This window comes from Haliotis rubra, unplaced genomic scaffold (assembly GCF_003918875.1).
Source record: "Haliotis rubra isolate DU_JTF1 unplaced genomic scaffold, ASM391887v1 Scf815, whole genome shotgun sequence".
NCBI classification, from domain to species: domain Eukaryota; kingdom Metazoa; phylum Mollusca; class Gastropoda; order Lepetellida; family Haliotidae; genus Haliotis; species Haliotis rubra.
In genome coordinates, this window is record NW_025767541.1 from 1 (window position 1) to 52,500 (window position 52,500).

General features: G+C 41.9%; 2 protein-coding genes and 1 long non-coding RNA gene across 3 annotated transcripts; 1 reads left to right on the forward strand and 2 right to left on the reverse strand.

Annotated features, from left to right (window-relative positions):
• Window positions 1-5,813: 5,813 nt before the first annotated feature.
• LOC124261901 (E3 ubiquitin-protein ligase TRIM56-like) lies at window positions 5,814-29,882 on the reverse strand. Its single transcript, XM_046696265.1, has 4 exons — window positions 29,775-29,882; window positions 27,951-28,247; window positions 8,166-8,968; window positions 5,814-7,578 (listed from the first exon to the last, which is right to left on the reverse strand). The coding sequence occupies exons 2-4, from the start codon at window positions 28,240-28,242 to the stop codon at window positions 7,300-7,302; spliced, it is 1,374 nt and encodes a 457-aa protein (XP_046552221.1). The 5' UTR covers window positions 28,243-28,247; window positions 29,775-29,882; the 3' UTR covers window positions 5,814-7,299.
• On the forward strand, window positions 29,340-40,988 carry LOC124261903 (ADP-ribosylation factor 6-like). The gene is given in 6 exon segments (XM_046696267.1): window positions 29,340-29,370; window positions 32,501-32,551; window positions 36,553-36,645; window positions 36,648-36,668; window positions 36,671-36,727; window positions 40,614-40,988. Coding segments are annotated over 6 exon segments (549 nt in total). The 3' UTR covers window positions 40,910-40,988.
• A 4,306-nt stretch (window positions 40,989-45,294) lies between these two features.
• On the reverse strand, window positions 45,295-47,064 carry LOC124261906. Its single transcript, XR_006894460.1, has 2 exons — window positions 46,993-47,064; window positions 45,295-45,593 (listed from the first exon to the last, which is right to left on the reverse strand). It is a non-coding gene; the product is annotated as an uncharacterized LOC124261906 (long non-coding RNA).
• Between the last annotated feature and the right edge of the window lie 5,436 nt (window positions 47,065-52,500).

A 52,500-nucleotide genomic window follows, 5' to 3' on the forward strand; every position in this document is an offset into this window, starting at 1 on the left:
GGCTACACTACCACTAGGCGTGAGACTACACTACCACTAGCCATGAGGCTACACTACCACTAGTCGTGAGGCTACACTACCACTAGTCGTGAGGCTACACTACCACTAGTCGTGAGGCTACACTACCACTAGTCGTGAGGCTACACTACCACTAGTCGTGAGGCTTCACTACCACTAGCCGTGAGGCTACACTACCACTAGTCGTGAGTGTGATACAGGGGGATCTCCTTGATACTTGTTGGTTTCAGTGACACATGGTCCAAGACTTGCAGGGCACCAGTCACACACACACGGACATCTGTCTGGACAGACAGAACTGTTCCTTCATCACTTATCATGGACTGCATCATGGTAACTGACGCATACCCTTACTCACTGACATGTTCAATGTTAATACAATATATCCTTACACTTGATACAAGCCAGGCATTACTTGATATACACGACAATAAAACCATGGATAACAGTCAAACCTAATCCTGAATTTCAACACACCTTCTGTATTGTTAAGGTTTTCAGACAAATACTTAGTTGCCCAAGGTGATCTTGAACAGCTGATGATATCAACCGCTGCCTTGTATGTTGCCAAGTACATTATGTATATCTACTGTTAAATGGTAATACATTCCTGACAACTAGCTATTGCTAACACGCAGTGTTATGAACTTCTACTGAATCATAACAGATACATTTTCTCACAGTACATTACTCTGCTTTATAACAATTCGTATGGGCAATTATTGAACCGAGTTTCTGTATTCTTATAATAACTATTTCAACCCAATTTCAGCCCAGTTTTTTACCATTGGCGTTAATAGAATGACTTTTGATGTACGAAACTTTGTCAAACGTTTCCTTGCAATAACGACACGAATCCAAGTACACCTACACTAGAGGGTAAGTAGTTTAGGAAACCATAGTTAAAACTATTCCTCTTTAAAATAAGTTTTTCTCCAGATTTGATGTTGGGTGGTTGAAAGTCCAATGTACTGTTTATGTGTAATCATAACACATAATTGCAGTCAATTACAGGGAATATTTAATGTGATAACATATTAAAAGAGACCGTGCCAGTACTAATGAACAATTTCGTTTTAGGTCATGTTGGAATCTACGTTTTCACGTGTGCCCCTCATTATCATTGTTTTACAACATTGAAAATGCATAAATGCTAAGAGCTCGAGATATATACCGAAAAAAGCTACATTGAAACGGTGTATCCAATCTAACCCTCGCAGGGGAAGTCAATCACTTCTGTCGTGGAAACGATCGCCTGTACAGGACCGCAGGATGGTTGCAGTCTTTGTCCTGGTGGCTCTGATCTGGATCAACACAGAAGACTCTTCCGTCTGATTTCAGGATCCTGTTCTTCCACAAGACTAGCAACTGCCATGCATCAGCTGTCTTGACACCATTCTGAACACATTCTAGCGACAAATGTTATTTGAAAAATTTATATGAGGGCTCGACGTGGAGTTACTCCATCGATACATTTGTACACAAATGCTCCCGAGCTGTCATGGAGTTGGTCACCTATGAGCTTCTGGACATTATCACAGATACATGTTTGTGGTGATTTTTGTCTTTAAATATTCATCGCCTCCTGCTCTGTTTGAATTCTTTCACCAGTCGGGACATTTCCTCCAGACCTTCGAACAGACCCTCCCCGGTCGTAGCGCATGTCCCTGAATGTACCACTTCCGGTCCGTCATCTTCTGAAGTGAAGGGTGTCCACTACTTCCGATAACTTGGCGGCAGCTTCAGGGCAGAAAATTTAGATGGTAGCGAGAAGAAGAGAGGTTGTAAGCCACGACGACCACAGAAACGGATCTCATCTCGTCGCTGTCGATGACGTTCGTCAGTTCCTCCCGTGACTCGACAAACCTCCCCTGTCGTTAGTGTCAACCACGTACAGGATACCTGCAATATACAAGATGATATTCAATTCATTTCAAAGTGAAAGGGTGGAGAAAGCCCTCTCGACATAAAAGTATTGATGTTTCAATGATTCGAGCCTAAGATTCGAAACCAAATGCGGGACAAAGAAAGGTGCTATTCACATGACTACCCACCTTTCCGATACCTAGGCGCTAATCATATGACTACCCACCTTTTCGATATCTAGCAACCATTCATATAACTACCCACCTTTCCGATACCTAGGAACTATTCATGTGACTACCCACCTTTCCGATGCATAGGCGCTATTCATATGACTATCCACCTTTCCGATATCTAGGCACTATTCATATGACTACCCACCTTTCCGATACATAGGCGCTATTCATATAACTACCCACCTTTCCGATACCTAGGCGCTATTCATATAACTACCCACATTTCCGATACCTAGGCGCTATTCATATGATTACGCACCTTTCCTAGACCTGAAAACATAGTTGTGCAAGGGAGTGCTAATATTCGATCAGTGTTCTTGTATATTTTAACGGAGCACTACCGATATGTCATAAACCAAAACAGGACAATTTGGGAGATACAGCAAGAAACTGACCGCTGCAGTTCTGGAAGTAATGTTCTACATGGGTCTGATCTTGTCCTGAAAGTTACCAAGCACCTTCTCTCATACTGTCTCATAGTTACGGGTGTTTGAAGTGTATTAAAGGGCTAGAAACCGTCGAAAACCGAGCCAGGATACGTTTTTTGACATGCGAGCGGACCTTCCAAATACAGCCGGGGTCGAATAGTTCCGGAGAAAAATTAGGTCCCTCCTAAACAGGCCGTAGCTCCGTTGTTCGTGGGTCTACAGTCAAATCAACTATTGTTCTGGAATTGCCAGGACTTCAGTTATCATATGTACACATATAATGTACGGAACAGTGGAATTGCCTACCCGCCAAAACGTCAATTTCCTTGAATCCAATATAGCCGCCAAACTGAGCCTCTTGGCCCCATGGGTCATCAGTTGAAATTGAAGGTAATCGGATTCCAGAGTTGCCCCTGAAATTTGGTAGTCATTGGACATGTAGTTTCGGAGATTATTGCTTTGGACATTGAAATTTTTGAATTATTTTTGAATTATCTGCCCTTTGCTATTGGGCCTAGAGTCCTGCGTTTTTGGCGCAATCAACTTCAGCGTTGTGGGCACCTTGGTGATTTTTGGAAGCGATTCTGAGCACTGGTTTAGGAGCTATATTTGGTACAAAATACGGCGGAATAATAAATAAAAATAATCGAACGATTTCAATAGCTAGGTCTCCTGCCTAGAGGCAAGGAGCCATAATTTATTCATAAAGCATGATTGAAATACCAAATGTATCCTGTAAAATTAGAATATGTTCATGTCAATAACAAGTTGTGAAAAAGGTAGCTGCAAATAAATATTACTTAACATTCCGGCAGCATGGAGTCCAACCATCAGACTTCTAGCTGGGACTCTGGAAAACCCGGAGAACAGGCCTGTAAAGTCAGCAAGTTTTTCCAAGATATCACTAATGATTTGAGTAGCTTGGACACGAGAAGTCAATATTCAATATCTGAGACAGCGCTCTAGTCCTTGATCAAGGTTGGTCGAGTTAATGCCGTCTAATGTTGTGTCTCGATCAGAGCTTGAATGATACGGTATTATTAAACCTGGTTTATATACTCGACGAGGTTCCAGCGTGGAGGGATATGTTTAACTATTATAGCCGTTGTATGAGGTACTGGAGTAGACTCGTGAGAATGAATGGTGAAAATGGAAGTGTCAACTTCGTGTCTTATGTTCGTTCACTATTGCTTAAATTTGGATTCTCTTTTGTGCGGATTACACAAGACTTTGGCGACGTAGATGTATTATTGCAACGTTTAAGCAACGCTCCAAGGATATCTGTTTCCAAACTAGGAGCAGTGATATTGGTACTGTGATATTGGTAGTAGTTCCTTTCTTAAAGTTTATTCATCGTACAAGTCAGTTTTGGAAACAGAAGTGTACATAACTACGTTGTACACTAATAGAGACTTGAGGCGTATATTATGTGAATTTCGTTGTTGCTTATCGCAGCAACTGGGTGTCTAACAGCTGCGTTTCAATAAAGACAATGTAGATAATACAATAGCAATATCTATTAAGTATCATTTAATTATGTTGTAGAAGAAGAATACCACTTTATGTTAGTATGTCCTTACTACCATACCGTACAGTTTATTCCTGGTTATTATCATATATATCCATCTGTATTTAAGTTGAACCAGTTGTTATGCACAAAATATATGAATGCTATCCAAAGCCTAGCAATCTACCTGAAGAGAAACCTACCTGTTTGACTGCTATACAGTGATGCATTATATTTATGTTTATGTATTGTATGCTCACAAACAAACAATTATGTATTTTTCGTACTCTGGGCCATGAGGCCATTATACGAAATAAACGCTCACTCTCACTCTCTGTATCTATTTTTGTCACGAAATGTTTAACAAAACAATCCCCATGGGAGTCACAACGTGATAAATTATGACGTAACACGTGTACACTAGTATACCACTTAATATGGGCAGTGATATGGACAATGAAAATGTGTTAACATGTTGCTACTCTTATAGTAGGTGTAGGAGTAGTCACTCAAAGAGCCCCCTTGTGTTATTCAACTTGCTGAAGTACCCATCTGTAGCGTCGTTGTGTGACTTGTATTGAACCAATGTCACTGAGGGACACTCGACTTGGTCCAATATCGCTTTGTTCCCAAAAATGCATAAGAACATATGTTCCCAAACCCAGCAGTGTATCTATATATGCCAAATCATGCAACAGATCTGGCCACCATTACGGGTATCTAATATTGCGATTTCTGTGTTGGGTCTATATATGCCAATAGTGTGTGTGCAGATTAAAGCTATACACATACCACACAACAACCGACTGTTAAACAGGAGTGAGTGAGTTTAATTTTACGCCGCATTTAACAATATTCCAGAAATATCACCAGAAATTAGTACCCATGTGAGGAATCGCATCTATTTAACAGGATACCTCTGTCTATTGCAGACCAAAAAGCTTCAGCCAAGCTTAATAGCTGTTGTTGTTTAACGCTGCACTCAGCAATATTCCAACTATATGGCGGCGGTCTGTAAATAATCGAGTCTGGATCAGGCAATCGAGTGATCAACAGCATGAGCATCGATCTACACAACTGGGATACGATGACATGTGTTTGAAGTTTGAAAGGTATAAACTCGACCATTGAGTGGCGGTTGCAGTATCCAGTTTCTCAGTGGGCGAGTGGGTGGTTGTGTGAATAGCGTTTTACGCCGCAGAGTAAACAGAGGGTATTTTGGGTAAAGATCTTCTGTCAGCTTTAGCCACACTAAGGTTGGGTCGGACCAACCTTAAATGTTCACCTTAACTAAGGCTACCTTAGCGTAAGGTAGATTCGTACAACGGGACGTCAACCTTAGCAAAGGCCTAAGGTTAAAACTTAAGGAGGTAAGGTAACCTTAGAGCTACGGTTGTTTTGTAGAACGGGACCCTGGAGATCTCTCTCTCTTTCTGTCTCTGTGGCTCTGTCTCTATGTCTCTCTCTGTGTCTATCTCTCTCTGTGTCTCTCTCTGTCTCTCTGTCTGTCTCTGTCTCTCTTTCTGTCTGTCTCTGTCTCTATCTCTGTCTGTCTCTCTCTCTCTCTGTCTCTCTCTGTCTGTCTCTGTCTGTCTCTCTCTCTCTCTCTCTGTCTCTCTCTCTCTGTCTCTATCTCTCTGTCTCTCTCTCTCTCTCTCTCTCTGTCTCTCTCTCTGTCTCTCTCTCTGTCTCTCTCTCTCTCTCTCTCTCTCTCTCTCAAAACATAATTGTGTGAAACAACAAACAACTGTAATACGTTCAACAAATTAACAATTGTATTATAAAAGTAACCAAGTTTACAAATCAAGACACATCATAATTAGAAATTTCAAAGGCAGAACAATTGCAAGGGTAGTATAACATATTAGCAAAGGAAATGGCAATGTTCTATACTGAGCCAGACATCACTACGTACATATAACACATCAGGTCTTTGATGGCATTTAGAAGGGATACACATCAGGAAGAGAGTTTTATCGATGTCAACTTCTTTATTATGAGGAACACAACGTTTCTTACTCCTCCATCAAGTGAATGAATGATATGAGGCAGAGAGTATATAACTGTACACGTCGGTATAAACACTGCATGTATCAATTTACAACACGCACACTAAACACAAATTGTGATAAAATAGGGGCTGGGGTAATCCAGTGGTTAAATTGTTCGTTCGTCACGACGAAGACCCGGGTTCGATTCCCAACAAATAATAATGTGTGGAATAATGTGAAAAGCAGCGTAAAACTGCAACTAACTCACTGATAAACTATTCATTCGTTCGCTACATTTTATGGCTCTTCATATACTTCTCATAACGACTTATCTCCTTTGACCACTCAGTTGTCACATCAATCCCACGAACCCGCTCTTCAACAATCAGCGCTGTAGGTTTGTACATCACAACACGTCACAAGTTGGCAAGACATTTCATGTGTATGTGTGCAGTGGTAGTACTGTATCTATCTGGTGATCGTTTGGCCACAATGGCTGCTCTAAACTGATTTCATGCTCCAACTAGTTTGGCTGCTTTTGTACCGATCAAACACGATCCCGTATCCAACACTGAGTTAACATCAACAGCATAAATGTGATCAGAATAACGTAGACAGAGTTGCTAAAATGTGGAGCAAAGACGATTGCCCTGCTATGCATATCACACAACATGTCGAGAAGAGAGTGAAAACCGCTGTTAAACATCCCGTAAGACCTACAACCCATTCAGTAAAGTTTGTAAAACAATTGTTCAAAGTCACTTAAAGAAAAAGTAATTCAAAATCATTACAACTCAAAATATCAATATTCTACATGATTTTGGACCACATAGTGTTATTGAGACAATATATCTGAATATAAAGTAGAAGTAATGGCTGCTTACATTACATTACATTACATTCCAGTAGGTGAGAGAGTATGGTTTTATATTGCTTTTTAGCTTTTAGCAATATTCCTGCAATATCACGGCAGGGGACACCAGAAATGGGCTTCACACATTGTACCCATTTAAGGAATCAAACCATGGTCTTCGGCGTGACGACCGAACGCTTTAACCACTAGGCTACCCAACCAACACTCATTACATTACAAGCTGTGTCTTTCTGAAACAGGGATGATTCGTCACGTTCACATCAAAAGTCAAATGTTCCTACAGTGCATCAAATCATGTCTATCCAGGTAACATATATCTATATTTAACATACAGAAAGAGATTGTGACATGTTCACTCACTTACAGCATGTAAACACCTTCACTACATCTGATGTACACAAGTACATATGCGACCACGCCCACCAACACACAGTCCCAGTGGATTCTTGACACCATCCTGTGATGTCAGTATGTTTCTAACAAACTGTCCTGACTCTGTCAGATGGATGACTCTGTGTTGTGAGTAGTCTGTCACCAGGATGTCGCCTGTGCTGGTACTTGTGATACCACGTGGAACCTTCAGTGCTGAGTCTCCTGTAGGTCTGTAGTTGAACACCACATCACCCTCGGGGGTCAGACACACGACACTGTTAGTTCCCAGTCAGACACCAGGATGTTTCCTGTCCTCGTGGTACAGAGGAAGTAGGGAAGCTTCAACATTTTCCACCATTGTGGCGAGGATAAACTGACTTCAGCACGTGTCCCGACATATCCAGGATATCAACACAGGGAGGGGTATGGGAACTTGCTGCTAGTGTTGATGGTGTCAGAGACGTTATACCCAAGTACTGTTTGCTGGTTGTGATGGTCGACAGCAGCACCAGGTCAGGGGTCACTTCAACTGTTACAATCTGTCTGGTATCCGGCACAGTGACAGCCACCTGGTTGTGTTTCAGCCTTGTTATACCACATGGTCCACCTCCCAGACTGAGCTTGCTGTGACCTGGCTGACTGTTCCTGGTGTAGAAGGACTTTACACTGTTGTTGTTGTAGTCTGTAACTACCACTGTGTCTGTACCATTCACCTCTAACACCGTCACGTCATGGGGTCTCGTCCATCTGCATCTCCTGCTACTGTCACGTTAATGGTGTCCTGTAACACAGGAGCAGCCTTCAGGTCCAGCACATTAATGGTGTCCTGTAACACAGGGCAGCCTTCAGGTCCAGCACATCGTCACATCGTCATACTGGACGTGTATGCAGATGGAGATCTTCCAGTGCTCTACTCAGCTTGTCCGTGTCCTGTCTGAATGTTATCCTGTCTATTCTTCCCTTCTCCTTCATGTCTACGACTACGACAGCCTCCACATCACCGGCCTCACATCCCTGATACATCTCATACACATCCATGTCACACTCAGATTGTAGAGCCTGGTCTATCAGCTCAGTCTGTTGTTGGTACATCTGTACTGACATCTCACCTGACTTTATGTCTGCCTTCAGTTGTCCAATGTGTCTATCAGACATCTCTTTCAGTTCAGACAGAAGTTTCCGTTCCTTGGCTTTGATCGTCTGTATTGCTGTGAGACTTGCAGACTTGATACTTGATTGTGTTTGTTTATATAGCGCCAATTCTTCTTTGACAATGGAGTTCTGTTTTCTGACATATCTTTTCATCTCATCGTGTTTCTTTAACAAATTCTCTTTATTCCTTTTCAGCTCGGTTTTCATTGCAGGAATCTCTGACTCAATTTCAACAACCATGTCACATTTCCTGTGATGGATAGTGCAGCATGTTTGACAAACAGCTGTGTTACAATCTTTACAAAGATATTTGATCCTTTTATTTTTGTGAACTTTACACATGACCTTTCTCTTGACCTTGGCCCTTGTCTCTCCAGACAGGTCAACTACGTCATGGTGACGGGAAGAGGGGATTCGTTGGTGCATCCTTGTACATTGTTCACATAGTGCGTCGTCACAAACAGAACACCAAGATGTAGCTGGAGTTGTCTCCCCTTCCTCCTTACAATAACTGCAGTTAGTTGTATCTGAAATAACCATTCATTCATGTGGTGACATTAACCTGGTGACATCACAATGTTTTATAGGGCTAGATGTGGTGATATTAACATGGTGACATCACAATGTATTATAGGGCTAGATGTGGTGATATTAACCTGGTGACATCACAATGTATTATAGGGCTAAATGTTGTAATATTAACCTGGTGACATTACAATGTATTATAGGGCTAAATGTGGTGATATTAACCTGGTGACATCACAATGTATTATAGGGCTAGATGTGGTGATATTAACCTGGTGACATCACAATGTATTATAGGGCTAGATGTGGTGATATTAACCATGTGACATCACAATGTATTACAGGGCTAGATGTGGGGATATTAACCTGGTGACATCACAATGTATTATAGGGCTAGATGTGGTGACAGTAACTTGGTGACATCACAATGTATTATAGGGCTAGATGTGGTGATATTAACCTGGTGACATCGCAACAATAGTATAGGGCTAGATGTGGTGATATTAACCTGGTGACATCACAATGTATTATAGGGCTAGATGTGGTGATATTAACATGGTGACATCACAATGTATTATAGGGCTAGATGTGTTGATATTAACCTGGTGACATCACAATGTATTATAGGGCTAGATGTGGTGATATTAACCTGGTGACATCACAATGTATTATAGGGCTAGATGTGGTGATATTAACCTGGTGACATCACAATGTATTATAGGGCTAGATGTGGTGATATTAACCTGGTGACATCACAATGTATTATAGGGCTAGATGTGGGGATATTAACCTGGTGACATCACAATGTATTATAGGGCTAGATGTGGTGATATTAACCTGGTGACATCACAATGTATTATAGGGCTAGATGTGGTGATATTAACCTGGTGACATCACAATGTATTATAGGGCTAGATGTGGTGATATTAACCTGGTGACATCACAATGTATTATAGGGCTAGATGTGGTGATATTAACCTGGTGACATCACAATGTATTATAGGGCTAGATGTGGTGATATTAACCTGGTGACATCACAATGTATTATAGGGCTGGATGTGTCGCATCATGTTCCTACTTGACACATGTGAGAAAATGTATCGGAAACATCGGAACACGTCTCAGGTTGAAACGTCATGTAAATATGTTTGGAATTATCTCACCGTAAACGTTGTTGTACGGATCATGAATAAGGTTTATATATATCTTTGGTCATGTCACCTGATATGCTGTGTCTTGCTCGTTGAACACATATCCACAATGAAAGTTCACATTCCTCACAAACAGTTTTTTTACATACATCAAACTATACTAGTATATACATAGCAGGGTCATACAATGTTCATAACATCACAAACATTTATTTTGCTTAAATCAATTATTCTGTTACCTGCTTACAAACAACATGTATATTGCTACAACCTACAACTATTCACCTTTAGATCCGGGGCCAAACGAGGTCCAACAGTCCCTGGATGACAAAGCTCGGCTTGACGTCATCCGCCCACTCCTCCACTGGTCTCTCGGGGTCAGACACTTTCGTCATCTTCCTGCAGAATGGACACAGGAGAGACTTGGCACTGAGGGCTTCTGGTCTGGTTTTGGTGTAGTTGACGACACATTTCCGACAGAAGGTGTGATTACACACAAGTGTACAGGGCTTGTCAAACACCTCTGTACATATGGTGCATGTCAGGAAGTGTTCGGTCAACTTCTGGGAGGTCGCCATCTCTCCTACCAAAAGTCAGCAGACACGACATAAACATCCTTTCCACTATACAAACCACAACATTCATTACACAAACACTGACCATATTTGTAGTCCCGATTTACTGACAGGTCTAAAAGAACTATGTCTAGTAAATCCTGCTCTTGGAATTATGAACGAATGAAAACATATTCCAGATGTATGTAGATCCTATAATCAATGAGAGATAACATTGGTAGACGGGTTGTAACTGGGCCGTGTGTATTGTGTGTGTATGATGTGTGCGTGTGTGGGTCGCTCTGTCTTCCTGGTCATAAATAAAACATGGGTCGTCTGTATTGTGTGTGTATGATGTGTGCGTGTGTGGGTCGTTCTGTCTTCCTGGTCATAAATAAAACATAGAACAGCCATTCCATCACATACTTCACGTTATACACAAACAATCCTGTATTTGAGAAGCGTTAGAAACTGGATATAGGATGAAGGGAAGTGACCGCCTGTTGGTTTGATTCTGTCCGTCTTGTAGATTCTTTCTTTGGCCTGATATTGATACTGGATACTTCTTCATACGTAAAACACAGAACATACAATCCCTCAGATATTTCACGGTTTACACAAACACAAAATTCTCTCCTTTGCCTGACATACTGGAACCGTTGAGCCACAATACGAACGTTTAGGGGCAGTTGTGGTGCCTTTGTACTGGTTTCTGAACTTAGTTAATTTTAGAATGCAAATGTTAATTACAGCACATTTCTTTGTTGTTGTTTTGTTGGTTTCAAAGCTTATTCTTTTACGGAATTAATTCATAATTTAGTTCAGGTGTTTAGTTCACGAAACACTGCCATGAAAGTCAGGCGGTCGGTCCCCGTGCTGTTGTAGGAGTTGTGCTATTGTGCTTTAGGAATATGTTATCTTTTGAGGTTGACAAGCATTACCACATGACATTGTATAGTATAACAGACTGGGCATGTTTTGGTGTCACGGAGCACCATGAATCAGTGACCTGTCTGTGAGCAGATCGTCAATGGATCTTTGCAACTCGTCGTCACCAGCTTTACAACATGCAGTTATGAACCGTGTGCAGCATGTCAATCACCTGACAGAGTTACATGGCGACACCCGCTCATTATCATATCGAAAGTAGGAGACGTTCAGTTCGGGTTTCTCTACATTAGATGTAAAATAATGTGTTAATGTAGAAGTATTTTACCATATTTTGTGCTGTAGCATTTATCTGTGATCAATTCAGTAACAACTTTAGCAAACACACATTATATACATACATGCACATACATCGGGACAGATCTCAGTATTGAAGTCACGAGGCCGATCAAGGAAGTAATGAAAGTAGACACTCCATACACTATGCTCAGTCTAAATATTACAGTATATAAGGTGCCCGGATTTGAGAATGTGCCTGGAGATGACCTAACAGTTAGATGAACCATTGTGGTGTTACCTGTACACAGTAGGACAGGTGTGTAGCTTATAACTGGAATAGACACAGCCCCCTGTGACAACACACTTACCCGAGACCGGTGTAGAGGGAACTGAGCACCAGGCGAGATAGACCCTAGGTAACCGGTGTAGAGGGAAACTGAGCACCGGAAGAGATATACCTTACAGGGTTGACGTGGTTCATTCGTGATCAACTCGTCATTCAGGGACAGTTTGCATGCTACGGAAAGGGACGAGTGATGTCGAATGAGTGATTGTGTTTTGAAATCGTCTTGAATGCGCAGGGTCACGATTCAAGATTTATTGTTGCAGTCTTATAGCTGTGATAGTGTTAGATTAGAAAATTCAGTCACCTGTGATATAGCTGGATGACTGCATAACTACAATCACTCACTCACTCACTCACCCAGGAATAAGTCACACCGTTATCTTTTTGTTGGTCTGTTACACTCTACACGTTCACAAAGCACATGTTGTCTGTTGGTTTGGACTTGAATATGGAAACTGTTGTACCTTGGAGAACATGAACATTCATGTTGACTCGTCTGCTCGTCAGACGGAAGACCCGGGTTTGATTCCCCACATGGACCAAATGTGTGAAGCCCATTTAGGTGTCCCGCCGTGATACTGCTAAAAGCGGTGTTAAAACACTCCCCTAACTTCTCTGAGGTAGATCAAGACTTCAAATTGTTTGTACTGACGTTTGATATTTAAGAGTAAATGCTGAAGTGTACTGGACAAGATTTTTGCTGTGCGGAAATGAGTGAAGGCAACCAGAGTCCGTCAGAGCTCCTGGACATGACACCCGCACGTTGACCCTCAAGATTACTGAATGATGTCGGTACACTCACAGACTTGTGTACAGATTGGTCAAGACTGACATGTGGTTAACATCGGTCACGAACCGTATGCTTCATTCCCCATGGGATTCTGGTTATCAAGGATCAAGGAACATGTCGTCCATGGGGACTATATGAATAGGTTCCGTCACTAGGAAGAATAATTGTTGTCATGCACCGGCTGCTTGGATGCTGCCATAATAGCAATCACTCGTTTATCCGGCCAACACTCGACTATATACAAACTACCGTCATCAACATGTGGCTGGGTCACAGTGACAACACGCAAAGTGAATGCAGGGTTGTAAGTTTACTTCCAAGTGGCTTGAGAATTCAGTGTACACGCTAAACTCTGAAACAATTGTGGCAACAATATAATAACAATAAAATAACAATGTTCAGCATGTTTACAGAACATACATTTACATCTGTTTATAATATTCAGTACATTTACGGTATAAATGTTAATACAGCTTGAATGCATGAGCGCCGACAATATTATTATCTGTGCATTAAAACATTACAGAAATATCATGATCACTGAGGGGTTGAAATTTACAAAAATCAGGGGCGATCACTCATGACATGAGTTAAACAAAGCCATAAATGATATCGGCGGTAATCGCCGCATAGCATACAATATTTACCTTAGAAGGTTAACATAAAGGAACGATGATTCTTTATTTTAGAATGATATATATACATGTTATAAACAGTATTGTCCGGCACATTACATACCCTATGTTTGGCACAGGGGCCCGTGTTTATGCCTGGGCTGCCATAGCAGACGATGGAATAATGTGTACTGGAAATAAGATAGGTTGAGATCAAAACCAAACCGATTCAGTGTAAACTCTCCAGATAGACATAATGTTAAACATGGAAAGGTATATTTGATACTCTACAAAACCTTCGATTGAGATACTTTGCCATTATTTAACATGTTATATTAGGGATTACACTTTCTTTGTAAAGTACAAAATACTGGTAGTCTAGACTGCGGGCTTTGTGTACCCCTCTGATAAGTGTTAATTGGCACGGCTCCCACGGCCGAAAGCTATGATTAGGTGCCTGACTCTGAGGGTGTGAGTTCGAATCCCGGATGGGGCTCAACTCAAAAGTACTAGAATTTTGTACTTTACAAAGAAAGTGTAATCCCAAATATAACATATGTTACATTTGACCACTTCTAAATGGCATTGTGTAATCATAGCTTTCGGCCGTGGGAGCCGTGCCAATTAACACTTATCAGAGGGGTACACAAAGCCGCCAGTCTAGACTACCAGTTGTCCGTCTTCCATCTACATGTGTAGTCTCCATGCTCCACATCTGTAGTCTGCCTGCTCTACATCTGTAGTTTACCTGCTCTACATCTGTAGTCTACCTGCTCTACATCTGTAGTCTACCTGCTCCACATCTGTAGTCTGCCTGCTCTACATCTGTAGTTTACCTGCTCTACATCTCTAGTCTACCTGCTCTACATCTGTAGTCTACCTCATCGACATCTGTAATCCAGCTGCTCTACATCTGTTGTCTACCTCCTTTACACTATAATCTACCTGCCCTACATTTGTAAACTACCTGCTCTACATCTGTAGTCTACCTGCTATACATCTGTAGTCTACCTGCTCTTCATCTGTAGTCTACCTGCTCTACATGTGTAGTCCTACCTGCTCTACATGTGTAGTCTACCTGCTCTACATCTGTAATCTACCTGCTTTACATCTGTAGTCTACCTGCTCCATATCTGTAGTCTGCCTGCTCTACATCTGTAGTCTACCTGCTCTACATCTGTAGTCTACCAGCTCTACATGTGTAGTCTACCTGCTCTACATCTGCTGTCTACCTGCTCTACATCTGTAGCCTACCTGCTCTACACCTGTAGTCTACCTGCTCTACATCTGTAGTCTACCTGCTCCACATCTGTAGTCCACCCTGCTCTACATCTGTAGTCTACCTGCTCTACATCTGTGGCCCTACCTGTTCTACATCAGTAGTCTACCTGCTCTACACCTGTAGTCTACCTGCTCCACATCTGTAGTCTTCCTGCTCTACACCTGTAGTCTACCTCATCTACATCTGTAATCTATCTGCTCTACATCTGTTGTCTACCTCCTTTGCACCTATAATCTACCTGCCCTACATTTTGTAAACTACCTGCTCTACATCTGTAGTCTACCTCCTCTACATCTGTAGTCTACCTACTCTACATCTGTAGTCTACCTGCTCTACATCTGTAGTCTACCTGCTCTACATCTGTAGTCTACCTCCTCTACATCTGTAGTCTACCTGCTCTACATCTGTAGTCTACCTGCTCTACATCTGTAGTCTACCTGCTGTACATCTGTAGTCTACCTGCTCTACATCTGTAGTCTACCTGCTCTACATCTGTAGTCTACCTGCTTTACATCTGTAGTCTACCTGCTCTACATCTGTAGTCTACCTGCTCTACATCTGTAGTCTACCTGCTCTACATCGGTAGTCTACCTGCAACACATCTGTAGTCTACCTGCTCTACACCTTTTAGTCTACCTGCTCTACATCGGTAGTCTACCTGCTTTTACATCTGTAGTCTACCTGCTCTACACCTTTAGTCTACCTGCTCTACATCTGTAGTCTACCAGCTCTACATCTGTAGTCTTCCTCCTCTACATCTGAAGTCTACCTGCTCTACATCTGTAGTCTACCTGCTCTACATCTGTAGTCTACCTGCTCTACATCTGTAGTCTACCTGCTCTACATCTGTAGTCTACCTCCTCTACATCTGTAGTCTACCTCATTTACATCTGTAATCTAGCTGCTCTACTTCTGTTGTCTACCTCCTTTACACCTATAATCTACCTGCTCTACACTTGTAGTCTACCTGTTTTACATCTGTAGTCTACCTGCTCTACATCTGTAGTCTACCTGCTCTACATCTGTAGTCTACCTGCTCTACATCTGTAGTCTACCTGCTCTTCATCTGTAGTCTACCTGCTCTACATCTGTAGTCTACCTCCTCTACATCTGTAGTCTACCTGCTCTACATCTGTAGCCTACGTGCTCCTCATCTTTAGTCTACCTCCTCTACATCTGTAGTCTATCTGCTCTACACCTGTAGTCTACCTGCTCTACATCTGTAGTCTACCTCCTCTACATCTGTAGTCTACCTGCTCTACATCTGTAGTCTACCTGCTCTACATCTGTAGTCTACCTGCTCTACATCTGTAGTCTACCTGCTCCACATCTGCACGGTCCTCTCAAACCCACCATGGCGTGTCTTCCATGTCACTGTTTATTTATTTATTGTTAATGTATCACACAAAGGTATCAAAACAAAAAAACATACATCTTTGTTCGTATACCAGTCTGTTTTTCCTCACGGCCAATAGATCGTGGTCATTATGTCTTCTTGGCGTTTTACTTTCATTGTATGTCCTCTGTGACCTCCTTCCGTGATTCATGGCAGTTCGTGGATAACACCGTGAAGATCAGGGTTAGGAATTGATCCCCGGATTGTCTGGTCCAGATCCGATTATTTTGCAGAACGCCGCCAAATAGCTGGAATATTGCTGGGTGCGGCGTAAAACTAAACTCACTCACTCACTCTCTCGTGGATCACAAAGACGTGTCTACATTTCTCATCAAAGCGTAAACAGCACAATGCAGAAATACGCATGAATGAAACTGTTGCAATATTTACTGATAATTACAAGTTTCCAACAAGTAGATACAATTCCTGGATGATTAAGCACACACGTAGTAATACATATATATGGTGAGACTACACTACCACTAACCGTAAGGCTACACTACCACTAGTCGTGAGGCTACACTACCACTAGCCGTAAGGCTGACTACCACTAGTTGTGAGGCTGCACTACCACTAGTCGGGATGCTACACTACCACTAGCCGGGATGCTACACTACCACTAGATCGTGAGGCTACACTACCACTAGTCGTGAGACTACACTACCACTAGCCGTAAGGCTGCACTACCACTAGTTGTGAGGGCTGCACTACCACTGGTTGTGAGGACTACACTACCACTTGTCGTGAGGCTACACTACCACTAGTCGTGGGACTGCACTACCACTAGCCGTGAGGCTACACTACCACTAGTCGTGAGGACTACACTTCCACTAGTTGTGAGGCTACACTACCACTAGCCGTAAGGCTACACTACCACTAGTCATTGAGACTACACTTCCACTAGTTGTGAGGCTACACTACCACTAGCCGTAAGGCTACACTACCACTAGTCGTGTGGACTACACTTCCACTAGTTGTGAGGCTACACTACCACTAGCCGTAAGGCTACACTACCACTAGTCGTGAGACTACACTTCCACTAGTTGTGAGGCTACACTACCACTAGCCGTAGGGCTACACTAACACTAGTCATGAGACTACACTACCACTATTCGTGAGACTACACTTCCACTAGTTGTGAGGCTACACTACCACTAGCCGTAAGGCTACACTACCACTAGTCATTGAGGACTACACTTCCACTAGTTGTGAGGCTACACTACCACTAGCCGTAAGGCTACACTAACACTAGTCATGAGACTACACTACCACTATTCGTGAGGACTACACTTCCACTAGTTGTGAGGGCTACACTACCACTAGCCGTAAGGCTACACTACCACTAGTCGTGAGGACTACACTTCCACTAGTTGTGAGGCTACACTACCACTAGCCGTGGGCTACACTACCACTAGTCGTGATCGCTTCCACTGGTTGTGAGGCTACACTACCACTAGCCGTAAGGCTACACTACCACTAGTCGTGAGACTACACTTCCACTAGTTGTGAGGCTACACTACCACTAGCCGTAAGGCTACACTAACACTAGTCATGAGACTACACTACCACTATTCGTGAGACTACACTTCCACTAGTTGTGAGGCTACACTACCACTAGCCCTAAGGCTACACTACCACTAGTCGTGAGGCTACACTACCACTAGTCGTGTCAGGACTTCAGTTATCATATGTACACATATAATGTACGGAACAGTGAATTGCCTACCCGCCAAAACCTTCATACTTCCTTGAATCAATATAGCCGCCAAACTGAGCCTCTTGGCCCCATGGGCCATCAGTTGAAATTGAAGGTAATCTGATTCAAGAGTTGCCCCTGAAATTTGGTAGTCATTGGACATGTAGTTTCGGAGATTATTGCTTGGAAATTGAAATTTTTGAATTATTTTTAATTATCTGCCCTTTGCTGTTGGGCCTAGAGTCCTGCGTTTTCGGCGCAATCAACTTCACCGTTGTGGGCACCTTGGTGATTTTGGGAAGCGATTCTGAGCACTGGTTTAGGAGCTATGTTTGGTACAAAATACGGCAGAATAATAAATAATAATAATCCGAATGATTTCAATAGGTCTCCTGCCTGGAGGCAAGGAGACCTTATTAATACATAAAGCATGATTGAAATACCAAATGTATCCTGTAAAATTAGAATGTGTTCATGTCAATAACAAGTTGTGCAAAAGTAGCTACAAATAAATATTACTTAACATACCGGCAGCATCGAGTCCAACCATCAGAATTCTAGCTGGGTCTTTGGAAAACCGGAGAACAGGCCTGTAAAGTCAGCAAGTTTATCAAGATATCACCAATGATTTGAGTAGCTTGGACACGAGAAGTCAATATTCAATATCTGAGACAGCGCTCTAGTCCTTGATCAAGGTTGGTCGAGTTATTGTCGTCTAATGTTGTGTCTCGATCAGAGCTTGAATAATAATACGGTATTATTAAACCTGGTTTATATAGTCGACGAGGTTCTAGCGTGGAGGGATATATTTAATTATTTTAGCCGTTGTATCAGGTACTGGTGTAGACTCGTGAGAATGAATGGTGAAAATGGAAGTGTCAACTTCGTGTCTTATGTTCGTTCACTATTGCTAAAATTTGGATTCTCTTTTGTGCCGATTACACAAGACTTTGGCGACGTAGATGTATTATTGCAACGTTTAAGCAACGCTCCAAGGATAACTGTTTCCAAACTTGTAGCTGTGATATTGGTACTGTGATATTGGTAGTAGTTCCTTTCTTAAAGTTAAATCATCGTACAAGTCAGTTTGGAAACAGAAGTGTATATTACTGCTCTGTACACTAATAGAAACTTGAGGCGTATATTATATGAATTTCTTTGCTTATCTCACAAATTGGGTGTCTAACCTACCTGTTTGACTGCTATACAGTGATGCACTATATTTACGTATATATATTGTATGCGCACAAACAAACAGTTATGTATTGTTTTGTACTCTGGGCCATGAGGCCATTATAAGAAATAAACTCTCACTCTCACTCCCTCTATCTATTTTTGTCACGAAATGTTTAACAAAACAATCCCCATGGGAGTCACAACGTGATAAATTATGACGTAACACGTGTACACTAGTATACCACTTAATATGGGCAGTGATATGGACAATGAAAATGTGTTAACATGTTGCTACTCTTATAGTAGGTGTAGAAGTAATCACTCAAAGAGCCCCTTGTGTTATTCAACTTGCTAAAGTACCCATCTGTAGCGTCGTTGTGTGACTTGTATTGAACCAATGTCACTGAGGGACACTCGACTTGGTCAATATCGCTTTGAAAATGCAAAGAACATATGTTCCCAAACCCAGCAGTGTATCATAAATCATGCAACAGATCTGGCCACCATTACGGGTATCTAATATTGCGATTTCTGTGTTGGGTCTATATATGCCAATAGTGTGTGTGCAGATTAAAGCTAGATCTGGCCACCATTACGGGTATCTAATATTGCGATTTCTGTGTTGGGTCTATATATGCCAATAGTGTGTGTGCAGATTAAAGCTAGATCTGGCCACCATTACGGGTATCTAACATTACGATTTCTGTGTTGGGTCTATATATGCCAATAGTGTGTGTGCAGATTAAAGCTAGATCTGGCCACCATTACGGGTATCTAATATAGCGATTTCTGTGTTGGGTCTCTATATGCCAATGGTGTGTGTGCAGATTAAAGCTAGATCTGGCCACCATTACGGGTATCTAACATTACGATTTCTGTGTTGGGTCTATATGCCAATAGTGTGTGTGCAGATTAAAGCTAGATCTGGCCACCATTACGGGTATCTAACATTACGATTTCTGTGTTGGGTCTATATATGCCAATAGTGTGTGTGCAGATTAAAGCTAGATCTGGCCACCATTACGGGTATCTAATATAGCGATTTCTGTGTTGGGTCTCTATATGCCAATAGTGTGTGTGCAGATTAAAGCTAGATCTGGCCACCATTACGGGTATCTAATATAGCGATTTCTGTGTTGGGTCTCTATATGCCAATAGTGTGTGTGCAGATTAAAGCTAGATCTGGCCACCATTACGGGTATCTAACATTACGATTTCTGTGTTGGGTCTCTATATGCCAATAGTGTGTGTGCAGATTAAAGCTAGATCTGGCCACCATTACGGGTACCCTAATATTGCGATTTCTGTGTTGGGTCTATATATGCCAATAGTGTGTGTGCAGATTAAAGCTAGATCTGGCCACCATTACGGGTATCTAACATTACGATTTCTGTGTTGGGTCTATATATGCCAATAGTGTGTGTGCAGATTAAAGCTAGATCTGGCCACCATTACGGGTATCTAATATTGCGATTTCTGTGTTGGGTCTATATATGCCAATAGTGTGTGTGCAGATTAAAGCTAGATCTGGCCACCATTACGGGTATCTAATATTGCGATTTCTGTGTTGGGTCTATATATGCCAATAGTGTGTGTGCAGATTAAAGCTAGATCTGGCCACCATTACGGGTATCTAATATTGCGATTTCTGTGTTGGGCCTATATATGCTAATAGTGTGTGTGCAGATTAAAGCTATACACATACCACACAACAACCGACTGTTAAACAGGAGTGAGTGAGTTTAATTTTACGCCGCATTTAGCAATATTCCAGAAATATCACCAGAAATTAGTACCCGTGTGAGGAATCGCACCTATTTAACAGGATACCTCTGTCTATTGCAGACCAAAAGCTTCAGCCAAGCTTAATAGTTGTTGTTTAACGCTGCACTCAGCAATATTCCAACTATATGGCGGCGGTCTGTAAATAATCGAGTCTGGACCAGGCAATCGAGTGATCAACAGCATGAACATCGATCTACACAACTGGGACACGATGACATGTGTTTGAAGTTTGAAAGGTATAAACTCGACCATTGACGAGTGGCGGTTGCAGTATCCAGTTTCTCAGTGGGCGAGTGGGTGGTTGTGTGAATAGCGTTTTACGCCGCAGAGTAAACAGAGGGTATTTTGGGTAAAGATCTTCTGTCAGCCAATAGTGTGTGTGCAGATTAAAGCTATACACATACCACACAACAACCGACTGTTAAACAGGAGTGAGTGAGTTTAATTTTACGCCGCATTTAGCAATATTCCAGAAATATCACCAGAAATTAGTACCCATGTGAGGAATCGCACCTATTTAACAGGATACCTCTGTCTATTGCAGACCAATACTGGCGGTTGCAGTATATAGTTTCTCTGTGGGCGAGTGGGTGGTTGTGTGAATAGCGTTTTACGCCGCAGACTAAACAGAGTAAAAGAGTAAAAGATCTTCTGTCAGCCTTAGCCCACACTACGGTAGGGTCGGACCAACCTTAAATTTTCACCTTAACTCCAAGACTACCTTAGCGTAAGGTAGATTCGTACAACGGGACGTCAACCTTAGCAAAGGCCTAAGGTTAAAACTTAAGGAGATAAGGTAACCTTAGAGCTAAGGTTGTTTTGTACAACGGGACCCTGGGGATCTCTCTCTCTCTCTGTCTCTGTGTCTCTGTCTCTGTCTCTGTGTCTCTCTCTGTGTCTCTCACTCTCTCTTTCTCTCTGTCTCTATCTCTCTCTCTGTCTCTCTGTCTCTATCTCTCTCTCTGTCTCTCTCTCTGTCTCTCTCTTTGTCTCCCTCCCTTCCTCTCTCTCTCTCTCTCTCTCTCTCTCTCTCTCTCTCTCTCAATATAGTGTGAAACAACAAACAACTGTACTACATTCAACAAATTAACAATTGTACTATAAAAGTAACCAAGTTTAGAAATCACGACACATCTTAATTAGAAATTTCAAAGGTAGAACAACATCAGGTCTTTGATGGCATTTAGAAGGGATACACATCAGGAAGAGAGTTTTATCGATGTCAACTTCTTTATTATGACGAACACAACGTTTCCTACTCCTCCATCAAGTGAATGAATGATATGAGGCAGAGAGGAGATAACTGTTCACGTCGGTATAAACACTGCATGTATCAATTTACAACACTCACAAACACAAATTGTGATAAAATAGGGGCCTGGTAACCCAGTGGTTAAAGTGTTCGTTCGTCACGACGAAGACCCGGGTTCGATTCCCAACAAATTACAATGTGTGGAATAATGTGAAAAGCAGCGTAAAACCGCAACTAACTCACTGATAAACTATTCATTCGTTCGTTACATTTTATGGCTCTTCATATACTTCTCATAACGACTTATCTCCCTTTGACCACTCAGTTGTCATGTCAATCTCACGTACCCGCTGTTCAACAGACAGACCTGTCGGTTCGAACATCACAACACGTCACAAGTTGGCAAGACATTTCATGTGTATGTGTGCAGTGGTAGTACTGTATCTATCTGGTGATCGGTTGGCCACAATGGCTGCTCTTTACTGATTTCATCCTCCAACTAGTTTGGCTGCTTTTGTATCCAACACTGAGTTAACATCATCAGCATAAATGTGATCAGAATAACTTATACAGAGTTGATACAATGTGAGCAGAGACGATTTCCCTGCTATGCATATCACACAACATGTCGAGAGGGTGAGAACCGATGTTAAACATCCCAAAAGACCTACAACCCATTCAGTAAATTTTGTAAAAAAATTGTTCATCAAAGTCACTTAAAGAAAAAGTGATTCAAAATCATTACAACTCAAAATATCAATATTCTACATGATTTTGGACCACATAGTTATTGAGACAATATATCTGAATATAAAGTAGAAGTAATGGCTGCTTACATTACATTACATTCCAGTAGGTGAGAGAGAATGGTTTTATATCGCTTTTAGCAATATTCCAGCAATATCAAGTCAGAGGACACCAGAAATGGACTTCACACATTGTACCCATGTAAGGAATCAAACCCGGGTCTTCGGCGAGACGACCGAACGCTTTAACCACTAGGCTACCCCATCAACCCTCATTATATTACAAGCTGGGTCTTTCTACAACAGGTATCGTTCGTCACGTTCACATCAAAAGTCAGATGTTCCTACAGTGCATCACATCCTATCTATCCAGGTAACATATATCTATATTTAACATACAGAAAGCGATTGTGACATGTTCTCTCACTTACAGTATGTAAATACCTTCACTACATATGCCGTACACAAGTACATACGACCACGACCACCAACACACAGTCCCCTTGGATTCTTGACACCACCCTGTGATGTTAGTATGTTTCTAACAAACTGTCCTGACTCTGTCAGATGGATGACTCTGTGTTGTGAGTAGTCTGTCACCAGGATGTCGCCTGTGCTGGTACTTGTGATACCACGTGGATACTTCAGTGCTGTGTCTCCTGTAGGTCTGTAGTTGAACACCACATCACCATCGGGGGTCAGACACACGACACAGTTGGTTCCACCGTCAGACACCAGGATGTTTCCTGTCCTCGTGGTACAGAGGGAGCTGGGATACTTTAAGATTTTTCCACCTCTGTGGCCTCGACAAACTGACCTCAGCACGTGGCCCGACATATCCAGGATATCAACACATACAGGGTAGTTGGAACATGTTGCTAGTGTTGATGGTGTAAGAGACGTTATACCCCAGTACTGTTTGCTGGTTGTGATGGTCGACAGCAGCACCAGGTCAGGGTTCACTTCAACTGTTACAATCTGACTGGAATTCGGCACAGTGACAGCCACCTGGTTGTGTTTCAGCCTTGTTATACCCCATGGTCCATCTCCCAGACTGAGCTTGCTGTGACCTGGTTGACTGTTCCTGGTGTAGAAGGACTTTACACTGTTGTTGAAGGGGTCTGTAACTACCACTGTGTCTGTACCATTCACCTCTAACACCGTCACGTCAATGGGGTCTCCTCCCCAAGCATCTCCTGCTACTGTCAAGTTAATGGTGTCCTGTAATACAGGAGCAGCCTTCAGGTCCAGCACATTAATGGTGTCCTGTAACACAGGAGCAGCCTTCAGGTCCAGCACATCGTCATACTGGACGTGTATCTCACCCAGATGGAGATCTTCCAGTGCTCTACTCAGCTTGTCCGTGTTCTGTCTGAATGTAATCCTGTCTATTCTTCCCTTCTCCTTCACCTCTACGACTCCGACAGCATCCACATCACCGGCCCTCACATCCCTGATACATCTCATACACATCCATGTCACACTCAGATTGTAGAGCTTGGTCTATCAGCTCAGTCTGTTGTTGGTACATCTGTACTGACATCCTCACCGGACTTTATGCCTGCCTTCAGTTGTCCAATGTGTCTGTCAGACATCTCTTTCAGTTCAGACAGAAGTTTCCGTTCCTTGGCTTTGATCATCTGTATTGCTGTGAGACTTGCAGACTTGATACTTGATTCTATCCGTATATAAAGCGCCAATTCTTCTTTGACAATGGAGTTTTGTTTTCCAACATATGTTTTCATCTCATCGCGTTTCTTTAATAAATTCTCTTTATTCCTTTTCAGCTCGGTTTCATTGCAGGAATCTCTGAGTCAATTTCAACAACCATGTCACACTTCCTGTGATGTATGGTGCAGCATGTTTGACAAACAGCTGTTTTACAATCTTTACAAAGATATTTGATATTCTCGTCCTTGTGAACTTTACACATGACCTTTCTCTTGACCTTGACCCTTGTCTCTCCAGACAGGTCAACTACGTCATGGTGACGGGAAGAGGGGATTCGTTGGTGCATCCGTGTACATCGTTCACACAGTGCGTCGTCACAAACAGAACACCAAGATGTAGCTGAGTTGTCTCCCCTTCCTCCTTGCAATAACTGCAGTTAGTTGTATCTGAAATAACCATTCATTCATGTGGTGATATTAACCTGGTGATATCACAATGTATGATAGGGCTAGATGTGGTGATATTAACCTGGTGACATCACAATGTATTATAGGGCTAGATGTGGTGATATTAACGTGGTGACATCACAATGTATTATAGGGCTAGATGTGGTGATATTAACATGGTGACATCACAATGTATTATAGGGCTAGATGTGGTGATATTAACCTGGTTACATCACAATGTATTACAGGGCTAGATGTGGTGATATAAACATGGCGGCAGCACAATGAATGAATGAATGAATGAATGAATGAATGAATGAATGTTCTTTATTTCCACCAATGGTTTGGAGAGTTATACATCCAGTTATGTATATATTTTTAGAGCATAACACACATTTGTGACAAAATAGAAAGTTCAATAATATTTGAAAAATTCAACAGAACATAAAAAATCATAGCTCTTGGCAACAGATGATCACTGGGCAATATGTACAAAGCATTGCATGCTATTCTTATAAATACAGAATGCTGGCTAGGTTCCATGCACTGATGCGTTTTGCAATAATGCTCATGAACCTAGCCCAGCTATCGAGAGTCATGTCCTGCACAACCGGAGTAATGGAACCAAGGTATGTGAGGATTTTAACCTCGTCTTCAGCATCTTCGAGTCTCATATACGTGTCAAGAGACACGTTATCAAACAGATGCTCGCTCAGTGCGTTCCTGTTTTCTACCAGCTTGTCACAGTATAGGAGTTGATGTTTTACAATGTCCCTCACTTTCAGTCTCGCATATAAGACACAGTCCAAGTGTGACGGGCAGTATACCTAACTTTATCAGACAGGAGGAGTGGCCATGTTATACCACAAACACAGGTTCCAGAGACGATGAGGAGAGAGGCGCGTATGAATGGCACCAAATCTCTGCATATTTGGACGCTCTTGGAGTTTATTTCTCCATTCAGTGTGTTCGTGGTGGCATATAGCCTTCTGTACCATGGAATTCCATACATTTTTGCATGGAAATTCTCCTGTTGTCATGAAGGTGTCAATGATATCTGAAAATCCATATTTGTGAGCTGCATTCAAGAGGTCATGGGCAATCGATCTTGTACTTTTACCACAGTAGACATATATTCCGCGAATCTCAAATACATGATAGGCTTCTACAACACTGGTACTGGCTGAGCGACAGAGTCGGCCCCAAAACAGGAGCTTTGATTTATCTGCTCTGCCTTGCATTGACCACAGTCCTACCACCCTGAGCTGTAGCAACTGTAGGAGATCTCTTTGTGGAGGTTCTGGACTCTTCTAGCAAAGTAGCGCTGGACAATTTCCATTTCAATGTATTATCGGGCTAGATGAAGTGATATTAACCTGGTGACATCACAATGTATTATCGGGCTAGATGAAGTGATATTAACCTTGTGACATCACAATGTATTATCGGGCTAGATGTGGTGATATTAACCTGGTGACATCACAATGTATTATCGGGCTAGATGAAGTGATATTAAGCTGGTGACATCACAATGTATTATTGGGTTAGATGTGGTGATATTAACCTGGTGACAACACATTGTATTATAGGGCTAGATGTGGTGATATTAACCTGGTGACATCACATTTTATTATAGGGCCAGATGTGGTGACATTAACCTGGTGACATCAGAATGTATTATAGGGCTAGATGTGGTGATATTAACCTGGTGACATCACAATGTATTATAGGGCTAGATGTGGTGATATTAACCTGGTGACATCACAAATGTATTATAGGGCTGGATGTGGTGATATTAACCTTGTGACATCACAATGTATTATAGGGCTGGATGTGGTGATATTAACCTGGTGACATCACAATGTATTATAGGGCTGGATGTGGTGATATTAACCTGGTGACATCACAATGTATTATAGGGCTAGATGTGGTGATATTAACCTGGTGACATCACAATGTATTATAGGGCTAGATGTGGTGATATTAACCTGGTGACATCACAATGTATTATAGGGCTGGATGTGTCGCATCATGTTCCTACTTGACACATGTGAGAAAATGTATCGGAAACTTCGGAACACGTCTGATGTTGAAACGTCATGTTTCAAACAATATGTTTGAAATTGTGTCACTGTAAACGTTGTTGCACGGATCATGAATAAGGTTTATATATGACTTTGGTCATGTCACCTGATATGCTGTGTCTTGCTCGTTGAACATATATCCACAATGAAAGTTCACATTCCTCACAAACAGGTTTTACATACATCAAACTATACTAGTATATACATAGCAGGGGTCATACAATGTTCATAACATCACATACATACTAACATTTGTATAGCGCCGATATCCAGCTCAGCTCAGCTGCTGAAAAGTCGCTTTGTTTTTCCCTCGTTCAACGGCACATCGTATTGTCAATCTCAACTCCCTGGGGATCATACAACTCTTGCAGCCACTAGGCGCACCGAGTTAGTGTGGCATTCCCATCCTTACGAGGTACCCATTTACAGCTTGGTGGACTGGGACACATAGTCACAGTACTTTGTCCATGTTTACTGCACGTTGCTGTACCCGCAACTGGGTGTTTGCACGTATTCATGTGGGCCACCATCTGGTCATATACCAACGGATTCGTGGGTTCTTTTAAGTGCACAGGGTTGTGTACCGTACACTAGGGGTTGTGACAACACTGAAAGAGTCTGCACACAAAGTTGACTCCAAGGTTTTTACACCCGGTCACAGGTGGGCTCGATCCCGGCACCTCAATCTCGCTGGATCACTAGTCTGGCGCTTTAGCCAGTTCGCCCACCGCGCCCCCAATCACAAACATTTTATATTGCTTAAATCAATTATTCTGTTACCTGCTTGTAAACAACACGTATATTGCGCTACAACCTACAACTATTCACCTTTAGATCCGGGGCCAAACGAGTCCAACAGTCCCTGGATGACAAAGCTCGGCTTGACGTCATCCGCCCACGCCTCCACTGGTCTCTCGGGGTCAGACACTTTCGTCATCTTCCTGCAGAATGGACACAGGAGAGACTTGGCACTGATGGCTTCCCGTCTGGTTTTGGTGTAGTTGACGACACATTTCCGACAGAAGGTGTGATTACACACAAGTGTACAGGGCTTGTCAAACACCTCTGTGCATATGGTGCATGTCAGGAAGTGTTCTGTCAACTTCTGGGAGGTCGCCATCTCTCCTACCAAAGTCAGCAGACACGACATAAACATCCTTTCCACTATACAAACCACAACATTCATTACACAAACACCGACCATATTTGTAGTCCCGATTTACTGATAGGTCTAAAACAACTATGTCTAGTAAATCCTGCTCTTGGAATTATGAACGAATGAAAACAAATTCCAGATGTATGTAGATCCTATAATGAATGAGAGATACCGTTGGTAGACGGGTTTCAACTGGGCCGTCTGTATTTGTGTGTGTATGATGTGTGCGTGTGTGGGTCGCTCTGTCTTGCTGGTCATAAATAAAACATGGGTCGTCTACATTGTGTGAGTATGGTGTGTGCGTGTGTCGGTCGCTCTGTCTTCCTGATCATAAATAAAACATAGAACAGCTTATTCTATCACATACTTCACGTTATACACAACCAATCCTGTATTTGAGAAGCGTTAGAAGCTGGTTATAGGATGAAGGGAAGTGACCGTCTGTTTGTTTGATTCTGTCCGTCTTGTAGATTTTTCTTTGGCCGGATATTGATACTGGATACTTTCATTTTCATACGTAAAACACAGAACATACATTCCTCAGATATTTCACGGTTTACACAAACACAAAATTCCCTCCTTTGCCTGACATACTGGAACCGTTGAGCCACAATACGAAAGTTTATGGGCAGTTGTGGTGCCTTTGTACGGGTTTCTGAACTTAGTTAATTTTAGAATGCAAATGTTAATTACAGCAAATTTCTTTGTTGTTGTTTTTTGCTGGTTTCAAAGCTTATTCTTTTACGGAATTAATTCACAATTTAGTTCAGGTGTTTACTTCACGAAACACTGCCATGAAAGTCAGGTGGTCGGTACCTCGGGCTGTTGTATGAGTTGTGCTATTGTGCTATAGGAATATGTGATCTTTCGAAGTTGACAAGCATTACCACATAACATTGTATAGTATAACAGCCTGGGCATGTTTTGGTGTCACGGAGCACCATGAATCAGTGGCTTGTCTGTGAGCAGCTCGTCAATGGATCTTTGCAACTCGTCGTCACCAGCTTTACAACATGCAGTTATGAACCGTGTGCAGCATGTCAATCACCTGACAGAGTTACATGGCCACACCCGCTCATTACCATATCGAAAGTAGGTGACGTTAAGTTCGGGTTTCTCTATATTAGATTAAAATATTGTGGTCATGTAGAAGTATTTTACCATATTTTGTGCTGTAGCATTTATCTGTGATCAATTCAGAGCAACATAATTACAACAGGCCCGTATAGCAAACACACATTATATACATACATCCACATACATCGGGACAGATCTCAGTATTGAAGTCACGAGGCTGATCAAGGAAGTAATGAAAGTAGACACTTCATACACCATGCTCAGTCTAAATATTACAGTATATTAGGTGCCCGGATTTGAGAATGTTCCTGGAGATGACCTAACAGTTAGATGAACCATTGTAGTGTTACCTGTACACAGTAGGACAGGTGTGTAGCGTTATAACTGGAATAGACGCAGCCCTGTGACAACACACTTACCCGAGACAGCCAGGTGACCGGTGTAGAGGGAACTGAGCACCAGGCGAGATAGACCCTAGGTAACCGGTGTAGAGGGAACTGAGCACCAGACGAGATAGACCCTAGGTGACCGGTGTAGAGGGAACTGAGCACCAGGCGAGATAGACCCTAGGTAACCGGTGTAGAGGGAACTGAGCACCAGGCGAGATAGACCCTAAGTAACCGGTGTAGAGGGAACTGAGCACCAGGCGAGATAGACCCTAGGTAACCGGTGGTGTAGAGGGAACTGAGCACAGGAAGAGATAGACCCTAGGTGACCGGTGTAGAGGGAACTGAGCACCAGGCGAGATAGACCCTAGGTAACCGGTGTAGAGGGAACTGAGCATCAGGCGAGATAGACCCTAAGTAACCATTGTAGAGGGAAACTGAGCACAGGAAGAGATATACCGTACAGGGTTGACGCACAGGCCTCCACTGTGGGTCAGAAAATCGATAAACTAGACCCCGGTTTAGTATCAACACCCCCTACTATATAATACATAAAGGTTCATCACAGAAATACGGTGACATGATCGAAAACCGGACAATTACGCACATGTCAATGAATATATCGTATTTTAAAGGTCTCACAAGTATCAAAAGCTTTGTCCATATCTCCGATGTATGTAGGAAGCATATACATGGGCTTTGCGTGGGGATGCATTTGATGTTTTTATTAAATCGCCAAAGACCGAGTTGCTGTGCCGGAAGTATACAAAACTAGCTCGTCAGCACTTGACTTCACTACCTCCGGCGATCTGATTGGCTAACACATTACACTGCATGAATGTGTTTCTTTAAAAAATATTTGTACTCGTTTTAAAATTATTCTTACCAAGATAAAACATCAGATAGTGACATCTCGGATGATAGACGTTTGAGTTTCCTCTCATTTCGCGTGCATTTGTTGTCATTTTATTAACCAATTTGATTGCGCTGACGACCTAGTTTTGTACACTTCCGGCACAGCAACTCGGTCTAGTAGGGGATGTTGATACTAAACCGGGGCCTAGTTTATCGATTTTCTGACCCGCAGTGGGGCCTGTGTCTGAGACAGTGCTGGACGCGTTAATGTCGTCTTATGTTGTGTCTCGATCAGAGTTTGAATGATACAGTATTATTAAACCTGGTTAATAGTCGACGAGGCTCTAGCGTGGAGGGATATGTTTATGTTTCGGGTCGTGATGCAACATGGTTTCTACGCTGTCATATTCCACACGCACACCTGCTGACGAAACTCCAAACACCTAGCCCTGAACACGCTGGAGAAAAATGACGTCACGGGAAACCGGGTCATGTGACGGGAATCCCTCTAAAAATAGCCTTCTGCGCTGAGGGTTACTGTTTTGATTTGCCGATGCAGGGGAAGTTGACTGTTTCCAATTGTCTGTGATGTGTGATTGGATTTGACGAACGTGATGCTGATTAGTGTACCCACGGGTCAGAACGTAGTCGTGTCAGTTTTAGTTCACTCTGTCAATTCTGAAATATCCTTCACCTTGTAAATGATACCTTTCCACCATTCGTCACCACTCGCCCATTTCCGTAACCGCCGAGAGTGTCTCGTCTCCGATGTATATCATATGCGAAAATACGCCAAACCTATAAGAATGAGTGGAAGGGTTTGAGGTAATTAAATAAGAATAATCCCGAGAACATTTAATCGGTTATGACAGTATGTGATTGTTTTTAGAAAATCGGGGAATATGTATCGTCATTTTGACATTACAAATAACGATGTAACTATAGCAGAATTGTTTTGCATAATTTTGAGTTTTAATGTGGACAGCGCCATGAACAGTGAAACATTCAAATACACACTCGTGTGTTTGTTCACATTAATAACTGCCCCCGTGTTTCCACTCAGTGTTTTCCTCTGAGATTTTACCAGCGCTTACTGACATGATGCGTGTTGATCCATTTGGTTTCGAAAGTTTATTTTATTTTTATTTACATCTCCATATTTATTAAGAGGTGATAACTATTTTTTAAGCAATTGTGTTTGGGTCTTTTGCTGATGAAGTTATTTTTCTTATTACAATTGTACATTCAAGAAAAATATCCCATTTTGTTTTTAACCCGTCTTAATGCATGCATTATAGATATAAAGTAAACGGCTGATAAAAAATCTATTTTATAAATGCATATTTCTAAAGACGGGTTAAAATCGCAAATGGGATTATTTTCTTGAATATGCAGTTGCAATAAAAGTCATGTGAAAATGACGATACATTTTATATAAGTTTTCTAGACAATCATATTAAACCGATTAATGTAAGCGGGATTATTTTTATCAAAGTACCTCAACCCTTTATGCGCATTCTGATTGGATCGTCGTATTTTCGCACATGATATCCATAGAGGGGATTTCGGTGGTTTCGGAAAATGGCTGTTGCCATACCCATCGCGCTGCGGAGCTATTTTTAGATCTCCACGTGACCAGAAATTGACAGTTGTATATTGCGCCGACAAGCTTCCTGAATGTGACTCCCATTGGTGTATGTGGTCATGGTGACGACAGTCAAGCAGACTGACTAGACTGGGGATGACAACTGGTATAAATTCAGAGCGGAAAGGGACGGCTGTGATACAACCTCGCACTTTCTGCCGAACTGGACACATTTTGAGGACTAGTTATCGTGTTGAGGGACGTTTTGTGACATCGCTATGGGCTGGTCACTCTCACGGCTTATGAGGATCCACCCAAGAGTTTTCATCGGCGAAAGCTCGTATCCTGATGCTTGGGTTGGATGGGGCAGGTAGGCTCGGGGATGTTTGTTTGTTTGTGAATTTGTTTGTTGAAAAGACGGACTAATAAAAATTCCAGGTACATGACGGCGTTCCTTGAATAATCGAGTCCCATCGCCAGACCCAGTTTATAATTTTAACTGTTGGTTGGTGAAGATCAATGCGTATAACCGGGATCTTCTGGAGGGATGGGGAGATATAACAATAATAATAATAATCACTTCCCACTCGCAATCGCCTAAATGTGATTCTTAAAGAAAATATCAATATGGAATGTCGACTTTGCAATGAATTCACAGAGACTGTCCAACACCTTGTCAGTGGATGCCCTTCCTTGGCACAAACAGCATATCTTAAACGACATTATGGCATGACTCGGTGCTTTTACTACCGTCTCCGACATGCCTGTGGCTTTGACTCCGAGGTCCATCCATGGTACGACGCTGAACATGTCCAGGGCGTCATGGAAAAATGATGTTTCAAACTTCTGTGGAATAGGCCCATATACAGCCCTCAGAAGAATTCCTGCCAACAAACCTGATCTTGTCCTTTTTGATAAAGCCAATGAATTTATTTATATCATTGAATTTTCTGTCCCTTTGACAGCAGTATGATTGGCAAGATTCAGGAAAAGCATGATAAATATGCGGACCCTCGCCTTTGAAATGTCTCGCTTGCATCCCAAGTACACTGTCGCCAGGCTCCCCATTGTTCTCGGTGCCCTTGGTTTGGTACCCCTGATCTCTTGGCGCAGATCAGGAGAGTGCCCAGGTTTTCCAACAGGAGTACAGCCCTTCTGACACTCTGGGTAATGCAGAAGGCTGCAGTGTTGGGGAGCCTTCATATTCTCCGAAAAGTTCTTGGTGGGTTCGACTAGGCAGTGTTTCCTTGGCTGCGTGTAGAGGGGGCGAGGGCCCTGAGCTGATGATGAACCTTACCAGCCTGACTGTGCCAGGATCACTCGAACCCTCTCTGCTGCATTTTCATCTTTAATCTGTAAAACATAATAATATTTCATTATGTTTAACTCAGAGAATCAGTATTAAGCTGTTCCTTATTTACTGATCAGTATAACCTGTTGTTAAAAACCTATAATACAAGACAGATCATATACCGTAAGAAGTCCTATGTTCTCATTCAAATAATGTTATGGTTTTATAAATTTCAAAAACTGTCTTTGATAATCAAAGGGCTCAAATATTCTCACGATTAAACGATGATGTGGTGGGTGAGGTGTGGTAAATAAAGAAATACACAATGTTCACAACGTACGACAGATTTTTACTTGTTATATCGCTTGAAGCCGATAGACTCACCATATACTGTTTTCACAGAAATTATTGAGAAAATGTTTGTTTCCTAATACTGATAATAAACTCTTAAAATAGATGTTACATTATGTAGTAAGGTACTCATAATGGGAGGGAACTCTTGTTACTACATCAAGAGTTATCTACCCTGATGTAGCATACGGCTTCCTTTGTTGACATGGCAGATTTGACAGCAGAAGGGAAAAGAAAGCTGATTCTAGATGATTTTCAAAGGGGTGTGACTAATGCAAATGAGTTAGCTAGTAGACGTGAAATTCCTGTCTACAGTATACAGAACTTTAAATACAGAACTTAAATATTCAGTCACGAGTTAGCATTGAGCACAAGGTAAGGGCAGGGAGGCCAAGGAAGTTCAGTACTACGTCTAACCGGGGAAAGTGAGCAGGGGAAAATTGAAACATATTGAATGTATCAGAAATGAGATGATTGATAGAGGAAGTCCTCCATTATGTAATGGAACCCTTAGAAACGAATTACACAGACTTAACTGGGTGATACGGCGCAGAATCCCCTGACCATTGATAAATGATGAACAAAAGAAAGACGTTTAAACTGGTGTAGATACACTGATTGGGATTATGTTTCCTTTTCTGATGAAAGTTTTGTCTGGCTGTTTTCGAACTGTGTGAAAATGTAAACAAAAGGTACCGTGAAACCTATCTACCAACGCCCAAAACATAGCCCGAAATTTCACATGTGGGAGTGACGCCGTTGTGTATTTTCACTGGAAGTTTGACGAAGGAACGATATGTTGACATCTTAAATGGTTACCTCCTTCCAACAGCCCGAACACTGTATGAAGATAATGGGATTTTCCAGCATGATAATGACCCAAAACACACCGCTGGCTACACAAAACAGTGGCTGTCGGACGAAAATGTTCAAGTTTTAGACTTGCCCAGCTACAGCCAAGATTATAACCCTTTTGAGAATGTGTGGGGACTGATGAAGGACAGAATAAACAATAAAAGGACTTAGAATTAGCAGGGATACTCTACAACAGGGATAGGTCACTCGCTTGCTTTCTTTACCATTTGTACTAATTAACGTGTGCCTCGTCATGCTCCAACGCACACAGTGACTTGGTTCGGTCCCAGCGCAACTTCGGCTGCGTTTAACAGTACTTCAGCCAGTGTATTGTATCAGTCGGAATTTTACAATGAATGAATGAATGAATTAAGAGCAAGAATGTTATGTGAATGAATGAAAGAAATTAAGAAAAAAAGAACAAAAGAAAAGAACATATGTGAATGAATGAAAGAATAAATGATACACCACGGCCATCCCTCCCCAAACATGTTAAAGAACGTAAAACTATCGGTAGAACACATGTGTTAACATCAACTGTCCTTTTAAAAAAAAAATACTTTGAGACATTGTTTTACATTAGTAACTAATTCAGATATCTTATTGCATGTGTGGAATGACATGGGCATTGGCAGAATGTTAACTGACACTGTCACAGTCCCTCAAGAACAGAAAGTTTAGAACTATCACAAAGCGTTGTAAACACCTTTCCAGTTTTGTCAAATACTAAGATCAACAAGAAAGAAAGAAGTTTTAGAACTATAACACTCAAGCATGACAAGCACCAATGGCGTATAAGAACAGATCGGCGATATGTCATATTTTTCACACACCTCAAATACACCCTAACAAAACAAAAACAATTTAAAACTATCACTATTACTTGCAAAAAAACCTTTCACCTGATGGTATATTCCCTCATAAAATTAAAGGTGTATGTGAAAGATGCTTTAGAACAATAACTAGAAACACTCAAACAACGCCCTGTAGTATTTCAATGGCAGATCGGCGATATGTCATATTTTCACACACCTCAATGCACCCTAACAAAATCTTTTTAGTTATAAAAATATCACTATTACTTGCAAACACCTTTCAACTAAAGGTATATTTCCCTTCTAAAAATAAACGAATATGTGAAAGAAGTTTTTAGTGATATAATTTAGTCTTTCTTCGCTGTGTACTGAGAATTGAAGCCAGTGAGCTACAAGATGCCCACTTGAAACTTTACTACAAATCAACTGTACTTATACTGACACTAATAACAATTATTTGACTTAAAATGAAGTGACAGAATAGGTAACTTATCTTCTACATGTAGGTTTTCAGTTGTCACAACACTCAGCGTATGTAATCAGCTGTTGAAAATAAACCGGGCTCAATCGTAAAAACTACGCTGCCGCCACATTGGCTACACTGGTCACGTGACGATCCGAGGCATAGCTTAGGAGCTTTCCGAGGAGGACCACTCCCCCTTATATATTTTCCCTGGAAATATTGAGGATATGAAGAAAGAAGTGGTCGAATATACCAACTTTGATCGATAGTGTACCTTGGCACGTTCAGTCATGTATTGCAGGACAGGGGGATCTCACGAAGTACTGAAAAGACACTTTAGACTGTAAGTCTGAATAGTATCTCATACTATATATAGCACTCCGTTTGTGTCGAGCTAAGAGTAAAGTGCTCGTTGTGGTCCCCTGGACTTGGGAGTAAACAGTATAACCGTGGCACTGGCCGAGGTTAGAGTGAATATAGTTTTACGTCGACACGGCACTGTTCCTGCAATTCTGAGATGGTATTCCTACAAGAATTGGGGTCTTGGTTGAAAACAACAACTATTTTTCACCTTTTCGATGGCGTTGATATCGCAGGTAAGACGACGATCCTGTACAAGCTGAAGCTGGAAGAGGACGTTTCCACCATCCCCACCATCGGCTTCAACGTGGAGACCATCAGCCCGGTCAAGGTGTGACGTTCACCGTGTGGGACGTGGGGGTCAGGAGAAGATCCGACAGCTGTGGAGACACTACTACCCCAACACACAAGGTAGGTCAACATATACCCAACACTACTATCTCAACACACAAGGTAGGTTAACATATACCCAACACTACTAACCCAACACACATGGTAGGTCAACATATACCCAACACTACTACCTCAACACACAAGGTAGGTCAACATATACCCAACACTACTATCTCAACACACAAGGTAGGTTAACATATACCCAACACTACTATCTCAACACACAAGGTAGGTTAACATATACCCAACACTACTAACCCAACACACATGGTAGGTCAACATATACCCAACACTACTACCTCAACACACCAAGGTAGGTCAACATATACCCAACTCTACTACCCCAACACACAAGGTAGGTCAGCATATACCCAACACTACTACTCCCAACACACAAGGGTAGGTCAACATATACCCAACACTACTACCCCAACACACAAGGTAGGTCAACATATACCCAACACTACTACCTCAACACACAAGGTAGGTCAGCATATACCCAACACTACTACCCCAACACACAAGGTAGGTCAACATATACCCAACACTACTACCTCAACACACAAGGTAGGTCAACATATACCCAACACTACTACCCCAACACACACAAGGTAGGTCAACATATACCCAACACTACTACCTCAACACACAAGGTAGGTCAACATATACCCAACACTACTATCTAAAACACAAGATAGGTCAACATATTCCCAACACTACTACCCCAACACACAAGGTAAGGTCAACATATACCCAACACTACTACCTCAACACACAAGGTAGGTCAACATATACCCAACACTACTAACCCAACACACAAGGTAGGTCAACATATACCCAACACTACTACTTCAACACACAAGGTAGGTCAACACTACTACCTCAACACACAAGGTAGGTCAGCATATACCCAACACTACTACCCCAACACACAAGGTAGGTCAACATATACCCAACACTACTACCTCAACACACACAAGGTAGGTCAACATATACCCAACACTACTACCCTAACACACAAGGTAGGTCAACATATACCCAACACTACTACCTCAACACACAAGGTAGGTCAACATATACCCAACACTACTATCCCAAAACACAAGATAGGTCAACATATTCCCAACACTACTACCCCAACACACAAGGTAGGTTAACATATACCCAACACTACTACCTCAACACACAAGGTAGGTCAACATATACCCAACACTACTACTCCCAACACACAAGGTAGGTCAACATATACCCAACACTACTACCTTCAACACACAAGGTAGGTCAACATATACCCAACACTACTATCTCAACACACAAGGTAGGTCAACATATACCCAACACTACTACCCCAACACACAAGGTAGGTCAACATATACCCAACACTACTACCCCAACACACAAGTCAGGTCAACATATACCCAACACTACTACCTCAACACACAAGATAGGTCAACATATACCCAACACTAATACCTCAACACACAAGGTAGGTCAACATATACCCAACACTACTACCCCAACACACAAGGTAGGTCAACATATACCCAACACTACTACCTCAACACACAAGGTAGGTCAACATATACCCAACACTACTACCTCAACACACAAGGTAGGTCAACATATACCCAACACTACTACCATCACACAAGGTAGGTCAAGCATATACCCAACACTACTACCTCAACACACAAGGTAGGTCAACATATACCCAACACTACTACCTCAACACACAAGGTAGGTCAACATATACCCAACACTACTATCTCAACACACAAGGTAGGTCAACATATACCCAACACTACTACCCCAACACACAAAGCAAGGTCAACATATACCCAACACTACTATCTCAACACACAAGGTAGGTCAACATATACCCAACACTACTACCTCAACACACAAGGTAGGTCAACATATACCCAACACTACTACCTCAACACACAAGGTAGGTCAGCATATACCCAACACTACTACCCCAACACACAAGGTAGGTCAACATATACCCAACACTACTATCTCAACACACAAGGTAGGTCAACATATACCCAACACTACTACCCCAACACACAAGGTAGGTCAGCATATACCCAACACTACTACCTCAACACACAAGGTAGGTCAGCATATACCTAACACCTACTACCCCAACACACAAAGTAGGTCAACATATACCCAACACTACTACCTCAACACACAAGGTAGGTTAACATATACCCAACACTACTAACCCAACACACAAGGTAGGTCAACATATACCCAACACTACTACTTCAACACACAAGGTAGGTCAACATATACCCAACACTACTATCTCAACACACAAGGTAGGTCAACATATACCCAACACTACTTCCCCTCAACACACAAGGTAGGGCAACATATACCCAACACTACTACTACCCCAACACACAAGGTAGGTCAACATATACCCAACACTACTACCCCAACACACAAGGTAGGTCAACATATACCCAACACTACTACCTCAACACACAAGGTAGGTCAACATATACCCAACACTACTAACCCAACACACAAGGTAGGTCAACATATACCCAACACTACTACCTCAACACACAAGGTAGGTCAACATATACCCAACACTACTACCTCAACACACAAGGTAGGTCAACATATACCCAACACTACTACCTCAACACACAAGGTAGGTCAGCATATACCCAACACTACTACCTCAACACACAAGGTAGGTCAACATATACCCAACACTACTACCTCAACACACAAGGTAGGTCAAGCATATACCCAACACTACTATCTCAACACACAAGGTAGGTCAACATATACCCAACACTACTACTCCTAACACACAAGGTAGGTCAACATATACCCAACACTACTATCTCAACACACAAGGTAGGTCAACATATACCCAACACTACTACCTCAACACACAAGGTAGGTCAACATATACCCAACACTACTATCTCAACACACAAGGTAGGTCATCACATATACCCAACACTACTACCCCAACACACAAGGTAGGTCAACATATACCCAACACTACTATCTCAACACACAAGGTAGGTCAACATATACCCAACACTACTACCCTCAACACACAAGGTAGGTCAGCATATACCCAACACTACTACCTCAACACACAAGGTAGGTCAGCATATACCTAACACTACTACCCCAACACACGAAGGTAGGTCAACATATACCCAACACTACTACCTCAACACAAAACACAAGCTAGGTCAACATATTCACAAATGCTACTACCCCAACACACAAGGTAGGTCAACAAATGTACCCAACACTATCATATATTAAAATGGGAGTCATACTCTTCACACAGAATAACCCACGGTGCACAGTACGTACACCCAGTCTGTTGTTATGGCCGACAAAATGGGGTAGATATCAGAAAATGTCTGTGAGTGAACTTGACGGGAGACCCTCCCCAGCTGGGCCCTCAGCTGTAGCCTGGCTGTTCTGGCGTATCGTAATACCCCCACTGGGTGGATTGACGTTGACGGCAGTGCAGTGGTTGACCAACACATGCTACCACGACACATTATACAACCCCTAGACAGCATTTCATAACTTTCCCTACGGTTTAAGGTTAGGAACACGAAATAAATTGCATCAATAGATATTCCAACTACAATTACATGGGATAACGCAATTGCCTTTTAAATATACCGTGGCTTTTGATTGGCTAACCAAACAAATATTTTTTTGCATTTTCCCACTGACCACTGAATCCTGATTGGATGACAAAAGGATGGGTGTGTCACAGACTTCATGGTGTGTGTTTGTGTTAAACGTTACGTGAGCAGTCTGTGAAGTTATAATGGTTGGCTGTGAGGATTTTACACAGTGAGAACATCGCCAAACATGTTGAAGTCAATTCTTCGATACTCCCCAGGTCTGATCTACGTGGTGGACAGCGCAGATCGTCTGCGCATGAAGGAAGCCATTTCGGAGCTCCATGTAATCTGCAGTTCGCCGGAGATGGCGGGGGTGCCGGTAGTGGTGATAGCTAACAAGCAGGATTTGCCAGGTGAGTGCGTCAGACTAGTCCATAATGACCGGCAAGGTAGAATCAGACCTACAGCAGGCAAACTAGTGGTTGATACTATGCACAGTGACACTGTTATGGGGAAATTAAACCAGGGCGGTGGGAGAACTTACCAATGGTTTTACCGACAGGTAGATACATAACATGTTGGTTTTTGTACTGGCATAAGTCACATTCCTGCCATATGCTAGCATACTGTACAGTGATGGACACGAGGTGTTTGGGGAAATCAAACCATTTATCTGAGAAGAGCTAACACATTCACCACTGGGCCACCCTGCCGCCACTCTTCACATTAAATAAAAGATGAGTTCTTTGGAGTCATGGGACATCGTTTATCACGCCGCAGAAGGAAATTATTATGAATGAAGTAATTTGTAAAATATATTTGTGTTTTGGACATAGGTGCCCTAAAGCCCCCGAGGTTGCTGAGGAACTTGACATCAGCGACCTCAAAACCGGAAATGGCACATACACGGCGCATGCGCACCAAATGGAGAAGGGCTGTTCGAGTCGGTGCGGGAAATGTCACGTCTTGTGAAATACGTACAGAAGAATGGTCGATGATGAGTATGGTCGCTCAATAATGTCAAATATAACAAACCAGTCAAAACTGCCCAGGGGACAATTATGACGTACATAGGGAACAGCTCTGCCCTCGGAAATACGGCTTCATTTACGTCTTGATCTGACACAGAAGATGACGTCCATAGCTCTACCGGGGCCACTCGGATGTCCACCATCCTGTATGTAACTTCTCATGACAGAGATACTTGATATTGTTTGTTCCGGGTACTCTTAAGACAGGCTAAAATACTGAATCCAACTACACGTGAGTGAGTCAGTCAGTCAGTTAGTCATTATTGTTTTGTTGTTTGTTTGTAAATGTTATGTAAATATTGTTTGTACTTTTTGTTCATAATAAACACGTTTTTCAAACACAGTTATCCTTGGTTTCCCTGACACACAAATATGTTATGGGGTCCGTATGTGAGTGAGCTGAGGTGAAATTGGGTTTTACGTCGTACTTGAGAATATTTCGCTCATATGACGACGTGGATGCGTGTGTATGTGTAAGTGCGGCTGCTTGTACTAGCCCAGACTTAAGCTGGTTTTATAGTGCTAGCCCACTGAGATACCATGCCGCAGTGAAGCATGAATACCCACTCAGACACATTATACTGACTCCGAGCCGACCAGTCCTTGTTGTACCCATTAATGCCGAGCGCCAGGCAAGGACCAACAAAGTACCATATTTGAACGTCTTTTGGTATGACGCGGTCGGGGATCGTGCGGACGCTCTAACCACTACACCACGGAGGCGGTCTCGTATGTGAGTGAGTGAGTACGGACTGTTAATCAGCTTAAGGAAGGTTTAAAACTTTTCACACTTCCTGAATAATCACCTACTCCAAGCAGACGGTGTGTTGAAGTTGACCACCTGGCAAAAAGAACTGGCAACATATAGAATGGGAACTGGAACATTTGTTCAGCGAAAGGTTGTGATGTCATAGCCAGGGAACTGTAGTGGTGGGAAATCCTTGCTGGCAATGTTGTGCGTTATAACCACTTTGGTGTTATAACCAGGGTAGACTGTGTACATGAAACACAATATAACCATCCAATCTGCATCTAAGTACCCTTGGGAACATGGGCCACATTATGCTGTTGAGGGTAAAATCTCCTCAACTCTCTGTACCCATTTATAAAGTAAACTGTTTAATTCAGTTGCGTTTTACGGTCTTGTTCAATTAAGTAATACTTGGACTATTTAAGAAGCGATTACAGATAGCTTTTTCCACTTTCAACAGATATATATAGATACCGGATACAGTCCTTTGGTACATCACAGTGTGTCGATTCAATATGGAAGGAACACATATGGTGCTGACCAATCAAAGATAATCAAGGTGAATTCGAACCTACGATCGTCGGATCATTGTCAGCTAAAGGGACGCAACTGTATGGATGTCGTAAATTTGTGTTAAAGGATGGGAGGAGTTACGATCATCCTTTTCGTTAAGACTGATTTCTTTGTATGGGCCCAGTGTATTAGGTTGCCTTCATGAAGTCTAGGGGTTATGATTCCCACATGGGCACAATAATGTTAAGCTCATTTCTGGTGTCCCCGCCGTGATATTGCTGGAATATTGCTAAAAGCGGCGTAAAACTAAACTCAGTCAGTCAGTCAGTCTAGGGTTACGTTATTAGACTGACTGACTGAGTTTGGTTTTACGCCGCTTTTAGCAATATTCCAGCAATATCACGGTGAAGGACACCAGAAATGGGCTTCACTCATTGTAACCATGTGGGGATTCGAACAGGTCTTCGGCGCGACGAGCCAACGCTTTAACCACTAGACTACCCCATCGCCCCTACGTTATGAGAGAGTACATCAGTACTGTTTGATTGTGCAACTTGGAACAGTATCCCAGTGGGAGAAAGGCTTGACGTGAAATTGACACGTCCTCATGACATCAACAGGGAGGTTATAAGTCATTCAATGTTAACTTACAATGGAGTCTATCCTGAGTCTATCCTGAGTAATATTAAACAATGACAAGTAGGAAACATATTTATTCGTAAAAATGTACGAGATACAATATATTTTATATCCAGCATATTAGTGATTTTGTAAAAATGTATTAAACATGAGTAAGAGGAAAATAGATATAAAACAACACAGAACTAACCCACAGGGATAACCTACAACGTCTTCTATTCTCCCTGTCAAACGTGACAACACTGAAAACCTGATAATGCTCTGAGAGGTGAGACAGGCACCTGGAACATGGAAAAGTCACAGACCTGAGAGAATCACTGGCCGTTTACTACAACATCTGGTTATCCCTGCTGACAAAGGGTTACCCTGGGCAACACAGGCGCTAACAGCAAGAGTTAACTGGGCAACATGCGTGTTGCACCTCAACTGATAGCAAGGGTTAACTGATCAACATACATGTTACACCCTATCACCTGATGAAGGAGCAAGAATTAGCTTTGAAACGTTGTGATAGAGAATAAAAAGAATCTGTTATCTATAAAAGTGTCATGCATTCATGTTCTTCCAATTTCTAAATGCCCTTTAAAGACTGCAAGTTACGCCCCAGCTGATAGCAGGGATTAACTGATCTATTTTTGAAGGCTCTGTTACTGAGACATGTTCCAAGTTAGTGTCACTTCACTGACTTTTTACCACAGACAGCAACCCAGCCAGATGTGCGTTGCCGAGGCAGACAGAGTTGTCTCCCCTTGTGAAATATATACATGTACTTTGAAATGCACGTCTGTAAAAAGATAGCCATTTAAAATGTTTCCAAAATGAATTTGTTCATGGGTTATTACAAAGAGAATCTCCACGGATAAATAAACATCCCAATACACAACTATTATTGCTGAAGATGACCTGTATTCCTACCGTGAAGACATCTTTGCATTAATCAACATGATCACAAATCTGTGCACTGTAAAAAAGTCAGCAGGAAACGTCTGAAGTAATTGATTAGTAAATTGTTAGTCGAGGAGTTACTTAATTTGTGAGCGTGTGCAGTCGATCAAAACATAGATCAAAAAAGTAGTAATTTTTTAAATAAATTTTTCAATCAAAATATTTAATTCAAAACATTTTTTCACAATGACCTATGTTCATGTTCTGTAATACAGAAGTTATTTTTGTTAAGTCTTCAAATTCATTTTGTTTATTGCTCCACCTAAGTGCAAAACACACACACAAATCTCGATTTGAGGCACCGTAAACAACATGTGCCCCCATTTGCTGGTTCTGATTCATTTGCTGGTTCAAATACAAACACACGAAAAGCCCCACGAGAGGGTTTCTCTCCAACAACAGATCAACACGGTAACAAAACATACATTTCAATAAAATAACACTGATATTTATCCAGTAAAGCTAATTACGCTCAGTAAAATATGTTCCATGGAAACAGTAATCAAAATAGATGCCAAAATATCTATCAACAAATGATTAAAGCATAATTGTTAGAAGAATTACGAAGTGAGAATGTGAGTCAAGTTTAATAACAAATTGGTTAAACCCATTTTCAACAATGTCCCTGAAAGTACCAAAGCCATTCAAATGCTTTGATGAAACTCAGGAAATTCTTACTCAACATAAGCTGTCGGGTAGGGTAGCCTAGTGGTTAAAGTGTTCGCTCATCACGCCAAAGACCCGAGTTCGATTCCCCTTGGGTATAATGTGTGAAGCCAATTTCTGTTGTACTCCACGATGATATTGCTGGAATATTGCTAAAAAGCGGTGTAAAACTAAACTAAAACATTCACTCTTACACAGCCCAGTACGCCCTGCTGCTGATGAAACCAGGATAGATTGTCACAGTGTCCCTGACATGGCCCTCATACAACCTAGGACATTCTCAAATATCACAGAAATAGGCCTTTGAGGGGAATCAAACCCAGATCTTCTATGTGACAAGCGAACACTTAAATCACTGTGTTACTCACAATCCCTTGAAAAGGAAAACATAAGAAAGTACAGGTACAGAGGGAGTAGAAAAGGAATTGAGTTTCAATCCTCTACCAATCTCATTATGGTCTGGACATGATTGATATGTAGGTCTGTACACTCAAGTCACTATGGATTCAGCAGACGTCAAGATGGCTTCTCGTGCAACTTCTTGTTGAGCTCACACAGCTGTTTTAGAAAGCCGTCATTGGGGAAGATCTCTCGCTTGGCTCGAACTAATTTCACAGCCTCTTTCAGAGGCATATCTCGCTTCAACATGAGAAATGCCAATACTGTGGACCCTGATCTGCTGATGCCCTGCATACAATGGATGTAGATCTTCCCTGGACAACAGAACAAAGACAAGTTGCAGAGAACACAGTCAGTGAGTTTGGTTCATTGCTCTAAACAGAATTTCAAGGATTTATCCAGATCTGCTCAGTGACTGACACTTATTCCATGTCTCCAGCAAATGACAGTAAAAATTCCAGATAAACAATTTCCCAATGCCTCAGAATTTATCACATAAGGTCATGAATTTCTGTTTTATCCCAGTCACAATTTTTATCCAATTTGCCTGGCATGGGTCCTGAGTTTGGGATCCTGGATAATGTCCTAGTTATGTCCTGACAAGTCAACACATTTGGAGGACTGCCACAAGTGATGCAGATCTTAGATGCCTACCACTTTGGGGAAACCCATGAGTATGGTGCAAACAAATCTGGAGTCACAGGCTAATCTGGATTCGAACTCATGATCTTTGGGACCAGGCATGTCTAAGGGAGCTTACTCCTCCATGCCTCTTACTTGGGACATACCCCCACCCACAATCCACCCACAGTCTTTAATGATCAGAAAACAAGATGTTCAGTTTTGAAGTACTCTATCTTGACCTCCCAAAAGGCCAATATTCTCCCCTAAGGGACCAATCATAATTTATGGCTAGGGAGGAGGAGGATGATTTTTATGGAGAAGCATGTACAATGTGAATGTAACCCCCAACCCCACCCAACCCCTCTAAATTTATTTACAAGTAGAGTGTCCCCACCTCCACCCCTAGCATGTCATGTACAAAGTGAGTTACCCACCCCTTTTTATAATTTTTAAAGCATAATGTTTTTAATTTACTGATGTACAAACTCCCCCAGTACATGTGTTGAAACTTGATGACATCCCTTCAAAATCATCACCAACCCCCTCTAGTCATAGGTTATGAACGGTCCCTAAGTCTGTAGCAATTTTCAATAATAACTACTCCATTGCATTTAAATCCTATTCCATGTAACCATAGTTCCAAATATTCTTTTTGATTTTTTTGCATTCCTGTGATAACAAGATCAATACAGATGAGCATCAAGTTTACATCACTTCATTTAATAGACCCGTGAAGATCCGGGTAGAATAGATCTTCGAATCAACCCATGTGCTTGCCATAAAAGACGACTATGCTTGTCGTGAAGAGGTGACTAACGGGATGGGGTGGTCAGTTTGCCTGACTTGGTTGACACATGTCATCGGTTCCCAATGCGCAAATTGATGCTCATGTTGTTGATCACTGGATTGTCTGGTCCAGACTCGATTATTTACAGATGCCGCCATATAGCTTGGATATTGCTGAGTCGCGGTATAAAACTAAACTCACCTCACTCACTCACTCACTAACTTCATTTAATAACATGAAATCCCAGATGAATACCTAAGACAGTACAACCCAATCTATGTTCATATTCCTTGAAAACTCACCATTGTCTGCAAGAGCTTTGTCAATGAAATCAGCTGCCTTCTCAAAGTGCTGACTCAGGTTGTATGTAAAAAATGTCCTTCCCAGGAAACCAAAAACTTGATTCCAACATCACTAAAATATTCAGCACTAGTGTCAATCATATTGAACTTGGCTCCCCATACAGGTGTTGACCACGTGTGTGATGCCCATCTCCTTCAAGTCCTCCTTGCTCCGGGCCGCCGAGCTACAACACAGCAGAGATAAAAACAGGATAAACATTATTTTTTTGTGTTTGTGACCCTTTTGCGCAATACATTCTAAATCATAAAGTTTATGCATGTTTTGGTTTTATGAATGAGTGAGTGAGTGAGTTTAACACCACTTTAATCAGTGTCCAGCAATATCACTGCGGGTGGCACCTGAAAGGGCTTCACACATAGATGCCCATGTGGGAATCGAACCCGGGTCTTCAGTGTGATGTGCAAACACTTTAACAAGCCTACCCCACTGCCCCTTTAATTTTATGGAATTACGATCAAATAGAATATATTGGAAAAATAATGTTGGAGTCACAGTTTGTTTTACAAGCTGTTGCTTGTATATTGGATTTCAGCTCAATATGTCTCGACCAGGCTACATATTGTGACTATTTCATATATCAGGTTCAAGGTAACTGGTCTTTAACATTTTGGAGAAAACTTTTGTTTTTAAATGAAACACATAATTTCTCCTGAAACCATGAAGCCATTTCAGATAGGTATAAAACATTTAAAGATGATGAGGGTGGATGATGAGGGAGAATGATGATGATATGGGTGGATGATATGGGTGGATGATGAGGGTGGATGATGAGGGTGGATGATGATGTTGAGGGTGGATGATGAGGGGATGATGATGATGAGGTGGATGATGAGGGTGGATGATGATGATGAGGGTGGATGATGAGGGTGGGTGGATGATGATGAGGGTGGATGATGTGGGTGGATGATAAAGTAGGGTTGATGGTGAGGGTGGATGATAATGATAATGATGAGGGGTGGATGATGTGGGTGGATGATGAGGGAATGATGATGAGGGTTGGATGATGATAGGGTGGATGATGATGAGGGTGGATGATGAGGGGTTGATGATGATGATGAGGGTGGGATGATGATGATGATGATGAGGGTGGATGATGATGAGGGTGGTTGATGAGGAGTGGATGATGAGGGTGGTTGATGATCATGATGATGAGGGTGGATGATGGCGTGGCTGATGAGGGTGGATGATGATGAGGTGGATGATGTGGGTGGATGATGATGGGGTAATGATGAGCCAGGTGGGTGATGATGATGAGGGTGGATGATGTGGGTGGATGATAAGGGGGATGATGATGAGGGTGGATGATAATGATGATGAGGGTGGATGATGTGGGTGGATGATGAGGGTGGATGATGATGAGGGAATGATGAGGGATGATGATGATGATGAGGTGGATCATGATGATGATGATGAGGATGATGATGATGATGATGATGATGATGATGAGGGTGGTTGATGAGAGGTGGATGATGATGATGATGAGGGTGGATGATGAGCGTGGCTGATGAGGGTGGGTGATGATGATGATGAGGGTGGATGATGGCCCGTGGCTGATGAGGGTGGGTGATGATGATGGCCGGTGGATGATGATGATGATGGTGGTGGATGATGATGATGAGGGTCGATGATGAAGGTGGATGATCAAGGGTGGATGATAGGGGGATAATGAGGGGTGGATGCTGATGAGAGAGGGATGATGAGGGGGATGCTGATGAGGGTGGGATGATGAGGAGTGGATGTGAGGGGGGTGATGATAGGGATGATGATGAGGGGATGATGAGAGAAGAGGATGGATGATGATGATGAGGGTGGATGATGGGGATGATGATGATGATGATGGGGTGGATGATGATGATGATGAGGAATGATGAGGGTGGATGATGATGATGAGGGGGTGGATGATGAAGAGGGTGGATGATGAGGGTGGATGATGATGAGGATGGATGAAGGGGGATGATGATGATGATGGTGGATGATGATGATGATGAGAGTGGATGATGAAGAGGTGGATGATGAGGGTGGATGATGATGAGGGTGGATGATGAAGAAGAGGGTGGATGATGAGGGTGGATGATGATGAGGATGGATGATGAGGAGGGATGATGATGATGAGGGTGGATGATGATGATGATGGGGGAATGATGAGGGTGGATGATGAGGTGGATGATGATGATGAGGGAGGTGGATGATGATGATGAGGGTGGACAAGTACTAGAATACTTTACTGAGAAAGTGTAATCCCAAACATAGCATGTGTTACATCACAGCAGGTACCTTTTCTTACAGAATTCCCATCAGAGGAGGAAACAAAGACAGTGAAGCGTGAACCAAAGATTACTTTGACTTACTGGTCACTGAGGATAATCCCTGGGTACACTTCATCATGCTTGTGTTTGGGGGTGGCAGGGGAAGCTAAACAGACTATAGGCTCCCTGGGGGATCGGCTTGGAGGTCATAGCATCGTTGTTGGAATGAAGATACTCTCGTACCTCAATGCTTAACAAGTCTGGATCATGTGGCGTCATTACAAAGTAGGAACTGGAAGTATATGTAACAATATCATACACAGGTCGTGGACACCTCCCTTACATGAGTAAGTCATACATCACCCATGTCAGCAAGAAAGAATGGTGGATAAGTGAGTGAGTGAGTTTAGTTTTATACAGCACTCAGCAATATTCCAGCTATATGGCGGTCTGTAAATAATCAAATCTGGACCAGACAATCCAGTGATCAACAGCATGAGCATCGATCCTGCGCAATTGGGAACCGATGACATGTGTCAACCAAGTCAGAAAAGCCTGACCACCCTGATCCGTTAATTAGCCTCTTACGACAAGCACAGTCGCCTTTTATGGCAGGCATGGGTTGCTGAAGGCCTATTCTACCCCGGATCTTCATGGGTGAATGGTGGAGGACAAATGCATACTTTGGTATAAATATGTAAACATACACACAGTTAGGCTTCTGTGTATCTTCTCCCTCCACAATAGCAGACTGAGGAAAATCTATTCCATTCAAGAAAATGGAGACTGGTTATATTATTAAGCTGATAACAACATTGTGGTTTTGAATACTACAAATTTAATACAAACAGTTTAGCTATTCAGAAAAATGGTGATGAATTATGACAATCAATCACCTAATTAATCTTTCAATGGAAATTGAAACCTATCAATCAGTGATAATCAGGATTAACTGTAACAACGCTGCACATAATACTGACATTTTTCCCATTTGCCAAAAACTTGGACTGCCCATATTTCATTTGCACAGGCAACATGGATTCACAGGATTTGTGGCTGAACATAAATAATAACACTTCTTGTGGTCTATATCTAAGGACATTGAAGGCAATGTAAATTTATTTCTATTTGTGTATTGTGTGTTTGTGTTACTGATAATATGGCTCAAGGCCTCCATAAGATAAGAGGGTTTCTACTGTATGCCAGGCCATTACGTTATCCCCAAAAAAAAAACAAAACACACACACACACACACACACACACACACACATATAGGTATACAGGAATACATTTGTTAAGCAATGTAAACATTATAATATTATCATAATGCTTATACTACATTATTGTGACAGCTAACTGTGGTGAAGAGGTCAAGTAGCTATAAGCAATCCTCAGCGGTGAATGTGTGTGGACAGTATAAGAACCACTAATATTCGGAACAACAAACAAGTCCTCATTAGTTCTGTGGTGGGTCGTTTGTTTGGTACAGTATAGAATAGTAGTAGCAATATAGTTCTATGGTGAGTCGTGTACTGTTTGGTACACAGCACAGAATATATTATGAATGTCATTTCAATTTTCCAGTGAATATCGATTCGTTAACAATATATTTAACTGTCTGGGTGAATCCACACGACACTATTACTTTAATAACCCTACCGAATTGTACACTGGCTTTCCACTGAAAGTCGCTCTTAGCGGGGTCCAACTTTGGTTTGGGGGTTTATCTTTAAATGAAACCTACGAGGATCTGTTCGTAACGCTGACTTACCTGGCGAGCCGTTAGTGGGTTATTATTAGTCTCGGCTTCGGCTGACTGCTGAGCGATGCTACTCTTCTTCAAGACGAGATTCCTGCAAGTTTCCACTGTTTACTTCCTCAAACAGTACATTTTCTCCACGTCGCTCCACTGTTTATAACCCAAGCAGAATTTGTCACAGTAGTAATCGTTGCTAAATATAGAACACACCTGGTCGATACTGCAATTATCGCCCGTTTTGAATCCCATACATGGTCAATTACAATCTACCTCCAACATTGACAACACATACCAACGAAGGTAAAGTTATTGCACCACTAATGACTCAGTGGGACTAGAGTTACGCCCTTGCATCTTAACAGTCCCCAACCCTGACTGAGAAATAAAATAGTATCTCCCTACGTAGGACTTAGTACGTGGCCCTACTACGCTTCCGTACTGATGTCACAGTTGTGGCATTTGAATTTTTTTGTCTTTCTCATAAGCAATAAATATACAATTTCAAAACTCCATGTTATATTGTAAAACCAGATATTTTAATATATATGTACATGAAATAAATATTATCTTTGGATGTTTTCTTTTCAAAATGATGTTACAAATTTCGTAATGGCAGTGACACAATTTCAGGTAATGTCTAATAAATATGGTAAAACACGAAAAATGAAACATCATTAAGCTTGCATAATATATGTTATGTATATTTAGAAAAATTATTATGTTATGTATTATACCCCTAAAAAGAACAAAAAATCCCCATCAAACCAAAAAACTAACAAACAATGGGTTGTTGTTATTTGCTTTATTTAACGTCGCACGCACAACTAAGGTATTTCGGCGACGGTAAACAATGGGTACATTTGTTCGTTTTAAATACAATTTCATTTTGACACTGAGTTTGACACTGGGCGATTTCAGTTGAGTAAATGTACTTAAAACATCAAAGGTTGCGCTGTTTTCACGCTAAATTGGGATGCCCTTTCCAATCACTGTCGGCACAGTAGATGTATTTACTATCTAAACATTCTGCAATCCGATTATCAGCTATGGGATGCCCTTTCCAATCACTTTCGGCACAGTAGATATACTTGCCTTACATTGAATATATACGTAGATTTGATAATTACTGTAAGCGGTTACTTTTAGAAATGAACTGTTGTAATGAGTTCAGAATATCACTAATAGTTGAGTTATTCAATGCGCCGTTACCGTATATAGTAGTTTTCAGTAGCAGTAATAGTAGCTTGGTAGTGAGTAGTAGTAGTAGTGAGTAGTAGTATTGGCAGTAGTGAAGTAGTAGCGGTAGTAGTAGTAGCAGTAGTGGTAGTAGTAGTAGTAGTAGTAGTAGTAGTGGTAGTAGCAGATTGAAGAGTAGTAGTGAGTAGCAGTAGTAGTGAGTAGTGGCAGTAGTGGTAGTGAGTAGTAGAGTAGTAGCCGTGATG

Excerpts from the sequence above, each read along its gene's own strand:
- LOC124261901 (XM_046696265.1), bottom strand. The coding sequence starts at position 28,242 with ATGGCGACCTCCCAGAAGTTGACAGAACACTTCCTGACATGCACCATA. Across the intron at positions 8,969-27,950 it reads GTTTGGCCCCGGATCTAAAG|ATACAACTAACTGCAGTTAT; the intron begins GTGAATAGTTGT and ends TGGTTATTTCAG. Across the intron at positions 7,579-8,165 it reads TCCATCTGCATACACGTCCA|CTGGGAACTAACAGTGTCGT; the intron begins GTATGACGATGT and ends CCTGGTGTCTGA.